We start from the raw sequence: 72089 nt of genomic DNA on the forward strand, positions 1-72089 counted from the left end.
GAGATGGAAATCTTTAATAAAAATGAGAAAAAAAGCACAGTAGAAGTATCTGTGGAGTAGAATGACATATCTTTGGCCCTACTAGAAGATAGGACATAGAGTATGTAATAGATTTAATTTTGTTTTTTGTGGATTCTTCATACTGATATTCAGAGTGCCTGCACAAATTTGCATTCTCACCAACAGTGATGATGATTTTTCTTCTCTCTAACCCCACCAGCATCTGTTGTCAGTTGTTTTCTTGAAATTAACCATTCAGACTTAGACTGAGCTAAGATAAAATCTCAAAATTTATTTGAATTAACATTTCTTTAGTTGCTAAGGATGATGTACACGTTACTCTTGTATTACTCTGAAGAGACACCATGACCAAGACAAACTATTTTAAAAAGCATTTAATTTGAATCTTGCTCACAGTACAGAGGATGAGTGCATGGTAGCAATACCTTTATCTATGAAAAGATTAATATGGTAGACTGATATCCATCTAGACTGGCCAAAATATAAAGAGTGAACATTATAAAAGAATAAGAACGTAGTTAAAGGGGAAACAGATACAGATACTACTCAAAATAATGAAATACTATAACTTAGGTTTAGAAATTAAGATTTACTAAACATATATATTTATAACTAAATGTCAAAATAACAATTTAGTTGTCTTGAAATATCTTTGTATGAAGCAAAATCAATAAAGCAGAACAACTTATCTTTAAAGGGCATATAAATATTATAACAAGAAAAAGAATTTACTCAAGAAGATGTGGTTTTGAAAACAACCATTAACATGAGAGCTACTTGATAATATGAATGCAAGGACAGTTTACCAATTGAATATGTCAATACGAATGAACACATTGACAAAAATAAAAAAATACTCTTAACTAAAGTGTGCAAATAAAAATATGTCATGAATTATGAATAACTAGAAAAATCTCATAAACTGGAATGTTTATGAGATGTTATGTTATCTTAAAAAGGCAATAAACTATCAATGCATAGCAGCCATACTTAATTAGACCCTATAATCCAAATTTTTTTTGTTCTTTAAATTTTTTTTCATGGTTTATTTTTTTATATTTAAAAATTTCCATCTCCTCCCCTCCTCTTCCCCCTTCCCTCCCCTCCCCTCCACCCATACCCCCCCTCCCTCCCTCTCCAAGTCAAGGAGCCATCAGGGTTCCCTACTCTATGTTAAGACCAAGGTCCTTCCAACTCCCCCCAGGTCCAGGAAGGTGATCAACCAAGCTGAGAAGGCTCCCACAGAGCCCGTCCATGCAGAAGAATCAGAGCCCAGCGCCATTGTCCTTTGCTTCTCAGTCAGCCCCCGCTGTTGGCCACATTCAGAGAGACAGGTTTGGTCGCATGTTCCATCAGTCCCATTCCAACTGGAGTTGGTGATCTCCCATTAGTTCTGTCCCACCGTCTCCATGGGTGAACGCACCCCTCACGGTCCTGACTTTCTTTCTCATGTTCTCTCTCCTCTGCTCCTCATCAGGACCTTGGGAGCTCAGTCCAGTGCTCCAATGTGGGACTCAGTCATTTTCTTCATCTATCACCAGGTGGAGGTTCCCTCACGGTGCTGACTTTCTTTCTCATGTTCTCTCTCCTTCTGCTCCTCATCAGGACCTTGGGAGCTCAGTCCAGTGCTCCAATGTGGGGCTCAGTCATTTTCTTCATCTATCGCCAGGTGGAGGTTCTTATTATCTTCTCAAGGATCCCAAATTATAGGCTTGATGTCCTTTAATTATGTCTAGAAACCGATTATGAGTGAGTATATCCCATGTTCATCTTTTTGGGTCTGGGTTACCTCACTCAGAATAGTGTTTTCTATTTCCAACCATTTGCATGCAAAATTCAAGATGTCATAGTTTTTTACCACTGAGTAGTATTTTAGCATGTATATATTCCACAGTTTCTTCATCCATTCTTCCACTGAAGGGCATCTAGGTTGTTTCCAGGATCTGGCTATTACAAATAATGCTGCTATGAACATAGTTGAGCAAATGCTTTTGTAGTATGATTGGACATCTCTTGGGTAGATTCCCAATAGTGGAATTGCTGGGTCCTGGGGTAGGTTGATCATAATCAAACTGAGGGCAGAAATCAACAAAATAGAAACACAGAAAACAATCCAAAGAATCAATGAAACAAAAAGCTGGTTCTTGGAGAAAATCAACAAGATTGACAAACCCTTAGCCAAACTAATCAAACGGCAGAGGGAGAACACGCAAATTAATAAGATCAGAAATGAAAAGGGGGACATAACCACAGACACAGAGGAAATTCAGAGAATCATTAGATCTTACTACAAAAGCCTGTATGCCACAAAATTGGAAAATGTAAAAGAAATGGACAGTTTTTTAGATAAATACCATATGCCAAAGTTAAACCAGGACCAGGTAAATGCTCTAAATAGTCCTGTTAGTCGCAAAGAATTAGAAACTGTTATCAGAAACCTCCCTACCAAAAAGAGCCTATAATCCAATTTTAAAAAATGGAGTACAGACCTAAACAGAAAATTCTCAACAGAGAAATCTAAAATGGCTGAAAGACACTTAAGGAAATGCTCAGTGTCCTTAGCCATCAGAGAAATGCAAATCAAAACAAAAATTGCTGAAAGACACTCAAGGAAATTCTCAAAATCCTTAGCCATCAGAGAAATGCAAATCAAAACAACTCTGAGATTCCATCCTACACCTGTAAGAATGGCCAAGATCAAAAACATTGATGACAACTTATGCTTGAGAGGATGTGGGGTAAAGGGAACACTCCTGCATTGCTGGTGGAAGTGCAAACTGATACAGCCTTTTTGGTTATCAGTATGGAGATTTCTCAGAAAATTAGAAAACAGCCTTCCTCAAGACCCAGCAATGCAACCTTAGATACATTCCTCTTAAAGTTATGAACAAGGCAAAGTATCATATATTACAAATACTATTTTGTATTTTATGGATAGCCTACTTGAAGGTTTTCTTGCTAAATTTATGACAGACTTTATGAATTCAGTACATACATAACATGCACAGACACACAAGCATACACACATACAAGTGTACACATGTGTGCATGCGCACACACACACAATTTATTTTCCAAAATGTTTTAGTGAGAGTATCTTAGAAATTTTGATTCATTTGCTTTGGGTGACCACTTAGGGGACCTACATTTTTAAATGGTTCTTTTTTGCTTAACAAAGTTAGGTATTATTCATGACTTTCCTGTCTCCTACAACCCCAAGCACAAACATGTATGTAGTCTATCATCTAAACATAATTCACTATGATGTTACTCATCATCTCCATTAGTACAAAAGATTTCCGTTCTCCTTACTTCTAGGTTTATCACACCCCAAATGGTTCTTCACAGAGAACCTTTAAACTCCAGCTACTTGTTAAGAATTTAAAATTGATTTATGTACAGTGTATGCATGTGTGTCTAAGTGTGTGCATGTGCACGTGCACATGTGTAACTGTAGAAACACAGTTAGGGGCCTGAGGTTGACAAAGGATGTCTACCTCTATTGCAATCCATCTCATTTTGAGACAGAATCTCTCACTGAATCTGGAGCTCACTGATTCATTTAGGCTGGCTGGCTGACTGACCAGTGAACTCCAGAGTCTGATGGTCTGCATATTCCTTGTCCCAGCCCTGAGAACACATATGTGTAATGTCACCATACCTAGATTTTACATGGATAGGGATCTGAACTCAGATCCTCAAGCTTGTGCCGAGCACATCAATCACCAAATGATCTTTGTACAAAATGTGAGATAAAATTTAACATTGTGCAAAGTGTAATAAAATTTTGTACCATTGTACAAAATGTCATATAACAAAAACTGACAGGAAATCCCTTATTATCAAATTCTCCAATTACTTTTTATCACTTCCAGGCAAATTCCTTGGGGTCATACGCACTTCTGTATTTCCAAGGCTTCACAAATCAACATTTAACATTTTTTAGGATATTTTTATGAATTATAGTTGAACAAATTAATTTGTATTATAAATAAAGTGATTTATCTCATTGACTTCATCACTTGAGATGTATTTTTATTTCATACTATAATAATACATGCATTTTTTAAAAGCCTACATTGAGTGTATTAGTCAGAATGATTTTCTATATATAAATGGAATAAGAGTGTTCTTCTTCCATGTCCTTCATAGAGACTGCCACCAGAAGGTGTGGCCTAGAAATAAGGTGTATATTCCCATCTCAAAAGATCTGGATTTAGGGTAAGTCTTCCCACTTCAAATGATATTAAGAAAAATTTCTCACAGGTGTACACAGCCACTTCATCTGTAGTTAATTCAGGATTTGTTAAGTTGAAAATCAAGAACATCCATCATACTGGTCATTATTATGAAAATAATAGCAAAGATAAATCTTAATAACCATTAAAAAATAAAAGAGTAAGTTTTGTTTCATTAGACCAAGAGGTCAAGTTTTGCAAAATGGTGGGGTAGAGAATGGCGCTTGACTCTCAAGGATGTTAAATCAATTTAGTCCTGGGACCAGAATCCAACCTGCAGATTCTAAGAAGAGGTAAAAGGAGAGAATGCATGCAATACAGTTATCTATTGAATTTCATCCACCAGAAGTGGCAAGCAAGCCTCCACACACATCTGTTAAACATGTAATAATTTATTTATATATATATATATTGCTTTTTATTAAGAATTTTTAATACAATCTTTTCTCATTTTGCATAGCTATCCCTATTTCCACTCCTTCCCTTCCCCTCACCCCACCCTTCTCTCCCCATCCCCCCATCCATTCCTCAGAGAGGGTAAAGTTTCTCATGGGGAGTCAACAAAGTCTGGCACTTCACTTTGAGGCAAGACCAAAGCCCACCCTGCTATATCTAGGCTGAGCAAGGTATCCCTCCAACCAGAATGTGCTCCAAGATACCAGTTCAAGCACTAGGAATAAATCCTGGTCCCACTGCCAGTGGCCCTATAGACTTCCTAAGCCTCATAACTGTCTTCCACATTCAGTGGTCCTAGCTTGATCCTATGCAGGTTCCCCCACTTATCAGTCCAGAGTCTGATCTCTCACTAGGTCAACTCAGTTGTTTCTATGAGTATCACTCTCATGGTCTTGACCCCTTTGCTCATATCATCACTCCTCCCTCTTTTGGATTGGTCTCAGGTAGCTCAGCCCAGTGCTTTACTGTAGATTTCTGTATCTGCTTCCATCGGTTGCTGGATGAACAATTAAGGTGGTCATCAGTCTGATAACAGGCCTGTTTAGGTGTCCTCTCCACTGTTGCTTAGAGTCTTAGCTGGAGTCATCCTTGTAGATTCCTGGGAATTTCCCTAGTGCCGTGTTTCTTGCGAGCCCTTTGATGGTTTCCTCAATCAAGATATCTCTTTCCTTGCTTTCCCTCTCTGTCCTTCCCCTTCTTGAGCATTTTGTTTCCTCATGTTCTCCTCCTCTCTCCCCTTATCCCCCCTTCCTTTACACCGTCCCTTCTCTTCCTCCATACTCCCAATTTTTCAGATCTTATCTATTTTCCTTTCCCAGGGGGATCCATGTATACATCTGTTAGGGTTCTGCTTCTGTTCTTCTCTGGGATCATGGACTATAGGCCGGTTATCCTTTGCTTTATGTCTAATATCCACTTATGAGTCAGAACATATCATATTTGCTATCCGGGTCTGGGTTATCTCACTCAGAATGATTTTCTCTAGTTCTATCAATTTGCATGCAAATTTCAATATGTCATTGTATTTTCCCACTGAATAGTACTCCATTGTGTAAATGTACCACATTTTATTTATCTATTCTTCAGTCGAGGAACATGTAGGTTGTTTCTAGGTTCTGGCTATTACAAATGAGGTGCTGCTATGAACACAGTTGAGCAAATGTCCTAGTGATATGAGTTTGCATCCTTTGGGTATATGCCCAAGAGTAGTATTGCTGAGTCTTGAGGTAGATAGATTCCCAATTTTCTAAGAAACTGCCACACTGATTTCCAACGTGTCTGTACAGGTTTGCATTCCCACCAGCAATGAAGGAGTGTTCCCCTTACTCTGCCTCCTCTGAGCATAAACTCTCTTTGGTGTTTTTGATCTTAGTCATTCTGACTGGTGTAAGATGGTACCTCAGAGTCATTTTGATTTGCATTTCCCTGATGGCTAAGGATGTTGAGCAATTCCTTAAGTGTCTTTTGGCCATTTGTAATTCTTCTGCTGAGAATTCTCTGTTTAGATCTGTACCCCATTTTTATTAGATTATTTGGTGATTTGATGTCTAGAAAAATATTTCTCATTCTTTAATTTTTATTCCTTTTAAATGTGTGTATTTAAATTTCTTACATAGCTTTCATCTGCCAAACTTTTAGTCCTTCACAGTTGCCAAAGAAGTAAATGGACTCAGATATCTATTCTTCATTTTTAGAAGTGCAGACAGGAGCCAAAGCAACAGGCCACGGTCTGGTGAGGTTACTGAACATACGTCAGTACTAGGGCCACATATACTGTCTCAGAGTGGATGCCAACCAGCTGGAGCCACTTTGTGAACCAGTTGCCAGGAATACTTCACCATGGACCCTCACAATATCCTGTAATCTGACTTGACTCCTTCCTGACAGAGGGTACAACCTCCTAGGCTCACTGAGCATGTGCCAGAACTTTGGCCATTCACATTAGCTCATGGTGAATATCAATTTGTGGGCACCACCCCATAAATTGTTAACCCTTATAGCAAATCTGGAATACTCCACCATGTGCTCTCATTCCCCACTGGCCTCTTCTTGGTCTGAGATAGATCGGGAGTAAGGATTGGAAAAGAACTGTTACAGCTTGGGTCACTGAGCAAGACAGCAGGCATTATACAGCATGGGATAATAACCGGTGAGGTGTGTTTTCATGCCCTGCTGGAATTAGAGGTGGCTATTACTCTCATCACTATCCCACCACATAGGCTCACTTTCACTTTGAAAAATTAGCAGTTAAGCTGTGCCCTCATACACTGATGGATGGGTTCAGTGGACTCTATGCCTGCATAGAATATACACTGGGTCTCATGGCAGCCCAGCTAGTTACTAAAGTGGTCCTGCAAGTATGCAGGCTATGACACAAAGAACCACACAGGAGCCTAGTACTAATGGGAAGCCTCCTGCTGGGAGGTTGCAGGAGCTGGCCCACCAGCAAGATTGGCACTGCCCAAGGACAGCCAGCTGCTGCAAACCCTCAGTGCCACTTGAGTGGATGCAGCCTTGTTGTGGAAGTAGTATTTCCCAGTTAAGGGAAGGCCATAGACCATGTTAGAGGAATGAAACATTGGTGTTCATGACATGCTGGTAATGGTGGTTGGAATGAGAATGTTCCCCATATGCTTAGAGATTTGAATATTTGGTCACCAGGAAATACACTATTAAAATTATCACAAGGTGTGGCTTTATTGGAGAAGTGTGTCATTGGGGTATGCTTTGAAGTTTCAAAGAGGCCATTCTCATGGGATCATCAAGGTTACACAGTAGATCAGCTGGCATTTAGAAGACCAATCCATCAGAGACTGACATATCTGATGAAGGTTAAATTCACCTAGGCATGGCCCATGAAAAATACTGTCTCTAACTACAAATGCTCTTGTGTGATCCATAACATGCTCCCATTCTTAGCATAACTTAGCTTGGGGACTCTTAAGCACTGTATTCCTCATATGTCAGGCACAGTCTTCATGTGTTCTATTAGTAGGATAACTTTTCCCCAAAACTGTGTATTCTGGCAAATAAAATAATACAGCCAAACCTTTAGTCCTACACTGCAAAAGAAAGAGACAGACGAGAGAGAGAGAGAGAGAGAGAGAGAGAGAGAGAGAGAGAGAGAGAGAGAGAGAGGAAAAACCCTTAGAATACTGTTCTCTGTAATTAACTCCCTGACAGTATGATTTGATTTGGACAGACAGAAGTGGAGATGTCTGTCCTTGTTATATCTTAGTCCTCCAAAAGATCAACAGCACCTAACTGACTAACCATGTCCAGATATTATTAATCACACTTAAGAAATATAAAATAGAAGTTTCACAGTTTCAAGAGATCCAATTTATTAGTTGTTGCTCTCAGTGTCTGTGCTACTGGGGTTATATTTAGGAAGTGATCTCCTGTACCAATGTGTTCAAGTGTACTTCCCACTTTCTCTTCTATGAGGTTCAGTGTTGTTGGTTTGACGTTGAGGTCTTTGATCCATTTAGACTTGAGTTATGTGTATGGTGGTAGATATGGATCTATTTTCATTCTTCTATATGTTAATATCCAGTTATACCAGCATCTTTTGCTGAAAATGCTTTCTTCTTTTCAATTTTTATATTTTTTGCTTCTTTGTGAAAAATCAGGAATTGGTAGATGTGTGGATTGATATCCATGTTTTTTATTCAATTACATTGGCCTCCTGTCTGTTTTCATGCCAATACCAGGCTGTTTTTAAGTACTGTAACTCTGTAGTAGAGTTTGAAGTCAGGGAATGTGATGTCTCCAGAAGTTCCTTTATTGTACAGAATTGTTTTGCCTGTCCTGAGTTTTTTGCTTTTCTATAGGAAGTTGAGTATTGTTCTTTTGAAGTCTGTGAAGAATTTTGCTGATATTTTCATGGGAATTACATTGGATCTGTAGATTGATTTTGGTAAGATTGCCATTTTTATTATATTTATTCTACCTACCCAAGAACATGGGAGATTAAGAAGCTTCTGTAAAGCAAAATACAAAACAGCAGCCTACAGAATTGAAAAAAATCTTCACCCAACCCATATCAGACAGAGGACTAAACTCCAAAATATATAAAGAACTCAAGAAATTGGTCAACAAAAGAACAAATAATATAATAAAAATGGGGTACAGACCTAAAGACAGAACTCTTAACAGATAAATCTAAAATGGCTAAAAGACACTTAAGGAAATGCTAAACATCCTTAGCCATCAGAGAAATGAAAATCAAACAACTATAAGATTCCATCTTAAACCTGTCAGAATAGCCAAGATCAAAAATACTAATGACAGCTTATGCTGGAGAGGTCATGGGGTAAAGAGAATACTCCTCCACTGCTGATGGGAATTCAAGCTGGTATAGTCACATTGGAAATCTGTATGACAATTTCTCAGAAAATTAGGAAACAACCTACCTCAACACCCAACAATGCTACTTTTGGATTTAAATCGTACCACAAGGACATGTGCTCAACTATGTTAATAGCAGCATTATTTGTCATAGCCAGAACCTGGAAATAACCTAAATGCCCTTCGATTGAAGAATGGATAAAGAAGATGTGGTACATTTACACAATGGAATACTACACAGTGGAAAAAATAATGACATCTTGAAATTTGCAGGCAAATGGATGGATCTAGAAAACACCATATTGAGTGAGGTAACCCAGACCCAGAAAGACAAATATCATATGTATTCACTCCTAAGTGACTTTTAGAGGCAAATAAAAAGCAGCCTACAATTCACAATCCCAGAGAACCTAGACAACAAAGAGGACAGAGAGACATATATGGATCTAAATTACATGGAATGTAGAAAAAGATAAGATCATCTGAGTAAATTGGGAGCATGGGGATGATGGGAGAGGGTAGAAGGGAAGAGCTAATGGAGAGGAACAGAGAAAAATATGTAGCTTAATAAAGAAAAGAAATGTAAAATAATACATGTACTGTAGTGAAGAGATGAAAGGGCAGGCCTGCTTTTCATCCCACCCAGCTCCCAGCCACCGGCTAGCTTATGCCCCAAAATAACAACATACAAACTGTATTCATTTAAACACTGCCTGGCCCATTAGTTTCAGCCTCTTACTCACATCTTGATTAACCCATATCTAATTATCTAATAATCTGTGTAGCACCACAAAGTGGTGCCTTACCGGGAAGATTCTAGCGTACGTCCATCTTGAGCGGGAGCTTCATCGCGTCTGGCTCAGAGAGAGAGAGGCGTGGCATCTGTTTGAGCCATCTACCTCACTTCTTTCTTCCTGTTCTGTCTACTCCACCCACCTAAGGGCTGGCCTATCAAATGGGCCAAGGCAGTTTCTTTATTAACCAATGAAATCAACAGATAGATAGAAGACACACCTACATCAATGTACTCTTTTTCTTTCTTAGATCTCTCAATGGTTTAGTTTTCTTTCTTTTTCACCTGCAGAGGCCCCTTTAAGAGAGGGTGGAGATCTCCACACAGTTGCAGCTGCAGTTAGCTACAAACTAGCTGATAAGTTTTGTCACATATCTTCAAAGAATGCCTGTGTCTCTGAGAATTTTCCTTGTTTTTTATTACTAACAAGTTGCTAACACACACACACACACTTTTGGGAATTTGCAGCAGCAGAAGAAATAAGATTGAAAGAGTAAAGAATGTAGGAAAATGAAGAAGAAAAAGAAGAAAGAATGTAGTGTAATTAAAACAATAATGAATTGGGACAGATATTTGTAATAGAGAATTGAAATTAGAATTGAGAGAGAATTGAAGCTAAGAAATTATAAACAATTAGCACAAAAAAATAGAATTAAAACTGAACAATAAAGAGACATGACTGGAGCTGAAAGCACATGAGTCTTTTCCCTCAGATTAGAACTATCTTAAGATAACTTTCACTATGCTGAGGCAACCTGACAGAACCCTGGGAGGAAGTCAGTTCATTCTGAACCCAGAGTTTCTCTCTTCATGCTGCCTTTGGATCTGGATGTAGAACTCTCAGCTATCATATCGGCCTATGTATCGCATGCTCCTTCTTTGCCATGATGACAATGGATTAAATCTCTGAAGAGTGGAGCCCCAATTAAGCACTTTATAAGAGCTGCTATGGTCATGGTGTCTCTTCACAGCAGTAAAATACTAAAGCACTGGTCTTTGTGCATGATGTCTAGGGACAGGGATGAATTCATGTGTCTTGAGATCCACTTTTCATAGCCTTTGGACTGTACTAATAGTGGAGGCAGTGGGAAATGTGCAAAATTAAAGTCTCAGAATGCTGATGGGAGATCTCCAGGCAGTAGTAATAATGGATATGGGGACCAAAAAGGGGAGCCAAGAATCAACAATTTCTTATCCATGGAGACTTCCTGCAACTTCCCCAGTATCTTCAGCTCCTACTTTGCCTTTGCCTCCATGGGAAATGTGCTCAACAAATCAGAAAGCTTCTGGCTGGGGCGGCGACATTATTAGTGTGATGTCCAGGAGGACACATGTTCATCTGCTGCTCTCACCCCTCTACATGCATCTCACCTGAGCAGAGACTGTTCTCTGTTTTATCATGGAAGGAATTTCACTTAACTCCCCTTAAAATAAAATTAAAAAACAACTTCATGAAGATCAATCAAAAAATGGGGAAACAAGTCAAAGATGGTTACCAGGGAGCATAGATTTTCTAAGATAAACCTGCACGTTTAGAGTGTCACTCCAGAATCTCCTTTTAACATCACCCTACATCTGGAATGCCATGGCTCTTTACTGAGCCATATTTAGAGATACTTTTGGTGGAAAGAGGAGCATACAGAAAATATACACAGGATCCATAAGGTTTCCTCCTTCTCCATTATGCCGGAAAAATTATTTCATGTTTAAGTTTATTCGAAGCACAAAAAATAGCATTAACTGTATTGAAACAAATACTTGATAGGTGACATAGAACTGTTTTTATTTTATGTTTTTACAATATAATTCTTCTATGGATTGCTAGTGTCTGCTAATCATCTATTGCACCAACATGATTAGTTAAAGTTTATCATCAGGATGTAAGTATTGGAGAATAGTGTCTAATAGGGTTCAAACCTGTGGTATCAATTGCTTTCTGGAGTCATAGAATGGATTCATAAGAGATAAGAACACTCTTGAACAATTTGTTATGCGATTATATTTCTCATTATCCACAGAAAGTAAGCTTGACACCCAAGACCTCTAACCAGTATAGTCCAATATTTGTTTGTCCAGTGAGAATATTCCAAATTGGTGGTCACAGGAAGAAAATCATAGACCTCCTTGGCCACAGGAATTATATAAAAAACTTCAGGCAATGCTGGAAAATATCTGTGGAACCTTGGCTATCAGGGTTATATTTGAAATTCTCTTAGCAAAAAATAAGCTTCCTGGGGCAGAATGGGAATGCCTGAGGACCATCACCTCCTGGGAGGATCTATGGGGCTCTTATACCCACAGAGATAACCACAGAGGCCATATTGCATAAAGGTGAAATTTCTGTATCACCCTTTATTAATATCAGAAAGTTTGACGTTCCATTGTTTCTAAGCCCACCTTTATCAGGAACACAAGTTCTTAGGGTTACATCTTAAAAAGGGGGCTACTTCAATAGACCTCTTTGTAGGACAGGATGCAAATGAAGCTCCATAGGCACAAAGGATCTTCCTAGCCTCTCTTCTGGACAGCATCCAGTAGTCCCTCAGCCCTGGAGAGCTACTTCACTCCTCTCCTCCCATGACCTTCATTATTAAATCATACTTTGGTTCCTCCTTATGATAGCTGAACACAGTATCTTTGCCCCTAGAAAGTTCTGTTTATCCCTTCTGAGATCCTGGTCAGACTTGCTCTTTCTATCATCCAAGAGTTTTCTACTCCATGCAACGCTCCTCCTGTTCACCCTCTCTCTTGCTTCTATGTCACCATTGTTCTACTTGGTCTCAGAGCCAACAAGCTCATTCTGCCCCCATGAAGACTTAAACCAGTTTCACCCTAAAGCAAATTTCCTTGCACAAAGCCATGCTTGTATCCAGAAAGGAAAGCTGCTCTCCGCTTTCACAAGAAAGGGCTGGCATTAATCAGAAAGATTTTCTTTGATGGAAAATGCCATCTGAGTTGTATTGGGTTTATTTCTGAATATGGCACTTATAACATCCTTCTAATCTCAGGGGAAATTGCAGAAGGAGGGGCCAGGGCACATAAAAACTAGAAACATATGGTAACATTATGGTAAAATGTTCTGAAAAAAAATATTCTCTATCTTCAATACTTTCTCTGTCTTTAGTTGTGTACCCACTGCTGAGTCGACCAGGCTCTGACAGATGCCTATAAACCCATGGTCACACAGGAAGCCCTGGTTAATATGAGTGAGTCACAGAACAATGGTAATCATGAATGTGTTATAAGATTATCAGGAGGCTTGATGCACCAGGTGTCATAGGGAGGTGGAGGGTGAGAGTAGCCAGTATGAATTGTTTACAGTTGGAAAAACTGTCTAGAAACAAACTTAATAAAAATATTCAAAACCAGAACTAGAATCCAGCATCCTGGCAAAGGCTGTTGCAGAAACCAGAAGGACAAAAGAATGGGAGAGAAATCCAGAGGGAGTTCTGAACAGAACTCATTCCATTGATGACAGTATTAGTTCACTCCTGATATTGAGTCTTCAAAATGTTCACCCCTCCAATTAGACCCTAATTCCCATACTACAGCATTTTGGATCAAAATCCTTACATAAGAATTTAGGCATTATATTCAATGATTAACAGGGGCAATAGTTTTGATATCATGTACACTTGATAATAATAGTTTAAATAATTCTTTAACTTTTAAACACAGCATTAGTATTGGTGATTTGGCTCAGATGTAATTGCAGCTCTTCCAGATAAACTGTGTTAGATCCCCAAGATGCACATGGTAGAAGGAAAGAAAAGATATCACAACTTGTACTCATCATTTCCATATTTATGTCATTGCACATGCACCCTTCGCCAACACACTAGATATATAGATAGATGGAGAGACAGATGATGGATGGATGGATAGATAGACAGACAGACAGACAGACAGATGATAGATAGATGATAGATAGATAGATAGATAGATAGATAGATAGATAGATAGATAGATAGATGATAGATAGAGACATAAACACATACATACATACATACATACATACATGATAAACATAGAGACAGATATAATGATAAACACCAAATCTCGCTGTCCTCATACCCACACTGTGCTCAGTTTACTACCCCCAATTTGGGAGGGACTGGCATGAGTGACTAGGAGAGGCAGGAAGAAGGGGAAACTGTGATCAGGCTGGAAAAAAATTAATTAATAAAAATTAAAAGAAACTGTTCAACTAAAAAAGATTTAAAGATTGGGCATTCAAACTGCAATGCCTTCTAAAAAACACATACAAAATACTAAATTTCTTGTTCAATGTCCATTTGATATACATAGATTTTATTAGTAACTGGGATTTCCTTTGTTTCTAGCTGTTTTCAGGTACTTATGTCCTGAAATTCTTCCTTACATTTTATTATTTCTTCAATTATTACTGTGTATTTCTAATTGACATTTATAATCAACTAACAGCAATGACACTGAATGTATTTATGCTGCTGAAGTCATGAACCCTCAGCTCTAAGATCCATTATTTTAAGACACATTAATAGGAAAGGATCTTCCAAATGGCATCAAATGAAATTTTCTCTGCATATGTGTTACAGTTGTGCAGTTTGATCCTACTTTGAGAGTCCCAACTATGGGAACAGGTACTATCTCCAACCCTATTACAGGTTTTTGGAAACCACTCCTCATTCTGGGTCACCTTGCCCTGTCTTGGTGCATGGCAACTTTGTTTGCTATGTTTTGTTGATTTCCATAGGAGACCTGCCCTTTCCTGAACAGAAATAGAGGAGGAATTGATTAGAGGTGGGAACAGAGGGGGATGGAATAGGACTAGGAGGGGAGGGTGGAGGTTGTGTCTGGGATGCAAAGTAAATAAATAAATGAATTTAAATTTTTTAAAAATAAATCATGTGTAAAAAGTTAGCACAGGAAGTGGTTTTGCACATACACACACACACATACACACACACACACACATATATATATGAATGTTGGCTAAAATAACTACATTTGTAAAATGGAATTACATAGTGCTATGTCTTTGATACAAAAGGTGGAAGATGTGTATACATTGTGATTTACAAATAGAGTAGAACATGTAAAACATTTATGCAATTAGTTGCCAAATTTTAATGCCAGTAGATAATTAACATACCAAGAAAATATCAAGGTGTCCTCTTTTAAACTTAAAAGAAAGCAACAACACCAAGAGAACAATAATCAAAACAACAACAACAAAGTAACAATATCATCTGTGGCATCTTCAGAAGGATATGCAGTAATCTGAACATGATTGCAAGAGCGTCGCTGGTGTCTGTCGCTTTTTCAGCCTCACAGGTTGGTGTTCAGTCATCCTGTTCAAGGCACTAAGGTTGGGAGCAGTCCATTTCTGATGTTCTGATGAATTCCCTGAAGACTGGTGGCTGTTTCCCAGACTCTCCTTGCTATGCTTGCACTATGGGGCCTCAAAGTGGAGGGGAAGAATGTTATATTGATTAGAAGGAGTGTGCCCAAGGCTTCTGTCCACCTCATGTACATGTGTTTTGAGAGAGTGGGAATTTCAGACATCTGCTTGATCAGAAGGTAAAACCAAAGGTCCTTTGAATAAAGATGTTAGTATAGACACTTTATGGAACAGAAAAGGAAGATCTGAAGATCTCTTGGCCAGACATGGAGTTTGAATACTCCATTAAAGGGAAAGAGTATGTGTGACACCCCCTTGGTCAATGGGAGCACTATTGAAGGCCTCATATTCAGACCTTGAATGCCCCCCACATAAGTCAGAGGTGAGAGGTCAGAGGCTTGCCAAGGTGCATGGGGAAGGAAGCTGGAAGCAAGAGCCCTGGAGAAAATACAAGGACCCCAGGGTCAGAGGGGGAATGTTTGAGGGAGTCTTGTGAAGAGTGTGGCTATTGTAGATGTAGACTAACATATTGGATTTAGGTAAAGTTAGAAATCAGCATACCCACTGCTTGACATGAGATCAAGGTCCCAACCCACCTCATACAGAGGAGCCCTTTCCAGGAACTGCCTTATGAGCCTCCAGCTCTTCACAAGATACTCAAACATCTGTCCACTGTAGTGAATGTGTGGTAAGGTGAGGCAGCAGTCTGAGTATTTTCCAAAAAGTCTGCATGAGAGTCCCAAGCTGGTTCTCCTTTTCAAGCATATGTTCAGCTGCTCAGACCTAGGTTTGAATGATGCGGACTACATTATATTGATTTTGGCTTTCAGGCAGTGGGCTTCAGTTATAGACTCTAATTGGTAAACCTGGACTTGTAGATTTTAAACCTGGGAGGTCTGGAGAAGTTATTGTGTGAAGAAAAATATTCTATGGTCTCATGTTTGGGTGGGGGAATGTCTGAGGCCACTGAATCAGAGGAAAAGAGTGTGAGGCTCTCCTTGGACAGAAGGACCTATTTAAAAGCAACTTGCAAAATGAGAAGATTTGAAGCCATCTGGTAAATCAGAGGCAGTAGACTGAAACTTATTTGGTCACATCAGAAAGGTATGTTGACCAATTATATGGACCAAGTAAGTGTACTCCCACCACAAGGGCATATTCAGAAGATCTGAGAACCCTTTGTATATTGGTGGACTGTACCTCTCTAGAGTAGGCAAGTCTGAAACCCTTTGGCCAGAAGACAAAAACTTGAGGGTATACTTGGGAGAGGGGATAGTCTAAAAGCCATTTCAGTAAGAAAAAGAGGATACTCTCAGACTTCTTTGGGTAGGTGGAGCATATCCATGATGTGGGAGTCCTCTCTGTGTGCTGTGATTATCATTAATAAATAAACTGTTTTGGACCTATAGCAAGGCAGAACTTAGGTAGGCAGGTGGGCAGAACAAGAATTCCTGCTACCACTTTGGGAGCAGGTGAAAGATCTAAGACCCTCTAACTTAGGAGGAGGAGTCAGAAGCTCCCTAGGTCTGGGTGGAATAATCTCAGCCTCCCTTGGTCATGTGTCTGTGACCATATTGGCAGAAGCTGAAACTTGAATGATACCCTGAGAATTATAGGAAGTCCCAGACACTCACTTCTTTGGCACCAAACTTGAAATCACAATCTAGAATACACATCTTCTGAATGTCCATGTCAGGCATGTCAGCAGTCTTAGAAGTCTTCTAAGAGGCTGCATGACAGTAGTCTGTGACTCAGTTTCTTCATCTGGTATAGGCCCATCCACAAATTTCTCTTCATGTAGGACAGGAATTCTCTGTCTAAGGGACTAGAGTGAAGACAGTAGTCTGAGTTACCCTCATCTTGCTGTTTTTGTGTTCAGGGACCTCGGTCCAGAGAACTCTGAGATCTCTTTAGTCAGAACAGTACTTTCCGGGCCACCCAAATTAGAAGTTATAGGTATGAAATCAACTGTGAAATTTCCTTGATCACACAAGGCAGGCCTGAGGCCCTCTTTATTGATGTGAATGTCTAAATCTCAGTATGTAAGATGGGGTAGGCCCTTGGTACTTTGGACAGAAATAGAAGGACTATTATGCCCTTCATCAAAAATGCAATGTGGCAGAATTCATGGGAATGATGAGAAATATTAATGCACTCTTGTTATAACTGGAATTTCTGAAACATTTTGTACACAGGTGAAGGTCTATACCTATTTGTCAGAGGTGTAAAGTCTATGGCAATGTTCAATGAAATAGAAAAGGCAATTTCCCATTGAGCATAAAATAAACATCTTGTGGAGCAGAGGAAGGGCTGGTCCTGCCTGATCAGCTTCCAAATCTTTTTCAGTATTGAGAATATTCATACCTTTTGTGGACTTGTGAGAGGCTGGGCACTAATCATTGCATGTTTTCCAAGTGGTTGGATGGTTATTTTCAGTCTGAGAAGCCATTGGTCAGATAAGATAAGTCCAAGACTCCTTTGTTCAGAACGTAATGTCTTAGATTATACGTAGTAGGAAGTTTGAAGCAATCCTAGACAGTTGGGAATATAGCAGACATACAGAGTCAATAGAACAAGATCTATGGGCACCATAGTAGAGCTGGTAGGCCTGTGTCACCCTTGGGAAAAAGAGGGCATATTTCAAGCTATCTTGGGCTTTGGGAGAAAGTTTTATTTCCCCCTAGATAGAGGGAAAAGACAAAGTATTTCCGAATAGTGTCTGATGCTATGATATGCTGAGTTTGACACTCAGAATCTCCTCTATGAAAGAAAGACATTTTCAGGCCAGAGGGTGAAAATTTGAAGGCCCTTGGACAAAAAGAGGATAATGATGACCCTTTCAGATGATGTGTTGGAGGTGAGACATATTTAAGTAGAAGGGGAAGGTCTGAGCCCTCCTTCATCAAAAATTGGATCCTTGCTAAGTGAGGGTAAGTTTTGAAGGGTTTTTTGATTGGAATTTGAAAGTTTTGGGGCCTTGGGCAGGTATATATCTTCCCTGGACCCCTCAGTCATGCAGGATAAATATCAGGCACTCTTGGTTACAGAGTGTGCATTTGATGTCTAATTGACAGAAATAGATGGTGGTTAGGAATGGAAGATTTCAACAGACTTAAAGAGAGAAGCAAAGTCACAAACCACTTAGGCAAAAGGGAGCATCTTAGTCTACCTCATGCAGTGGGGGAAGGACTTCATCACAGTTTAGAAGATTCACATCTTCAGGCACACTGTGGCAGGCCTGGCAGCAATCTGAATATCATTCAGAAGTCATGATTGGCAGGCACCAGGCTCCAGTTCTCATCAGCTACATTGGTGTGTGCATGAAAGATGAGACCTCTTTATTCTGGTGACTTTAATGAAGCAAAGATGACCTAAGTCTCAGGCTCTGTCATCTCAAAGCAGAACAAGATGAAGGCCCTTTGGTCACACATGTATTTTCCTAGTGGCCATAGTTAGAGGGGAAAGATCTAAGGTCCTCCATCATGAGGATCATTCTGAGGCCCACATGCACATAGGGGGTGATCTGAGGATCCTTTGATCCTGGTCACCTAGAAAAAATGGAAATTCTGAGATGACTTTAGTAAAAACCAGTTATTCTTATGAATTTCCTTAAACAGAGAGGGAAGGCCTTGGGTGTTATTTGTAATAGCAGAAAGGCCTGACAGCTACTTTACTCAAAGGGATGTTCTGATAACCAGTCATCAAAAAGGCACAGTGTGAGATGCCTTGAGAATAGGAACAGTTTGAGGAGCCCATGTTCAGAGGGGAAGCTTCTGAGGTCATTCTAAACTGTTTTGCTTAGAGTGAAAATGCCTGACCATGTTTGACCAAATAGTTAGATCCAATCACCCCATTGTACAAAAGGGAAAGGGCTAGTTTAACTTGGGTGGTTTGTTTCCACATCATTTGCTTCCAACTGTCTTCCCAACTTCCATGATCCATATATTACAACAACTGTTGGGAAGAGTACAAGAAGAAATTACAACACTTTTTCAACATGTGTGAACGTTGGTGCTTCCTCAGGGTTGTATTGCTCTGTGCTCATCCATCAATGTAAATAATGTGGGATGTCCTTCTGTATATGTTTTTTTCTTTTTTTGTTTAATGAATAAACCTGCTTTGACCTATGGCAGGGCAGAATATAGCCAGGCTGGAAGAGATATAGAAAGAGATTAGGTGGAGTCCAGGAAAGGCCATGTAGCTGCTGAAGGAAAAGTACACAAGAACCTTTCGAATAGGCCACAGCCTTGTGGTGATACATAGATTAATAGAAATGGGTTAATTTAAGATATGAGTGAGTTAATAAGAAGCCTGAGCTAATAGGCTAAGTAGTGTTGTAATTAATATATTTTCTATGTAATTTTTTAGGTTTGGGCAGTTGGGAAACATAAGCACAGTTTTCATTTACATGAAAGATGGGAACATTTTGCATTTCTGACAGCTACATTCTAGGCAGATGGCATGATTGTGAGATTTAGCTTTTTATATTTTGCCCTCTGATCTAAACCTAGAATCTTGTGAGGTCCCATGGTTGCAAATGTGTTTTCCTAGCCCCTGGGATTGGCACTAAGATAATATGAGTTCAAGGGTCAAGTGAAATGTGTCCACAAAAGGAACAGGATGCTCTAGGGCATCCCAGGGTCAGTGGCTAGACCTGAAGCTCAATTAAATACAGAGTGAATGATTTCTACCCCTTTGGTCATGGAAACCAATTCTGACATCTTATTCATCACTGTGGAATATCCCAGGCACCTTTTGGCAAAAATGAGATCTTTGTAATTTTTGTGGTTGAAGTTTGTAATCATAGCTCCCCCTTTCACTACACTGGACTGAATATGGGCAGATCTGATTCTCACTTGTACAGTGTGAGTTGTGTAAGTAATATTTAATCTGAGGCCTTTTATTCAAAGGTAAAATTTGAGGGTATTTGCCACAAAATGAATACTTGAGACCACCTTAGGCAAATGGGGAAGGTCTGCAGTAGGCTTTGTTGTAGGAGGAAGGTCTGACATTCTCATCAGTGAAGTAAAAGGAGGGAGATAACGAGAAGAATAGAAGCATTGGCCTTTTGTGAAAAAGAAAATTTTGAGACCTGTTTAGGGCAAGGGTATTAGTTGGAAAACTCTTGCACAGAAGGGAGAAATGTCATGCACCATCCTGTTGAGGGTGAATGTCCTTACTACCTTATTCAGTGAAGGAAGGTCCCATTACTGAACTTCAGCTTCCAACTCTTCGTTAGAGCTTGCTCATCTTGTGTTGAGTCTTGGAAAGTTCAGGCAGCAGCAAGAGCCTTCTTCAATGTGCCTGGATGGCTATCAATAGCTAGGTTTCCTCTTTTTTTCAGGTTGTTTTCATAGTCCATGTATGGGCAGCAATGATGAGGTCAGTTGATTTCTAGTTGCTAGATTGAAAAACATAGCTTAGGATTCGGTTTCTAATTCTACAGTTAGGACCTGGGCTCACCACCTAGAGTGGAGCAATGCATTTCCCTAGCCACCAGCACAAAATATAAAAGGTTTAAATCGTTTTTATTTAGAGCAGCATATTTTGGAGGTACTTCAAAGACAGAATGGAATGCTTGAGGATTTTTGATAGAATCCTACAAGGTAGGATGCAGTATTATTCAAAATAACATCTCTAATGTCACCTGTGAATAAAAGGAATGCATGAGTATCCTAGAGTCCTAGTCTCCCTTGTACAAGTGGATAAGGTGTAAGTACACATTTTTAATGGAGGGAAGGACAATGGCCCAGTCTGACCCAGAGTAGTTCTCATGAAAACTTCAATAAACAAAGTATTTATGATGTCTCTTGAAAACAGGGGAGTTCTGAGAACCTCTTCTCAGAAGGGGAAGTTATGATACTACCTTCAGCAAATGGGAAATCCCAAATGTCTTTATTCACAGGAAGGAAGGCTCCAGTCATATTTGGTAGAATAGTAGTATGCAGTTCACCCATGATCAGAAGGGGAAGGTCCCAAGGCATCTTGGGTAATGGGAAAAGGTTCAGGCTCTGCACTAGCATCAAGCTATTTTTCCCAATGCAAACATACATACCCTATGTGAAATCTTTGAGAGTCTAAGGCAAATTTCATAACAATCTTCCAACAGGCTAAGTGGTTATGCAAGCATTGATGTTTCCTCAAGGTTGTACTCAGCTGTACATATCTGTAAATAAAAACAGGAATAGTGAATTTTTTATAACCAAACTTGGAGACAGATGGCTTGAGAGCAAATTTCCTTTCTATCTTCTGTCCTGTGATCTAACAGCAGAAAGTTGTGAGATCCCATTGATTGCATGTGTGTTTGTATGGTTATCTTGGTCAGAGGGGCCAGCTCTAAAGCAATCTTAGTTAATAGGGAAATGTGTGAGGTCACCACTTAAGGAAGGGAAGCTTGATGATTCTTTAGTGATGCGGGAGGGTCTTCTGTTTGAGTTGATTTCATTGGTTAATAAAGAAACTGCCTTGTCCCATTTGATAGGCCAGCCCTTAGGTGGGTGGAGTAGACAGAACAGAATGCTGGAAAGAAGGGAAGTTAGTCAATAGCCATGCCTCTCCTCTCTGAGACATGCAATAAAGCCAGCCGCCAGGTCATACATGTTGAATCTTTTCTGGTAAGCCACCACCTTGTGGTGCTACATACATTACTAAATATGGGTTAAAGCAAGATATGTGAGAATTAGCTAATAAGAGGCTGAAACTAATGGGCCATGCAGTGTTTAAATGAATACAATTTGTGTGTTGTTATTTCGGGTATAAAACTAGCCGAGTGGGAGCAGGGCAGGACGAAAAGCAGGCCTGCTCGTCCCATCACTACACTTTAGTCTTAGGGTAGACTAAAGAGCTGTAGAGGAGAGGGTGGATGTCTGAGACATCCCTTGTATACAGGGGCCAGTTTTGAGAGACCTTTCTGAGGGCAGAGATTGGACACTTAGTGAAAGGAATTCCACACTAGCTCAGAATGAAGAAATATACAGGTATTTACTAATAGATAAAACTTACAAATCAGGGGCTGGAGAGATAGCTCAGTGGTTAACAGCACTGCCTGCTCTTCCAAAGGTCCTGAGTTCAATTCCCAGCAACCACATGGTGGCTCACAACCATCTGTAATGAGGTCTGGTGCCATCATCTGCACCATATATATTGAGAATACTGTATACATAATAAATAAATAAAATCTTAAGAAAAACTTACAAATCAGGATTTTCTGCATGAATGATGGACAAAGATGAGATCCAAACAAACCAAACCAGCAAAACTGGGGTCCAGGGGCAAAGGCAAAGAGGAAGAGGAAGGGTCTGGATGTGCTTCCATATCCAGGTAAATAGTTCATAAGGCCACACCCCAGTAGGCGGGTAGGTATTAGCTGGAACCTTCCCACAGCACCTCCTCCTGTTATTTAAATAAGAGAGTTCTAAACCTACTATAAAATTATATACAATAAGAACAATATCCCATTCTAACTAGCTTAAGTCTTGTATAATAAATAACTTGGCCACATCATGAGAGAAAAGTAACTACATTTATCTAGTCTTCAACCCCATTGAATATCTGAGAAGGGAAATAATGTTACCTGAGTAATTAGGAAGTGCAATCAAACAACTTCCCAAACATGTAGCAAATCACAGAGACAACTGGCTACCTGGGCAATCACCCAAAGTCACCTTTGCAGTGTTGAAGCAACCAACTTTGGCTAAGGCCTAGAAAAACTGAAAGATTATTTTTAAAGGCAAGAAATTTTTCAAAACCATCTTACCATGTCTTGGCAAGATTTGACAGTTCTGCTTACCCATTTCCGGATACTATGTATTTTGTCAGTGGTTGAGGAATGGGCAGTTCTTTGCCCAGAGGCCGGTTTTGCCAAGAAGAAGATATGCTCCAAGTGGAGTGTCTTTGCTGCTCAACATTCTCTCAGTAATAGATCAGTGTTGCCAGGAGCAATTGTGTCTCGCTACCCACAGAACTCTAAATTAGATTAAATGCCATTTTCTACAGCTCTTTGAAGAGGTTGAAGATTATCTATTTATAGAGTATAATCTCTATGTATCTAAAGAACCTGATTAGTCTAAGTATAAATATGAGAAACATAGATGACTATTGATCTATAATTCTTAATACCTATCTAACTTAAAGACTAAGACAATAAACAAGTGTGCAATAAATGAGGACAATAACCTCCAAATGTAAACAATGTATAAGTATCTTGATCACAGGTAAAAATGTACACTGCAATGTGGTAAATATATAAATATATATATATCAATACATAAACAATATATAAGTATCTTAATCAGAGATAGAAATGTACACTGCTATATGGTAAATATATATATCAATACATTAAAATGTTTTAAACAGAGGTAGACACATACAATATTCAATATAATTTAACTTTGTATCCATATACAAAAATTTATACCAATGTAATTGTCTATAAACAATAACTCACAAATACCAATCTATTATCCTATCATCTAATTTTCTCCTTTTTTTACAAAAGGATCCCTTAACTTATAAAATTTCCCCCCAACCCCCAACCATATACCAATTATAATCAACACCTAAAAGACGTCCCTTACCCTGAGGACAAACTTACCTGGGAGAGGGTATGTCGTCTTCTAGAATTATTTCCAGCTGCCATGGGATGACGTTGTTTCTATGGGATTCTGTGAAAGTATAATGGTGGTTAAGTTTGAAGATTAATGTCTGGTAAGACATTGGCCTCTCCTAATTTGTGCCTTTTGTGTCCTAATTTTTTGCAAATCTATTTTATAACCTAGGTAATTAACATAATCTCCTCTTTGAATCTTCTCAGGAGCAATTTGTAATCCCTATTTAGGCAAAACTATCTTTACATTCTCAAACATTGTTTCTATAGTATCTTTGCTTGAATCAGATAGCAAAATGTTATCCATGTAATGGTAAATTATAGACTTAGGGAATTGCCTATATATTATTTCCAATGGCTGACACACACAATATTGACACAAAGTTCTGAACATCCCCTGTGGGAAGACAGTATACTGGTACCTCCTAGTAGGCTGAGAATTATTATAAGTAGGCACTGTGAAGGCAAAATTTTCTCTATCCTTTTCCTGTAAAGGTATAATGAAGAAGCAATCCTTTAAATCAATAACTATAAGAGGCCATCATTTTGGTAGCATAGAAGGCAGAGGAATTCCAAATTGTTGAGGGCCCATGTAACACCAAACAAATGTTTTGGGGTGGACCTTATTGGAAAATGGGGTTTAGGGAAATCTAAGTCTTAGGAAAGTTCTGACATCCTGTTCCATGTACTGAGAAGGAATAATAATAATAATAATAATAATAATAATAATAATAATAATAATAATAGGAAAAGTGAAAATTCTGAGCCCAATGTAAGAGAGGAAACCTATGAGACCCCATTGAAAAATGACAAGGACAGAATCACCTTTGGGCAGAGTGTGAAAGTGTCATAAACATTTCTGTTAAAGGTGAATATCCTTGGCACCTTATAAAGTGGAGAAAGTTCCCAGCATTGATCCTGAGCTTCCAGCTTTTATTCATAGTTTGTGTTCATTCTGGGAGAGACAAGGCAGCAACAACCTAGGTCTTCTTCCAAAGACCTGGATGATTGTTCCTGGCTTAGTTATATCCTCTAGTTTGTGTTCAGAAGTCCTTATCTAGGCAGAGATGTTGAAATCATTCCATTTATATTGACTGATCTGAAGGCAGATATTATGGGGTTCTATGTTCTGATTGCTAAACATGCCTATGAGACCTCAAACCAGAGTGGACTAGTGTCCCTTGTTTATAGAGAGAGTCTTCCATGAGCCTATACCTGAACATCTTGATGTAAGACCTATTAGGCCATTCATGGAAGATTTCAAGCCCCATGTTTGAAAGGGAGAATGTTTTGGGAAGGTAGGAAAGAGCCCAAAGGTCCAGAAACCCTCAGGCAAAAGATCAAGCTCCCAGGTTACCTTGGGAACTAGAAAAAGGATCAGCCAATATCTTATCAGGTCCAAATGTCCTCACTCTATGGAATACCTGCATGTTTTACATCTCTGAAGCTTGATTTTGAGCAATCAGAGTGTTTTTCCATTCTTATTGATTTTTATTGAGGTCTACATTTTTTTCTCTGCTCCCCTCTCTGCATCTCCCCTCCCCTTCAACCCTCTCCCAATGTCCTTATGCTCCCAATTTACTCAGGAGATCCACATGGGAAGCAGAGTGTTTTTCTTACAGGTTGGTTGGCAATCCATAGCTCTGTGTCCTCCACAAGCCTTTCATCATTAACACAGGCATATGAGACAAGATGGGACCACTCCACTTCTGGTGAGAATATTAAAAGTAAAAGGGTTTAATCACAGATCAGATTTTTACTATTTGTCCCATGATATCAGTTCAGAGTGATCTGACTTCCTTTTGGTCATTTGGGCATGCCTGGACACCTATGTCAGAAGGGAAAGATCAACATCTTCTCAGTTAGAGAAATAGAACTGAGGTTTCTGCAGATAAAAGTGGTTTGTCTGAGGAAGCCAAGGTCAGGGAGTACTTATTTGGAGTTTACATGACAAGAAGATGAACATCTGAGTAAATCTTCATGTTACTGGCCTGGTCTGTATCCCCTTAATCAGATGAGTTTCTATCAGTACCCTTAAAGGTTCCCTTTTTCAAGGAAAGTAGAATATAACCACCATCCTTGACAGGGTTTTTATTGTCATAGGTTCTCATTGGATCAATATTGGGCCTATAGTTTACCTTGTACTGAATGCAAATCTGGGACCCATTTATTAAGAATAATATCTGAGGTCTACTCCATAATGTCAGGAATTATATGGGCCCCTTTCCCAAAAGGAACATCTAAGCCTCCTTTGAACAAACTGGAAAGATGTAGGACTCCCTTTGCTCCAAGACGAAGATCAGATGGCTCCTTGATCAAAGGAAGGAGTGAGTACCCTTGGGAAAAAAGGAGTTTCTGAGACCCATGAGTCAGGGGAGATATGATCAGAATGGGAAAATCCCATATAACCATGAGCAAAAATTCACTTGACTTCTATACCTCATAAGCTCCTAGAATTGCCTCACCATCTAACTCTTCTTCATAGTTTAGGATGTCCTTATCTTTAGCTGAATCTGCAAGAGACCAAGCATCAATATCAGGATTCATTAAGATACTCAGTGGGAGGCATGGTGTGGTTGACTCATAAGAATTCTGTGCAGGCAAACAGGACTCAGTGTGACTGAGAAGTCTATACCATGGCGACTTTACTTAAGGAAGTGGCATGGGTTCCTGGATTTGTCTACTCTTCTTAACTTCTGTGAACTAACCACAGGGACCAATGCTCTTTGGTCAATGGTGAAATATCCCATGTGCCCTTCCTCAGAGGGAAATTTCTGAAGGCCATTTGGGCCAAAGGAGTTATTTTAAGGCCTAAGTTATCAGAGCAAAATATAAGGTTTGAAAGGAGACAGATCCCAGACCCTGTTAGTTAAAAGGGAATGCCACTCTGCTTACCTTATGAGTAGGAAGTCCAGGCACTCACTAGGCAGTCTCTAACTCTTCAGTGAACTCTAGAAAATCCTTATCTCTGAGGACTCATTTTGAGGCTTAACAGAAATCAGTGGGTTCTTCTTACAAGTTGAATCATAGTCCCTAGGTTTGTTCCCTACTTAAACTTTTTGTGTAGGAGGTCCATTTGTTTATGTTGCTTTTATTAGTTAATCAATAAAGAAACTGCTTGACCTAATAGGGCAGAACTTAGGTAGATGGAGAAAACAGAACTGAATTTTGGGAGGAAGAAAGCAGATATAGAGAACTGCCATGGAGCTGCCAGAATCAGACATACTAAATCTTTCCCAGTAAACCACAACCTCATGGTGATATGCAGATTAATAAAAATGGGTTAAACTAATATGTAAGAGTTAGCCAATAAGAAGTTAGAGCTAATGGCCAAGCAATGTTTTAATTAGTACAGTTTCTGGGTGGTTATTTTGGGTGTAAGCTAGCCAGGTGACTGGGACAAGCAAGGGACCCTCTCCTCCTTGCCTTGCAACAAACTTTGGATAAGCTGCACAGGTGTAGACATGGAGGACAGGCATATATCTGGTGTGCATCTTGAAAACAGATGATCTTAGATCCAGGGTACTTTTATTCTTCTGCCATGCAACTTCAATCTAGAGTTCCATGAGGTTCCTTTGGTGGTCAGAAGTGTATTTCCTAGCCATTCAGTTCTAAAGGAGAAGCTCTAGTCTCTATTAGTTATTTGGTAGACCTGAGTCAGCCATGAACACAAGGAGAAGCTATGTTCTCCTGGTAATAGGGAATCAGTCTCAAGTACCTGTCAGGCAGGTCTGAATATTTGAGACATTTTTCAGTCACAGGGTCAGTACTGTAGCTTACTTCCTCAAACAGGTTTGTCTCAGACTCCTCCAGTAGAGACAAAGGGAGCTATGTTTTCTTGTTCAAAGACAGCATGTTACAGAAATCCCCCTTTGGCAAAGTATGAAGGTCAGGGGCTACTGTGGTTGCAGTAAATAACTTTAAAACCCTCTTCAGAAGATAGTCCACCAAGGTATAAGTTTCCTCATTTAGTGAATTAATTTAATTTTGATGGGGATATTTAAGACATGATGGAGTTGGTAGCTGGAGGTCTGAAGTGTCCTGGTTCTGGAGTAAATGTGAACCCCCAGTGTAACTTAGCAGAAATTCTATGGCTTGTTGATTCTAAAGGGTTTCTATTTGTGGTCTTCTTGGAGCACTGGAGAAGTCTGAGGCCTCTTTGCTTCTCAAGTTATGTCTCAGGATCTCTTCAGCACTGAGGATGTTCAGAACACCCTTTTTCTGAAGTTGTAAGTATGAGATCCATTTGGGCAATTAGTGAATGTCTGAGGTCTCCTGATTCTCAAAGGAAAGGAATTTCAATCTCCCCTTGAACACCAGGTAATGACTGAAGCTTTTGTTGTTGACGGGTTATTAGTTTACTGGTAAAAGTTGTGAATTACTTTGGTTCTAGACAGAAATGATTGAGGCCACCTGGGCCATTGGGGAAAATCTGAGACCCTCCAGTACTGAAGAAGAGGTCAAAAGCTCCCTTCATCCATACATCCATTTGGAAGAGCTCTGGTTCTGTAGTGGTGGTGCTGTAGCCTGCTTGAGAATTAGTGGAGTGCATTCTGCATCCTGGTTCAGAAGAGATGTGCCTGAGCACCCAGTGAGTCCTTGAAAACAATTTGAGCACCACTTCAGTCACTGGGGAAAATGATGAGTCCTCCTGAGGCCTGGAGGAATAAGTCTGAGGCCCCTTTGTAAGAAAAAAAAATGGAGAACCCCTGTACAGAATGAGAATGAGGCATCCACAGACAAACAGGGAATTTTGAGTACAAAATTTCTTGTCTTCAGAGACAGAAAGTCCTATGCTATTTTGAGGAATGCAGAAAGGTCAAAGACTATTGTGGGAAGCATGGGATATCAAGACTCAATTTGGCAATTAGAGAAGCCTGAACATTTCCTGATCAAATCTTCATGGGAATATATCTATGTCATGCAGGGCAGGCAGCAGTGTGATCAATCAACACACTATGAGGCAATTCTCAGATAGGTCTCTGGACAAACTCAGCTAACTACTTCTGATTCTGTTATTTCTTTATTTTCTTTATTTATGCTGATCAAGTTAAGGCACATATACTGGGTTTAGGGCACTGCTGGATGTTCTAAGGTTCTAGAACTTCAGGCACAAGGGTAGTTTTAATTTGGACAGAGGCTTTGAAGTCAGATGATTAAAATAAGAAATATTCATAACCTCTTAGACAGAGGGAGTTGATCTGTCACCCACTAAGCCATATATGAAGTAAGTATAGGGCCACATTAGTCAGAAGAAGTACATGTTATTCTCAGTGGGTAATAGATTGCATATCATGATTTATGTCAAAACTGTGACCTATTCATAATCAGATAGAAAATGTCTGCCTTTTGATATTCAGATGGACCAATCTGATGCCTCAATGTGCATCTGAGATAGACAGGAATGGAAATCAAAAATTTAACAGGTGTTTGATGAGAAGGAAAAGTTATAAACTCCTGTTGTCCATGTGGGGCACAGAATAGGAAAATATGAGGCTGGCTTGTAAATAAGAAGATCTAAAGATGCCAAAATAAGAGAGAGTAGGATCCAGGATCCCCTCTTGAGATGAGCATCTTTAGAACTTCAATTTGACAGGCTTGTAAGGTTTGAAGCCTCCATGGGCAGAAGGATTATGTTGGGGGCTTCCCGGGGCAGAAGTTGAAGTTCTAACCCACTCTACATTAGAGGGCACATTTTTTAATTCCCTTTGGTCACAAGGAGCAAATCTGAGGCTCAGTGTTTTAGGTGGGGTATTCTTGGGGTTCCCTCTTTCAGATTGAAACATTCTAAAGCTGCCTTAGACAGGGTAGCCATAGGACCCTCCTTGAGGGAAGAGGTTAGAACTCGAGCTCTTTTTTGCAATGGGATCCTTCGGAGACTGCATGGGACTGAACGTGAATATCTGTGGCCTCCTAGGACAGAAGGGTCACATATGGGGGTCCCATATTCATATTGGAAGGCTGTGTCTCTGCCTTGGTAAGAGAGGGAAGATCTCAGGTCTGCTAGTTGAGGTCGGGTATGTCTGAAATTTCCTTGGACAACAGGGAATGATGTAGCACTCTGTTTTTGAGTTGGTGAATATATGAGTCCCCATTGTACAGGAATCCAAACCCTGCTCCCCTCTCTGGCACCAGTGGAAGGTTTTTGTCCCTCTTGGACATAAAGAGTGTGTTTAAAGTCCTCCTTTGTAGAAACAGGATGTTTGACATCATTGTTTTGGGGTGCTGAGAAAGACTTGACACTTCCACTAGGACTGCCTCCATCTGGAGATGACCTGAAGCTTTCTTGGGATTCAGTAGAAGTTTTGATGACTTCTTGAGTATAAGGGGAATGTCTGAGTCTTGTCCTGGTAGAAGAAGTAGAAGTAAGGCTGGAAGTCCCATGAGGAGAGGCAGAATGCCTGAGGCTCTCTTCATGAGAGGGGGTAGTTCCTATGTCTCCTTCTGTAGAAGTGGAAGCTTCTATGCTCTCTTGGGGAGTAATGTTTGGTTTCTTGTCCCTTTTGGCAGATGAAGCTTGTCTAGATCCTCTTTGTGACAAAGAGAGGTGCTTACAGCCCTCATGTTCTGTATGGGAAGCATGAACATCTGCTTTGTTAGAGGAGGCCTCTTCCAATTTGGTTTTGGTAGATCTGGATCGTCTAGGGATGCCTTGGGAAGATGAAGAATATCTGAGGCACTCCTCATGAGATCGTGAGGATCTACAACCTCCCTTGGCAGAAGTAGTAGTGAGGCTCTCTTCAGGCTCAGTTTTAAGTCTTGCACCAACTTTGTTAGAAACAGAAGCTCTGCCTCCCTTTTTGGAAGAATGGTGAAATTTCAAGCCTTTGTCTTCTGATGGGACAGATTTGAGGTGTGATTCTTTAGAAGCATGTCTTGATTTTGTTTTCTTTGATTTTGAATGTCTGGAGTCACCTCGTGGAGAGGAAGAACATCTGAGATCTTCTTTGTTAGGGAACCTAGATCTGAAGTTCAATTCTGATGATGCTGGGGGTGGGACCCTCTGAAGAGGAGGAGAGGTAGAACTTGAGTCCTTTCTGACATATATAGAAGATGTGAACCTACTTTTGGCAGAAGTCAATGATCTTAAGGCATCAAGATCTGAAAGTGAGTATCTGATGTTTCCTTCAGGAAATGGAGCATGTCTCGCTATATTTTTGGTAGGATTGGAAAGTCTATGACTTTTATTGGGATAAGAGGAATATCTCAGGCAGTCATCATGAGAAGGAATAGGAATAAAGTCATCATGTTCACAAATGGACAGTCCCAAAAACTCCATTGAAAAGAAAGGTCTTACACCTTCTTGGGTAGATGGTATAGGTTCTAGAACCCCTTGGGATGGTTTGGAGCTTTCAAGAGTATCACAGAGAGGTGTTGATGGCTCCAGAGTCCCTTGGTCACATACTGAAGGACCCAGAGTACATTGGCCAGAATTCAAATGTCTTAGAGCCTCTAACAAAGATGGAAAAGATTCTTGAGTACCTGACACAGATTCTGAAGTCTTACAAACCTCTTTGGCTGTTGGCAAAAGTTCTGAGGTCTCTGGTGTAAGAGATGGTTGCAGAGTCTGCACTGAAGGAGGCAGATGTACTAAAGAATCTTGGGAGGTTGTTGAAGTTTCTGTAAGCCCATTGTTAGAAGATGATATTTCTAAAATACTTAGGGTAAATGGTGGAATTTCTAGTGTCCCCTGATCAGAATCAGAAAGACCAAGATTTCCTGGATAAGATGATGAATGTCCTAAAGGCCCATGGTTCAAAGAAGGGCCTAGACTCTCTTGGGATGAAAAAGAAGTATCTAAAGATCCTTGAGCAGATGGTGAATGTCCAAATGATTCCTGTGCTGATGTGGACAGTCCCAGAGTCTCTTGTGAATGCAATGAATTTCCTACATAGCCTTGCTGAGATGATGAATCTCCTTGTACACCTGAAGATATTTCCTGACAACATTGTTCTGAGGGGGAGAGTGACACAGTCCCAGATGTAGATGGAGTAGGTCTCAGAAACCCTTGGTCAGGAGGAGAAGGTCCCAGAAATTCCTCCAGAGATACTACTGATGGTCCTAAAATTTCTTTTTCAGATACAGATGGTCCCATAGTACTTTGGGCAGAGAGTGAAATTTCCAGAGATCCTGGGGTAGATGGAAAAGTTTCTGAAGTTCCTGGGAAAGAGTCTGATATATTACAACCCTCTTCAGTAGATGACAAAGGTTCTAATGTTTCTGGCATAAGGGGAGCCTGTTGGAGAATCTGCACTGAATGAGGCAGATGTCCTAGAGAATCTTGGGCAGGTGGTGAAGTTTCTATAATCCCATGGGTAGAAGATGGTATTTCTAGAGTGCTATGGGTAGATGGTGATGTTTCTAGTGGCCCCTGTGAATATTCAGATAATCCAAGATCTCCTAGATCAGATAATGATAATGATAATGACGGTCCTAAAGGCCCTTGGTCCACACGAGTGCCTGAAGCCTCTTCAGATGACAAGGAAGTATCAGGAGACCCATGAACAGATGGTGAATGTCCAAGATATTCTTGTGCTGATATGGACAGTCCTAGAGCCCCTTGTGTAGACAATGCATTTCCTGAACAGGTTTGCTGTAGTGGTGAATCTTGTAAAGTCACTTTTTCACCCGAAGACATTTCCTGTAAACCTTTGTCTGTCAGTGAAGTTCTATCAAGCCCTATTTGCAATGAGGCAGATTTCACAGACTGTTGGTCAGATGGAGAAAATTCCAGAGCTTTGTGGGAAACTGTTGGTGTTCTCAGTATCACTTGGTCAGTTATAGAAGGGCCTGCTGCACCTTTGGCAGATGTTAAAAATCTCAGTATCTCTAAAAGAGATGCCAAAGTTTTTATAGAACTTCTGATAGATTTCAAAGTACTATAAATCTCTTCAGAAGATGGTTCTGATGTCTCTGAAGCAAACTGGGAAGTACCTAGAGGCCTCTGAATTCCTACAACATTTTGAGCTGATGGTACAGTTACTATAGATTTTTGGACTGATGATGGTGTTTTCCTAGCACCTTGTGTAGATATTGAAGTTCCTAGAGTATCTTTTGAAGATTTAAAAAGTCCACAGTCTTGTAGAATAGATGGTGAATGTACTAAAGCCTCTTGGGCTAAAGAAGGGCCTAGATCCTCTTGGGAAGATGTGAAAATTTCTGGAGACTCTTGAACAGATTTTGAATATCCTACAAACTCTTGTGCTGATATGGAAGTTCCATGAGTCCTTTGCACAGATAATGAATCTCCTGAACACCCTTTTTGAGGTGGTGAAGATCCTAGAAACTCTTGGTCAGATAAAGACAATTTTGGGCACAATGGGGCTGATAATAAAGATTGGGGTGCCTCTAGTACAGATGGAGTATGTCTCAGTGAACCTTTAGAAGATGGAGAAAATTGAACAGGTTTTTGGACAGATGATGATGATTCCAGAATCTGTTGGTCAGAATCAGAAGGGAACAGAGTACTTTGGGCAGATGTCGAATGTCCCAGAGTTCCTGGTAAGGGCAGCAAAGTTTCTAGAGTCATAGATGAAGATTCTGAAAATTTAAGAACCATTTGGGGAGATGACAAAGTTTCTGATAACTTTGGAGTACATTGGGAATGTCCCAGATACCCTGGGGAATGAGGTTGAAGTTGTTGAGCACCATGCACATCTAATGAACCTTCTATATCTTTCTGGAGAGAAGATGATGTTTCTAGAGTAACTTGGGAAGATGACAAATTTTGCAGTATTCTCTGGGCAGAGAGAGAATGTGTACCTCCTGGGACAGATGGGAACTTTGCTACAGATCCTTGATTATACGAAGGGTCTTGCACTTTGTTGGAAGATGTGAATGATTCTGGAGACCCTTGGTCAAATGAGCAATGTCCTAGAGACTCTTGCCCTGATATAGGCAATCTCACAGTTCCTTGAGCAGATAATGAATTTCCTTCATACACCTTCTGATATGGTGTCTGTCCTGGAGTCACTTTTGCAGGTGCAGATACTTTCTGCCACCCTTGGTATCGTAGGGAATGTTCCAGAGTACCTGGTTCAGATGGGGTAGGTATCAGAGACTTTTGGGAAGATGGAGAATGTTTCAGAGACATTTGGGGAGTTGGTGAAGATTCTAGATGCTTCTGTGAAGATCTGGACAGTTTTAAGTTATTTTGGGAGGATAAAGGAAAGCTCCCAGCATCTTGGAGTACAGAACTGAAAAGCTGTGGTGTCCTTGAAGCATATGGCAATTTTTCTACAGGCCCTGGGGTAGACAGAGCAGGTTTAAAACACCCTTGTGCAGATGACAATACTTTTAATTCCCCCTTTGAAAATTGGGAATTTCCTTCAGTTCCCAGGGAAAGAGACCCGAGTCCCATATCATCTTGGGCATATGGCATAGGTTCTGTTTTCCCCTGACTAGCTGATGAAACCTCTTGGGCAGATGTAGATGTTCCTAGAACACCTTGGGAAGACACAGGAGGTCTCAGAGTCCATGAAACAGATGGAGACATTCCTAAATCTACTTTGGCAGGTGGAGAAGATCCTAGAGTCACTGGAGTAGATGATGAAGATCCCAAATCCCCTCTTGAGGAATTGGATAACACTAGATTTCCATGTGCACAGGTAGAAACTTCCTGAGTCTTTCTTCCCTGTGAAGAAAGGCAAGTTCCCCCAGCTACTTGTAAAGATAATAAAGGTCTGGAACTCACTTGAACAGATAAGGAAATTTCCAATGGCTCTAGGGACACTGATGTAGGCCCTAGAGTCCCTTGCCCAGATAAAGAAATGACCATTTGCCCTTTTGAAGACATAGATCCTAAAGAGTCTGAAGCAGATGTATCTGTTTGCTGAACCCTTTGGGAAGACTGCCAAGATCCAAGAGGTCCCTGGGATGAAACAGTGGGCTCTAGATTGGCTTGCATAGGTGTAGAGAGACCAAAATTCCCTTCTACAGACAGAGAAGGTTCCAAAAGGCATTGGGAAGAATGGAAAGGACTCAAGTTTGCCTGGGCAGATATGGAAAGTTCCAGAGGCCCATAATCAGATACCACATGTCCTCTGGTACCTGTAGAAGTTTTGCATGTACTTGGTATAGATAATGAATATCCTGGGGACTTCTGGGGAGATAGCAAGGGTTCTACAGACCCCTGTGCTGTGACAGAAATTCTTGGAGACCCTGGGGCAGAATTCAAAGTTTCTACTATCTTTTTGGCATGCTGGCTATATCCTTGAGACACTGGGGTAGATGATGAATATGCTACTGTGGTCTGTGTAGAAGTGGACTGTGAGCATGTACATTGTGTATGTGAGGAAAAGCCCGAGAGCCCTTGGGCAGGTAGATGATGTCCTAGACTCCTTTGTGCAGATGTGGACAGTCCCATAGACTCTTGTGTAGATGGGTGGGAACCCACAGTTTCTTGAGCACATTGAGAAGTTGCTTGACTACCCTGGCCTAAGGAGTAAAGTCCCAGAGTCTCCTGAGGATGAGGTTGGTATACTGAAATTCCTCTATGAGTTGGAGAAGTTTCCAATGTTTCTCTTATATGTGACAATTGCCCATGATAATTATGTGTATTTTGGACTTTTCCTTGGATGTCTGCAGAAGACAACAAGGACCCTAGAGTTCCTTTTGAAGATGCTGATGGACTCAGTGAACACTGAGCAGATACTTTAAGTTCTAAAGGCAGATGAGCAGAGATTAGAGATGCTGGATCACCTGGGACATGTGATGAAAGTCTTCTAGGCACTTCGTTGATTGGTGAAGGCTCTCTAGGACCTGAGAAAGTTGGCAAGTTTCCCACAGGCTCTCTGACAGATGATAAATGGCTAAAATTCACTTGGTCAGATTGAGATGTTGCTAGATTACCAGAGACACAATGTAAAGTATTGAGTTCTCCTTGAGGAGATGAAAAAGGACACAGAGTTCCCTGTGCACACACAGAAAGTTTCAGAGGCAATCCAAAATATAGCAAAGGTTCAGAATATCCTGAATGCACAGAAAGTTGGAATATTTCCTGAGAACCAGGGACAGATATTCCAGCACCTGGAGGAGAGGACAAAGATCCTAGTTTGCTCTTTTCAGATTGGGACGGATTCAGAAATCCTGGGACAGATGGTGGATGCTGTAGAGAATTTTTCACAGACTGAGAAGTTTTCTGAGAGGTTTGGGATGAAGCAGGGTGCTTCGTAGTTCCTTGATTACACAGCAATGTCACTGGGGTCCCTTGTGCAGACACAGATAAGTCCAGAGACTCTTGGGAAAATAAAGAAGGATCCACAGGCCCTTCTGCAGCCTGAGATACTTGCAGAGAACTCTGACCAGACTGCAAAGATCCTAATAGTGCCTGGGTATTTTGGATAGACCGCAGAGGTCCTGTCATTGATGTAAAAGGTCCTACAGTCTGTTTTACAGATGTCAAATTTCCCATTGTGCCTTTGGCAGATAAGAGAAACTCCCCAGTGACGTGGGAATCAGAAGAAGACTCTAGAGTTCCTTGTGCAGATTTGGACATTTTCAGAGTTCCTTGTGATGATGGGCAAGTTCCCACAGTCTTTTCATCAGAACAAGAAGATAGTGGAGTTGCTTGTGCTGATGACAGGAGACCCGGATGCCCTGATACAGATGAGAATGCTCCCCTAGTCACTTGGGTAGATAGGGAATTTGTATATGGCTGTGGAACTGCTTGAAAAGGTGCAGAAATTTGTAAAGTCCCTTCAGCAAATTGTGCTGAATGCAGCATTTCCTGGGATGCCATAACATGTTTCAGAGGCCCTTGGGCAGGTTTCAAAGGTTCTAGATTCCCTTGGCCAGAAGGGAAAGATTCTGCAGATTCTTGGATAGAAGTTAAATGTCCTCTAGCCATTAGAGGTGGTGGCAAAACTTCTATAGTCCTTGTAGCAGACTGAGAAGTTTCCACACCCTCTCTCACACATGACAAATGCTGCAAGGTATTCTGGGAATGTTGGTGTTGTCTCAAAACCCCTGAATGTTTTGAAGGCCTTTGGATAGATGACAAAGAACTTAGGACAGGCAACATTTCCTCTGTAGCTGTGGAGAGTTCCTTAGGCACTTTAGAAGAAAGCAAAGGATCTAGAGTCCTTGGATTAGATAAAGGATTTTCCTGAGCACCTGGAGCAGGTGGTGAATGTTCTATGTGTGCTAGTGAAGATGAAAAGGATCCTCGAGGTTTCTGGCTAGATTGGAAAGATCCTGTAGTCCTAGGGGAAGACGCTGAACTTTGGACAGTATCTTGGGCAGATGAATAAAATTTTGGAGACTCCTGGGAAGAAATTGGATGTTTCAAAGCCCTTTTAGAAGGATCCAGAGTTCCTACAGTTCCTTGTGCTAATGTAGATAGTTTTAGAGACCCTTGGACAGATAGGGAAGTCCCCAGAGGCCCTTGGTCAGATGAACAAGATTGTAGAGTTCCTTGTGTAGATAAAGAAATTACCAGCTGCCTTTGAGCAGGTGAAGAAACACCTAGTTCCTTCTGGGTACTTTGATTAGTCCCTGACTTAGAAGTTGGATGTCCTTCAGTACTCTGTGCCCCTGTGGGCTTTACCAAAGTGGGTTTTCTATAAAGGGAAGCTTTCTCAGGAACTTGAGTAGTTGGTGAAGGTTTCAGAGTGTCCTGCCCTGATGTGTTCACTTCTAGAGTTACTTGTGAAGATAGGCAACATTCATCATCTTTTTGTAAAGATAGGGATGGAACTGGACTTGTTTGTGTTAGTGAGGAAAATCCTGGAGTCATTGTGGTTTGTGGCAATGTGTCTGTAATCATTGGGACAAATGGAGACATTCCCAAATTATCTGGTACAGAAGACATATGGCTATGTGTGCACTCATCAAACTTGGATGGTCCCAACATCTCTTGGGAAGATTCTGACTGTTGTAGTGATTTGGGGCTATATGGTGAAGAAGCTAGAGTTCCCTGAGTAGATATGTAAAGTTGGTCAGATAGAAAATGTGCTAGATCTTTGCATGCTGATAAAGAAGATGCATGAGATCTTGTGCCATGTTGTAAATGTTCTGTAGTCCCAGAAGGAAATGACAAAGGCTCTGTAGGCCCTTGGAAAGATGGTGATGTATCTGTGCAAAACAAGTGTTCTGGTTTACTTTGGAAAGATGCTGGTGAACCCAGAATCAATGGGGAAGATGCTGAACATTTTACAGACCCTGATCTGGATGAGAAAGAACCCAGTGTACCCTGGAGAGACATAGAATTTTCCCAATGTCCTTGATTACATAGGCGAGTTGGTCGATTCCTTAGAGTAGTTTGGAGAGATTTATTACCATCTGGTGCAGATGATGAAGGTTTCATTGCACCTGGGGAAGACAATAAAGACTTTTTAATTCCTTGGTTAGAAGATGGTCTCAGAGTCTCTGAAGCAGATGGTGAATCTTGCAGAGGATCTTGGACAAACAGAGAGTGTCTAGAAGCTTCCTGAAAAGAATTGGAATGTTTTGTAAGTTCATGATCAGATTGCAAATTCTCAAGAGTCCTATTTGCAGATATGGGCAGTACCAAAGAGCATTTAGGAGACAGGTAGTCCTTTTGGGTAGATGTCAATATTTCTGGTACTTTATGGGCATATAGATTAGATCGTAGAACTCCTGTTGTACGTGGCAATGATTTTAAAATGCCCTGTACTGGAAAAGACTGCTCCACAGTATCTTTTTCTAACTGAGAATTTCTTCCATCCCCTTGGGAAGATGCCAAAGTTTCTAGGGTCCCTTCTGCCAATGACAACACTTCTAGAGCTCCTTGTGAAGGTGGTCTAGGTCCCACTACCCTTTGGTCAGTTAGAGAAATTGCTGAAGTCACATGTTGTAATGAAGAAAGTTCCAGAGCTTGTAGAGCAGATGGTGAGGTTACTATAGTCCCTGAAACTGATGTAAAAGTTTCCACAGACTCTACTTCAGGTAAAAAATATTCATGAATCCGAGAGGATTCATGAGTTCCCACAACATCTTGGGAAGATTCAGAAGGTCCTTGAGACTCTTGGGCAGATGCTGGAGGATGCAACAACCCTTGAGTCAATTTAAAGGGTTTCTGGGGCCCTTGTGGAGAAAGGAAAGTTGCTAGATTCACTGGGCCAGATTGGAAAAGTTCCTGAACACTTGGGGCAGATGATAAATGCCCTCCACACTCTTGGGGTGAGGACAATTTTCTTGTAGTTTGTGAGGCTGTTGAAGAATGTTCTATAGTCTTTCCTACAGTTGAAAAATATTCTGGTTCCCCTTGTGCAGATTGTGATGGTTCCAGACACTCAGGAGATGATGTGGAAAGCTCTACAGTCTCAGACTCTAGGGAAGATGGAAAAGGACACAGAGAGTCACAGACAGATATGGAAAGTTTCAGAGGCTCTTGAGGCCCTAGGGTAGATAGAGAAGGTTCCTGAATCTGAGCACTAGCTGAAGATGGTGGGTGTTGTGTATCTTCTGAGGGGGATAACAATGATTCTTCAGTTTCCTGATCAGACAGAGCAGGTATCAAAGCCTCTTTGACATGTGGCAAATGTAATAGATGACCTTGGTCAGACAGAGAAGATGTATTAGCCTTCTGGGAACGAGTTGAAAGTTTTGTAGTTCTTTGAGCAACTGATAAATTTTCTAGAGCCCCTTCTGCAAACTTGGTCATTTCCAGAGTCCTTTGATCAGACTGAGAAGCTTCAAGATCTCCATGGCGAGATGGCACCTCCATCTGGTCATAATATTTAGATGCTGAAGGCCCAAGGGAAGATGTCAAATGTGCTTTGGTCACTGGTGCAGATGCAGATAGCTGAATAGTATCTGCTTCAGATACGGAAGGTCCCTCAGCTCCTAGTGTAGATGCCAATGGTTCCAAAGAACCATGAGCAGATGGAGACCGTCCTAAAGACCCTTGTTCAGATATCAAAGATCCAACCACCTCCTGAAGACAAGGGGAAGTGGCTTGAGTTGCATTTTGTAAGGAGGAATGTTCTAAAGGCTCTGGAGCAAGTAAGAGGATGTCTTTAGTTCCTGGAGCAGAGCGAGAAAATTCCTCAGACTCTCCTATACTGGACAGATGGTCAGGAACATTTGGGAGAATTTGGGATCCTCTTGGAAACCCTCTAGAAAAAATGGAGTGTTCTATATCATCTACTGTAGATGGCAAAGGGCACAGAGTCTGTTCATCAGGTGTGTTAATTTGCAGAGGCCCTTGGGTAGTTACAGAATGTTCTAGGGCCTGTGAAGTAGATGAAGAAGGTTTCTGTGCATGTGGTGCAGAGGGAGTACCTTTTGCATCTTCTCTGGAAGATAAAAAAGACCCCAGAGATCCCAGACCACATGAGGAAGATTCCAAAACCTCTGTGACAAAAGGTAAATATGGAGCCAAAGGGGAAGTTGATTTAGCTGGTTTCTCAAATGGAGAAATTTCTCCATCTTTCCCCACATATGACACAGGCTCAAGTTTCTTATGTTCTGATTCTGATAGTTCCATAAGCCCTGGAGAATATACCAAAAGTCCCAGAGTCCCTTGGGTAGATGGTAAAGGATCAAACATTCCATGTGCTGATATGGACAGATCATCAGGTCCTTCAGTAGATTGCAAATGATCTAGAGTTTCTGGGATCAATGGGCAAGATTTCCAAGTACCTAGTTCCCTTGATAAATTTCCTCCAGCCTCTGGAGTTGATAAAGGTCCTTGAATTCCAGAGTTAGTTTGGGAAGGTCCTAGAGGCCCTTGGTGAGGGCCATGGATCAATGGAGAAGATCTTGAAGCCTCCTGTAAAGAAATAGGAGGTTTCACTGACCTTTCAGGAGATGATACATTTTCAACTCTCCCTTTTGTAGGTGAGAATATTTCCAAAGCACCTTGGGAAGATGATAATGTTTCCCTAATCCCTTTTCCAGGTAAAGAATTTTCCAAAGACTGTTGGACAAATAATGTAGCTCTTAGAGCTCCTGTGGCAGAAGAAGATTCCACAACACTTTCAGCAGATTGGGAGTTCTCTAGTGACTCATTTACTAATGAGGAAAGTCCCATATGCTCTAGAGCAGATGATAAAGCTCCTAGATCCTCTGAAATACTTGGAACACTTTCCAGAACAATTTGTGAAGGTATCAAAGTTTTGAGTTCCTCCTTGGTGTATTGGCAAGGTTTCAAATTTCCCATTGAAGGTGCAAAATGTTCTTGAGCCTCTTGAGTAGATAGTGAATTACCCAGAGACCCCTGTGTAGATATAGAAAGTTGTTCAGGCTGTTTGTCAGCTAGCATATGTTCAAGAACCCTTGGACCAGGTGGAGAGGATTCCAGACCACCTGTGACAGAAAGAGAATTTTTGACATGTTCAGAGTTAGATGACAAAATTTCAAGAGCCTCTTGGGAAGATTTCAAACTTCCTTGAGTCCCCTGATGGGTTGAAGAATATTCAAGAGCTCCTTTGCTAGGTGGCAAATGTTCTAAAGCATATTGGGCACACTGAAAATGTGCAGTAGCTCCTTTGGGAGATGATGGGTTTACCAGAGCCACTTTTGCTGCTCCACATGTGGACAGTTCTGGAGCTTGTTGGGCAAACAGGGGAAGTCCCACATCCCCTTGAGCAAATGGCAAATGTCTGAGAGTTCCTTGTGCCGGTGAGAAAATTACAACAGAATCTTGATCAGTTATCATATATTCTGGGATATTTTTCAATTGTCCTGGAGATCCTGTGTTGTGTGAATATGTCCCCACATCCACTTCCACAGAGGACAATTGTCCTAGGGTCCCCTGGAAAGACATGAAAGGTGACATGTCATCTAGAGCAAACAGAGAATGCCCTGGAGTTGCTTTTGTGGACTTGGAAATTTCTATAGGTTCTTGCACAGATAGGGAATGTCCCACAGACCCCTGGACTGAGAGCACAGGTGCTATACTACCTTCTGAGGATGAGAGACTTCCCTGAAGCCCTTGTATATATGGCTTTGATGGTAGGGCCACTGAGCCATTTTGAGGTAATTCTAAAATTCCATGAACAGGCAATGATGGGGAAGGATTTTCCTGAGACAGAGTTGAAAGTCCCCGAGCCTTTGGAGCCACTGGTAAGTGCTCAAGAGGCACAAAGGCTGAAGAGGAATTTTCCAGATATTCATGTGTAGATAGTAGAAATCTTTGCAACCCTTGTGCAGATTGGGAAGTTCCTACTTTGCCTGATAAAGATAAAAGAGATCCCAGAGCCTTTTGGGTAGATGGCAAAGTACCAGCACTCTCCTGAGTAGGTATGAAAAGTTCCAAAGGCCTTTGTAGGGACAACAAGGGCCTTTGTAAAGACACCCCAGGTGAGCATAAAGTTTCCAGAGAGCCCTGAGCAGGAAAGACATTTTCTAAAATCTCTTGTTCTAGTGAAGAATCTTCCTGATCTCCTGGGAGGTTGGGCAAATGTTCTGAATAACTTAATGAAGGTAGAAAACTTTCCTGAGGCTCTTGGGCAGATGACAAAAGTTCTTTTGCTCCATGGGCAGCCTGGAAACAACACAGGGCCCCTGGGGCAGATGATGAATGTCCAAGAAACCTTTGGCAAGATGGTGAAGTTCCTAGATACCACTGCTTAGATGTTGATGGCACTGGAGACCCAGAGGGAGATGGAAAATGTTCTGCAGCAAGAAGGCAGGAGGAAGAATGAGGATCTTTAGATGGTTTGGAGGATGTAGGAAGTATCAGGTCCTCTTGTGCTAATGGCAAAGGTTCAAGATGTTTTTGTTTACATTTGGCCTTTCCCTTAGACCCTTTGGCAGATAAGGAAGATTTCAAGTCTCCCAACTCAGATTTAGAAATTGACAGATCCCCTTGGGTATAGGTAGAATTTTCTGGAGCCTTTGACAGAGATGGAGAATGTCCCTGAAGGCCTGGGACAGATGGTAAATAACATAGACCCTTTGGGACAGACAGAGAAGGGCCTTGAGCCTCTTGGGAAGATATGGAATGTCCATGAGGCCCTTGGTTAGAATGGCAAGGCTCCACAGTTTTTTGTTCAGATGAGGAACATTGCAGGGCCTTTTGGACAGATATAGAAGGCATGGGGCTTACCTGAGGAGTACTTGTAGTGATCAATGTTTCTTTCAGAGCAGTTAAAGATACATATATCCTTTTTGAGGAAGGGAAAAATATGAAACTGCCTTCTTCAGATGAGGAAGTTCCGAAATCCCCTTCATCAGAAGGATCATCTCTCAACCTCTTTTTGGTAGAAATGGAATGTCCAGGGTATACTTGGGTAGAGGAAGGATGTTTAATAATTCCCTCCTGAGAAGGGATATGCATGAAACTCTCTTGTGTAGATGGAGAAGATGGTAAAGTACCTTCTTCAGATATGGTAGATCCTAGGGCCTCTTGCTCAGAAGGGGAAAGTGCTACTGTGTCAGGTGTACATGTGTGTTGTTTTACTACAGCTTCAGAATGAGGGGAAGTTTCTAGAACCTGTGTAGGTGTGGTATCTCCTAAAGTTTCCTGTGCATATGTAGTAGGTCTAAAATCCTCATGGGCAGTTAAGGAAGTAACTGGAGCTCCTTGTGTAAATGTGCAAGTTTCAGGAATACTTTCTTCAGGTAAAGAAGATGACAAAGACTTTTGTATAGAGACATTAGGTTCTAGAGACAATTGGATGGACAAAACAGATTCCAAGGGCCCTTGGGAAGATAAGGTAGAATTCAGAACCTTTGGGGTATTTGTTGGATGTTCTTGAGTCACTTGTGGGCATGTAGAAAGACTAACATCCCTTTGTGCAGATGGGGAATAGCCTATAGCCTTTTGTGTAGTTGTGACAGATTGCTGATACCCTTGAGGAGATGGAGAAATTTCCACAGCTTCCTGTAAAGAGTGGAGAGGTCCTACGGGTGTTTGTGGGCAGGTAGAATCTAAGGAATCCCCTTCTCTCAATGTGAAATTTGCTACAAATTCTTGTGTACATGTGTGACATCCAAGAGCCATTTCTAAGGATTGGGATGAGTCTGGAACCTCTTCTGCAGATGTATCCTGCCCCACAGTCCCTTTATCACATATGGTAGGACCCAAAAAGTGTTGGGCAGGTTGCAAATGACCTGTTAATCCTGGTGTATATGTAGAAATTTCAAGAGCCTCTCCTACACATGTGGAAAGTCCTAGAGACCCCTGGGGAAGAAGAGAAGGCTGTATTGTCTTAGTACCCTGGGTAGTTGTGGAGCGTGCATGGCTCACTTGAGCTCTCTTGGCATATCTTTGGCTATTTTGTTTCTGATGATGAATCAGAAGGGCCTTTTTGGTTGGCCGGGTATATTTAAAGCCCTCTTGGTATGATAGGGACACTGGGAATCCACCTTGCTCAGAAGGAGGATCTGTCCTTCTCTTTTTGCTACAGTGGCAATATCCACTGTCCATTTTCATATTTGGATTAGGTTTGAATTTCTCTTTGTGAGAGAGAATAGGTCTTTGACCCTCTTCTCTAGATGTAGACAATTCTGGAGTCCTCTTGACAGATACAGGAGGACTCAGAACCCCTAGGGAAGTTGATGCAGGTGCTAGAGACCTTTGTGTATGTTGAGAGGGTAGAAAGGTCCCTTGGGTAGACTTGGGAGTTCCTAGCATCTCTTGTAAACATGTGGAACTCTCTAGGGCCCCTTCTGAAGATGGCAAAGGTTCTTGAATCCCTGATGTAGATGTAGATAGTTTTGTTTCTGCTTGGGTAGGCATGAGTGGTGTGAGGCTCAATTGGGGAGTAGTCATAGGGCTTGGTTCCCCCTGTGCTGTAAGGGAAGACCTGAGCCCATTTTCTGGTGGAGGACATTTAAAACCCTCTTGCTTTAATGGGGAAGTTATAAAATTCCCTTGGTCAGAGGAGGCAGGACTCAAGCTCACTTCAGCAGCTATGGATTGTTTAGGGTCATTCTGGGGAGATGGAAAATATCCTTGGCTCTCTTCATGAGAGGGTATATCTCTCCAACCATCTTTGGCAGCTGTCAAAGGTGTTAAACTCCCCTGGGGAGAGAGGGTAGGACACATTCCATTTTGGGAAAATGAGAAATCACTGAGCACCCATTTTGTAGAAACACATTTGGATCTCTCTTTGCCTAATGGGGCCTTATGTAGGCCCCCTTGATCAGAAGGGGCTTGTCTAAAACTCTTTGGTGGAGAACTGGAATGATTGATGACCCCTTGGCTAGAGGATGGACTTCTGAAACCCCTTCTGGAAAGGGAGACATGTTTGATTTTCCTTTCATCACAAGGGGGAGGTTTCTGGGATGCCTGGGAAGATATGTAATGTCCCATAGACCCTTGATCACAATGGGTTTCTCCCAGAACCTCTTGGGTAGATCGACATAGTCCCTGAGCATCTTGGGAAGAAGTGGAAGATCCCAGACCTCCTTGAATAGGGGAGGAAGATTGCAGGGACACTTGAAAATGTGGGGAAATTACCAGTCCACGTTGGTCAATGAAAGAGTTAGCAGAAGACGGCCCAGGCACTGTGTCATCCTCGTTGACCTTTTCACTGGCATCTCCAGCACAGGTTCTTGGAGATGTTGCAGATACTCTGGTGCTCCAGTGATCGAAGTCCATAGGTTCTTTAAACACAGTAGACATATCCAGGCTTCTTTGCACCTTCCAAGGTCTGTGCACAGAAGTTGAGGCCACTCTTTTTCTAGTGGCAGGAGGCAAGGCAGATGGTCTGGGTTCCCTGCTCAGTGGGTTACTCCTGCAGTCAGGAACCTCTGGAGGAAGTGGAACTTGTCCTTCCTTGATCTCTTTCAGCTCTTTTAAGGGGTCTAGGGTCTTCTTACTGGATGTAGTCTTTATAATAGCTCTAAGACTCTGCAGTCTATCTGCAGTACCAGTGTTGGGGATTTTGAATGTTTTGTCCTCATAAGGCTTTTGGCACCTAAATTTGTGAACCCCGGAGGTGCAAAGTCCCTCAAGAATTTGGTGCTGGTCAAGTATGTCTCCCATTGGCATGTGCTGTCATCAATCCCTTGAGGGACACTGAAGGGGGTCCCAGGCGGATTAGGCAAGCACTTCCCCCATTGGGATAGGATGTCATCTTCCCATTGGGGGACCCAGAAGGGGGACCCAGGCCGGGGAGTCTGGGAAAACTGTGGTCTCTGGTCAGAGTGTGATGGACCAGCTGAGGCTCACTGGCCTCTCTCCACCGGTTTGGACATTTAGCCAATAAAGTAGTCGAAAAATAAAAAGAGAAATTACCCCTCTCAAGGGGCAGCGAATGTACTTGCCAGTGGTGACTTGCGGCAAGCAGCAGCAAAGCAATAGCCTCAGAGAGAGGCGCTCCTTCCCGAGAAATGTGGACACGTCCAGTAGGCGAAGCGCTCAGAACTCGAGTGATAGTTGGCCTCAGAAATCGAACAAAGCTCGAGAGCTGCTCTTGGAATGCACGTCCTCGGGCCTGCACGGGCCAGTCCTGAACTGTCGCAGCTGGCGGTTCTGCATGCACTAGCAAGGCGAACATCCAAGCTTTCTGAATGAGGAGGGCACCTTGGACCCTCTCCTCTTCATTAGAGTCGAGAATGCTAGGTGATCTGGTGCCCACTGTCAGTGACCAGGACATGGACTATTGAAGAGGCAACGTGATTGAGAAGGCAAAGGGTGTTTGGGAGACTTTGCTTTCGGGTTCCTCTTACACCGGTCTGGACCCGCTGTCAGAAGCTCGTCAGTGTTGCAGTTAGGTCTGTTTGAGCCTCATAACTGAATGAGAAAGGGTGCTTCTCAGAGACTGTGGGGGCCAGGCAATCATTGGTTGGGCTAGGGAAAGAATAAGTAATAGTGCTTGAATAGAGCAGAGGATGTCTGGAACTGACATTACAAATGGTGTTCTGTATTTTAAGGATGAACTATCCTGGGATTTTCTAGTAAATTGGTGACAACTTCTGTGAACGTCATTCTGTATGCTGAAATGCATCTCTAGACTGCTTAATAGTACTTACTGCAATGCTATTATTATTATGAAAATGTTAGTATTTAGGTATATATATATAATATCTTATATCAGAGAATAAGGATAAGAAAAATAATCTTCTTACAATTGTTTTTCAAATACTTTTATCTGCTTTTGGTTAAGTTCACCAGTTCAGAACACAGACACAGTTGGACTCCCAAATGTAGCCCTTATGGCCTTAAACAATTGTTTTGTCTTCATTTACCTGTGGGGTGTTATAACATTTACATATTTGGATTGTTTTAGAAGGTCATATAATTCCCCTGAAGGCACAATATGGCTAATGGCTCATATTAGTGGCTCTGCATGAGCCATTTACTTCCATTCTAATGATGAAGCTGAAGTATAGTTACACAGAATTATTTTGGAAACCCTTAGAGAAGTTGATTCTTTGAAAGGTCATGTTTATTGTGCAGTTGATATCTGAGAAAGTGTAAATTTGAGGATATGGATTAAGATCTTATCTCACTGATAGAGAAACTTGCTTTGCTTGTTACACTTTTTTCCAATTTTACTTTGAGCACTTTTTGTTCTTGCTAGATGAAAAGCTTTTGTTTATTTCTTTCAGTGCTATATCGGATTTTTGTGAAGGATTTCTGTTTCCCTTTGGCTACACAGACAATATGGCATCAGAAGCATTGGGGCACATTTCTATCATCCAATTATCTTCCTGTGCCATTGTCTTCATGATTTGGCACATGTTTTCTCCTTGGAATTTTTGAAAACTTCATCACTCCCTCGCTTTAGCCCTAATTTATCTCACTAATTTCATGTTAAAGGGTATTTATCTCCAGGAATTTTATAGTTCACCATGTTTATCTGCATACTAGCACCTATCATAACTCTCGTATACCTTTCAACCATTTATCTGAATTTTCTGTTGGTCCCTTGAGGTCCTTGGAGACACTGAATTTGCACACCAGCATAACGCATTTAGGCATGAAAAACTTGGTGTAGGCTACAATGGATAGAGAATTATGACTATCAATTTAGATAATATATACCTCATGAGAATTTGCTTGGCAATTCTAATATCAGGACAAAACAGCTTTCTCAATTTAAGTAATAGTGTCTATGTTTAGTTCAGATAATCTATCAAAGGTAGTTTATACATACATGAATGACTGCTCAAAGAATGGTAATATTTAAGAGATTTCAATGTTTCACTTTGATAAGGTTGTTCAACTATAAGAACTTTAATGTATAGTAGATTTAATAATGAAAATAACTGAATAGTGTACTTTTGTAGTGTTTAACTCAGTAATTAACATTCTTTTCTAAAGTGTTTACATTTTATTCATTTTGTCGGCATACAAGGAAATGAGTTTCACTACAGCACTTTCATCATATGCTTTTATTGATTTTTTTAATGTGTGTATAATGGGAATAGCCATTGTTGCCTAAATGACTGCACAGTTTATTTCCTGGCATGAACAATCAAGTGGATGAGAAGGAAAGACAGTAGAATACAAAATTATTAGCTTTATCCATTCCGTCTAAGAGAAGCTTGGAGTGGGAATTCAGTCAAGCAGATGTTAACAAGCATGTTTTCTAGGCCTCTGGGTCCTTTCCTTTCCAGTGTTGGTCCTGTCTAACTATCCACCTGTTAGTATTCAGGCATGTGTACAGGCCTGAGCTTGGGGTAAGTGTCCTCAACTGTAGTCACTCAGAGCTCCTTCTGTGCACATTCACTACATTCCCTTTTAAAAAGACCATGCCAACCTTCTAACTCCCTCTTTCTCTTTCTCTCTTTGTCTCCATCTGCCCATCTGTCCCCCTCTCTCTCTCCCTCCCTCTTTCTTCTCTCTTCTCCTCTCTTCTCTGCTACTCCTGTCCCCAGAAGCCAGGCTCCCCCTCTTTTCCCATTCACTTTCTTCCAATTAAAAAACTCTCTACCTGAGCTTGTAGCATGGCATCTTTCTCTCACATGCCACTTTTTTTCTAAATTACAACACTCCTGTGTGCCTTCATGCTATTTCTCCTGGCAGGATCTTTTGGGAACAAGAAGACACCATCTGAGAGAGCCTGCCTTCATTTACCCTGCCTACTTATGTTCCTCTAACCCCATCTTATGTGTGTATGTGTCTATGTGTGTGTGTGTGTGTGTGTCTGTGTATGCGTGTGTGTGTGTACTTGTGCATGAGCATACCTGCATGTGTGTGTTATTGGCATAAATGTGTAGTGTGTTTTTATATATGTAGGTGCACATGTGAATGGGTATATGTTCCTATGTATGTATGTGCACGTAGAGACCCCATGTTGATGTTGGTTGTCTTTGAAGACTCTACTCATTTTTTTATTGAAACATGATTTGGCTTGTCTAGCTAGCATGTCCCTTGTGATCTCTGGTCTCTAACTCTCTAAAGTACAGGTGAGCAGCCACACTTACCATTTATTTGGGTACTGCAGGTTTGAACTCTTGTTCATATGTGTTGCAAGTGCCTTATCCACTGAACTATCTTCTAGCACCTATTATTTTTAATGCTATTAAAAATTGATTTTATTTCCTTTATTTATTTCTCAGCTTGTTCTTTGTTGACATATAGAAAAGCTTCTGATGTTTAAATGTTGATTTTGTACCCTGATACTTTGTTGAAAATTTCTATATGTGAGTTTTCTACTAAAGACTTTAAAGGACAGATTATATTATATATAAATAGGGAAAGTTTGACTTCTTCCTTTCCTGTTTGTATACCCGGTGGAATGTAAACTGGTGCCAACTGTATAAATCAACTCATAGGTTTTCAAAAATAAATAGAATTATTATAAGACCTAACTATAATACTTCTAGACAAATACTCAAAAGACTCTAAGTTTTACTTCTGACATATTTGCAATTCATGTTTATTGCCACAATATTCACAATAGTTAAATGGAACAATTCCTTTCCATTATGAGATGAATATATAAAATGTAATATATATATATGTGTGTGTGTGTGTGTATATATGTATATATATATATATATACATATCTCCAACGGAAATTTATTTCACTGAAAAGATTGTTGAAATCATGGCATTTGAAGGGAAATGGATAGAACCAAAGGTTCATAAGTTAGGTGAAGAGGTACAGATTTGGAAAGAGGGAATTACCAGAGGTTTTTTTCTCATATGTGGAATTAAGACTTAATTTTTATATATTAATATACATATGTGTGGTTATATGGTGTAGGTCATAAAACTAGAAAATGAAGCATGAGAGGAGAAAAGAGATCTACAGGGGTAAAATTAAGAAGTGTAATAGAATACATATGATATAAGGACATAAAAGGGTGCTTACTAGTTACTGTTTTATTACTGAGATAAAACACATTAACCAAGGCACTTGTGGAACGGAGAAGTTATTTATCTTAAGGTTCCAGAGGGAAATGAGTCCATTAAGGTGGGAAAGTATGGCAGCAAGCAGCAAGCATGGTACCTGGAATAGGAGCTGAGAGCTCACATCTCAAACCACAAATAAGAGACTGAGAGAATGAACTTGAAATGGTGTGAGTCTTTCAGCTTCCAAAACAACATACCCCTAGTGACATCATTTCTTTAGGAAGGCCATGCCTCCTAAAACACCCCCAAACATCCACTAACTAGGAACCAAGTATTCAAATGCCTGAGACTATAGGAGACATGTCACTCACTCATACCACCACAGGATGGCTATTGAGGGAAGCAATGAACCACCAGGAAGGAGTCGTGGGATCTGGGATGTCACTACATGAGGAAGAACAACATGGAAAAGGGAAGACTGGTGAGATGGCTTAGCAGTTAAGGGAACTGGCTCTTCTTCCAGAGGACCTGCGTTTGATTTACAGTTCTACATGTTGGCTCACAATTATCTGAAACTCCAGTCCTAGTGGATATGATACCCTCTTCTGACTTCTGCAGGCACCAGGCATGCATGTGGTGCACAAACATATGTGCAGTCAAAATACCCATACACATAAAATAAATAAGGAAGAAAATGGAGTGAATGAAAATGCCATAATGAATCTCACTTTGTATGCTAACTTTTAAGCTTCGTAAAGTATGTGTATGTTCAGCATCTGCATATTTGTATAGTTTCTGTGATTTTTTTGTTGTTGACTTCTATTTTTATTTCTTCTATGTTTTATAAAATAAACTGTATTTATTGTTTAACATTTGTTAAGATTTAATTTGCACAGTAAACCAACACATGTGGTATATTTTAGAAGAGATTCTATAGGGTGACAAGAAGAACATGTATGCCATTCCAATTTACTGAATTATTCTGTAGGTATCATCTAGTATTATAGTAGGTATCATATATTATTATATATAGGTATAGTCTAATGTTAAATATTCCATGTATCATCTAGTCCAGATATGACATTTCTTTATTAATTTTAGTTTATATGATGTGATGTTTTATGTAGATTGCCAAAAGGACCTATAATAAAGAAAATGAGCCTATGGGCATGCCTTTGAGGGATTTTTTTTAGATGTGTATGTCTGTCTGGATATATTGATTTACTCACCTGAGTTGGGAAGACTCACCCTAAATGTGGTGGGTATCATATCATGGCCAGAGGTCCTGGCCTGAATTTAAAATGAAGACACCTGAATAACAGCATTCATCTCCCTCTGCTTCCTGATTGTGCAAGCACAATTACTAGCTGCCTGAAGCCCCTGTGGCCACAACTTCCCTGCTATGTTAGACTGTTCCCTGGGAATGGTGAGCCAATATAAACTCTTTATTTCATATGTTGCTTCTTTCTGAGTATTTTATTATAGAAATCAAACAAGTAACCAATACAGATCTAATTACTGATAAGGATGTGGTATTGAAATCACTGATTATTTTTATAAGAGGACCTATATGACATTTTCTATTAGTGTTTATTATATGAAATTGAGAGCACCAAGACTTGGTATCTGTGTATTAATAATACTCATATATCCTTGACAGATTAGTAAAAATTCACTTTTACTAAAATTTACTATACATTTACTAAAATTTAGCTGTCTCTCTATATACCTATTTTAACTAATTTTGACTTGACATCTACTTATTCGTATACCAAAATAGCTTTATTGGCTTGTTTTCATATCTACTCACTTGTTAGCTAATCATCTATCGTTTTGCTCTTTCTCTACAAGTGATTGTACCAGTGAACTGTGCTTCTTTGAGACAACAGGACAGTTGATTCTAGTTTCAATCCTGTCACCTAGTCTTCATCTCTTTGTGGGTGAGTTGAAGTTATTTATACTTAAAGTTGTTATTAAAAGATGTTTAATAGTTCTTATGGTTTTGTTGTTTCTCTTTTTGGATTTATTTATATTACTATTTTCTTTTTCTCTTATTTTGAGGGTTTACTGCTTTACTGAGTTATACTTGATGGGTTACTTCATAGCTCTTCTTTGTTCACGTACTCCTCCAATAAAATACTTTCTTTCTGTGCTTTCATGATTAAAACTGTCACCATGTTCTATGTGTTTGTCTTGAATATCCTTATTACTTTGTAAGTAATAGATATATCTCTTTGGGTTGTTTGTCACACATTTTTAGAACTTCAAAGATGACAGTCTGTGCTTTTCTGGATGTAAGGAGTTCCAGTGAGAAATCTGATGTCACTGTGATGTTTCTGCCTTTCTATTTAAATGTTTTGTTATTTGCTCTACACTATTAATATTCTGTCCTTTATTGTATTTTTGAAATCTTGAGTGTGATATGCTATGGAGAGGTTCTTCTCTGCTCATACCTATTAGAATTCAAATGCATCTTGTGTTTGAATACTCATTTCTTTCTATAAACCTCAAGAAATGTCTGTTTTAATTTCAATGAATACATTCCTAGTGCCTTTAGTTTTTAATCTCAGCTTCTGCATTTAACACTTGGATATTTAAGGTCTTGTTTAGCTTATTTTTTAAAGTAAATTTATTTGCTTATTTTACATCTTAGCCACAGTTTTTCCTCCCTCCTCTTCTTTCAGTTCCTTCCCCACCCCCTTATGATCCCCTTGCTTAACCCACTTCTCTGTTTCTGTTCAGTAAAGGGCAGATCTCCCATGACTATCAACAAAACACGTCATGTCAAGTTGTAGTTAAGACTAAGCAGCACACCATCATGTATTTAGGTTGGGCAAAAAAACCCAGTATGAAGAGTAGGTTCCCAAAAGTTAGCAAAAGTGTTAGAGAGAGCCCCTTTTCCCACTGTTGAGAGTCCCACAAGAGGACCAAGCTACACAACTGTAATGTATGCAAAATGCCTAGGTCAGTCCCATGCCAGCTCCCTGGTTGTTGATTCAGTCTCTATGAGCCACTGTGAGTCCACATTAGTTTATTCTGTGTTTTCTTGTGGTGTTCTTGATCCCTTGGGCTCCTACAGTCCTTTCTCATCTGATTCCCTGAGTTCAAACATTAATATGGTTTTGGGTCTGAATCTGTTTACATCAGTTCCTGGATGAAGACTTTTTGATGACAATTGGTCTAGGTACAAATATGGTTACAGGAGATGGCCAGTTCAAGCTATATATCCACTGTTGCTAGGACTCTTGTGTGGGGTCAGCCTTGTAGAGTCTTGGGAGATTCCCTTGTGCCAGGTTTTTACCTGACCCTGAAATGCTTCCCATTTCCTGTAGTCTCTTTCAGCATTCTCCCCCTTCCCCCAACCTGATTGCTCATGTGTACATCTCCACCTGCCAAAGTTTCTTCTACTGCCCCTTCCCAGTGAGATCCAGGGGCCTTCCCTGCCATGAACCCTCCTTGTTACTTAGTCTCTCTGGATCTGTGGGTTATAGCATTGCTATCTGTTATCTTTTACTGGGTACAGATATGTTGCATTTGTTTATGCTGTGGAATGTTACTTTAACTGTGTAAATATGTGTGTTATGTTTCTGCTGTCTTTGTAAAGGTGTTACATTTTTTTCATCCTGCATTGGTTTAATTATAAAAAGATGTTGCTGGTTTCACCTTGCCTGCCTTGATCTAATAAAAAGCTAAATGCCATTAGCTATGCAGGAGAGGGATAGGTGGGACTGGTAGGCAGAAAGGATAAATAAGAGAAATCTAGGCTCAAAAAGAAGGAGAAGAAGAGAAGAGAAAAGAAAACAAGAAAGAGAGATGTTTCTAGAGGAGAAACCAGGCAGCCACCAGCCAGACAGACAGGGAGACAGCAGGAAAGTAAGATATACAGAAAGTAAGGTAAAAAGTCCCCAGGAAAAAGGTAGATAAAGACAAACAGATTAAAATAATAGCTAACACAAGGCTGGCATTCACTAAAAATAAGAAGTTTCTGTGTAATTATTTGGGAGCTCCTCAATGACCCAAAAGAAAAAGACTGACACAGTTATCCTTTACTTCACATAAAATATACTCTTATGGGTGAGTATATACCATGATTCTTTTTCTAGGTCTGGATTACCTCACTCAAGGTGATTCTTTTTCTAGTTTCATCCATTTGCCTGGAAGTCAAGTGGCAATTTCTTAGAAAACTAGGAATCAATTTACTACAAGACCCAGCATATTCCCAAAAGAAGCTCAATCATACTATAAGGACATTTGTTCAACTATGTTCATAGCAGTGTTATTTGTAATAGCCAGAACATGGAAGCAACCTAGATACCCTTCAACCAAGGAATGTATAAAGAACATGTGTTACATTCATAGAATAGAGTATCAAATAACTTATTTTACCTTTTATTGGATTTTATTTTGAGTTACTGGACATTATTTGCAAGAAGAGGTGTGCTTGTTTGTCTCAGCCACCCAGCTAGCTTAGCCCCGAAATAACCACACAGAAACTTTATTCATTAAATCACTGCTTGGTCCATTAGTTCTAGTTTCTTATTGGCTAATTCTTGCATCTTAATTTAACCCATTTCTATTAATCTGTGTATCGCCACATGGCAGTGGCTTACTGGGTAAAATTCCCAGTGTCTGTCTCTGGCAGATCCATGGCATCTCTACAACTCTGCTTGCGTTCTCCCAGAATTCAGTTCCATCTTCCCCACCTACCTAAGTACTGCCCTATCAATGATAGGCCATGGCAGTTTCTTTATTCATTAAGCAAGAAAAGCAACACACAGTCAGAAGGACCTCCCACACCATTTTCCCTTTTCTGTTTAAACAGGAAGTAAGGCCTTAACATAGTAAAATTACATATAACAAAACAGGTATCAAACAAGAAGTACAGTTACAATATTTATATCTACTTTATCTTTTATCATAACTAAGGAAAACTATAAGTTCTTAAACTCCATCAAAGACTCCAGAAGGATATGATATTACCTAAGTAAACAGGAAGTACATTGTAAGCAACTTCTAAAACTCTAGGAATGACAGAGACATCTCGCTGCCTGGACAGTCACCCAAAATTCTTCTGTACCATTGGAGCATCCATCTTCAACCTACAGGCCCATAGTATCTGGCAGACTTTTCCATGAAGCAGAAAATTTTAAAGACAGTTCAGGCATTTTCTTCTGTATCCTGCGGAATGACTTGCAGACTCTTTCATGAAGCAGGAACCTGAAATATCAACTCACCTTTAAACAAGTTCAGCAGTCATTTCTCTGTGGGTACTGCATGTCCAGATAAGCAGGCCAGGCAACAGCAGTTTTTTGCTTAAATGGCTAACCAACTCCATAAGGAGCCTCTTTGATGCCCATTTTCCTCTTGAAGTAGCTTGGTGCTTCCAGGAGCAGATGTGTCTCACTGTTATGAAAAGTCTTAAGTTCTTAAGCATTTTAAATGCCATATTCTGAAGGTCTCTGAAAGGTTTGATTAACTGAAATATACCTCTATACATCTAGAAAATTTAACATACTACAAGCTTGACTACTTTAGATTATTATCTATTAACCAATATTTCTTAATTATACATTACATTTTTAAATGAACTACACAATCACAATACCTTAATCAAGAACAGAAATATGCATATAAAAAATTGACCTTAAAGTTGTATTAATAAACCAATATCCATACCAATGCAAATTATTTATATCTATATCATATCCCCTTCTAAATGTAAAAGAACATTTATAAACAATATTTGGGAATATGGGTGTAATTTTGTTCATACTGCCTCCTGCTGTTTGGGGGTACTGTTAATCAAGTCTTTTATGGTATATCCTATGTGCTAGGTTCATCTCAGTAAGAAGTTGGGCAAAGTAATTTTTCATGGTGACCTTTCAGAAGGGTATGGTTTATCAAACCATATTTTGTTTGGAAGTATTCCACAGGCTCTCATCTTCTGTGGGACCAAAAGAAAAATCTCTTTTCCAAAATAACATATCCTTAGACTCAGATTTTGAAATCAAGATTCTTTTATAATATACATGTCGGTTTGGCTTAGCAGCCCATACAATGAAATGTCTCTCTGTACTTAGATCCTTCATAGTCAAAAAATTCAAAGAAAACACAATAATATACATAATCCAGATTCTCTGTGAATTTTCCATTTTTACATGGCTTATTTTTTTACTCCTGTTAATCTATAACTATCTGTACTCTGTCTCTTTAAAAACCTTACCTTTTTTTTTAAAAAAAAAAGAGCATTAACTTTATTTTATGACTCTTTATACACTTTTTCTTCTCTCTTCCAAACTTATATACATTTATCCAACAGTATGACTCATCTGGATGTGTCTTTATTGCATATCTGTAATCCTTACTGTCCAGGAGCACTTTTTAAAATGCTAAATGCTTCTTAAAAATAAGGCTGTGCCATTATTAGATCAAATACAGTAAATCAGTGCTTTCTCTGCTCAACCCAAAATGGCAGAGCTGCTTGTGCCTCTGAGCCACACACACTGCCCCACTGTCAGGCACACAGCGAGTCCACATTGCCATCAAGCAAGCTCTTGCACTTTACTCACAAACCCCATCTAAATACTCTGCCACCCGCAAGAGCTAGAGGTCACACTAGCAGCATAGCCCAGAAAGCCAGCATTTTAAAACTGCAGGGCTTTTTTTCTTTTGGTATGGCTGAGTCAGGAAAACCTCTCTTAAAGGAACTGTGGCATGCCACCAGCAAACAGTAAAAAGCTGTGTTAAACTCTGTATTTTTGTGTTTAAAGTTGAGCTCTCTCAGGTTTTTAAGTGGATTTAGTTCATCATGTTGGGTGCCAATTGTTGCAAGGAGAGGGCTGCTTATTCATCCCAGCCACCCAACTAGTTTAGCTTCAAAATAACCACACAGAAACTATATTAATTAAATCACTGCTTGGCCCATTAGTTCTATTTTCTTATTGGCTAATTCTTACATCTTAATTTAATCATTTCTATTAATCTGTGTATCGCCATATCGCATTTTCATGCTTGTTTTTTGTTTGTTTGTTTGTGGTTTTTCATTTGTTCTTTTATGATGTTTTATAGAGGTATTTTTGTCTGGATTTTTATTTTTTTTAATTGTTTTTATTAAGCTATATATTTTTCTCATCTCCCTTCCCTTTCTCCCCCCTTCCCTTCTACCCTCTCCCATTATCCCCACAATCCCAATTTACTCAGAGGGTATTTTCTTTTCCTACTTTCCATGTAGATTAAATACATGTATGTCTCTCTTAGGGTCCTGTTTGTTGTCTAGATTCTCTAGGATTGTAAATTGTAGGCTGATTTTTCTTTGCTTTATGTCTAAAAGCCAATTATGAGTGAGTACATTATGTTATTTATCTTTCTGTATTGGGATACTTCACTCACAATGATGTTTTCTAGATCCATCCATTTGCCTGCAAATTTCAAGATATTGTTTTTTTTTCCTGCTGTTTAGTACTCCATTGTGTAAATGTACCACATCTTCTTTATCCATTTTTTGGTCGAGGGGCATTTAGGTTATTTCTGGGTTTTTGCTATGAAAAATCATGCTGCTATGAACATTGTTGAGCACATGTTCTTGTGGTATGATTGATTATCCTTTGGGTATATACCCAAAAGTGGCATTGCTGTGTCTTGATGTAATTTGTTTCCTTATTTTCTGAGAAATCACCATACTAATTTTCAAAGCAGCTGTACCAGTTTGCACTCCCACCAGCAATGGAGGAGTGTTTCATTTACCCCAAATCTTCTCCAGCATAAGTTGCCATCAGTGTTTTTTATCTTGGCCATTCTTACAGGTGTAAGATGGAATCTCAGAGTTGTTTTGATTTGTATTTCTCTGATGGCTAAGGATGTTGAGCATTTCCTAAAGTGTCTTTCAGCCATTTTAGATTCCTCTGTTGAGAGTTTTCTGTTTAGGTCTATACTCCATTTTTTATTGGATTATTTGTTCTTTTGATGACCAATTTATTGAGTTCTTTGTGTATTTTGGAGATCAGACATCTGTCTGATGTGGGGTTAGTAAAGATCTTTTTCCATTCTATATGCTGTCATTTTGTCTTATTGACCATGTCCTTTGCTTTACAGAAGCTTTTCAGTTTCATAAGATCCCATTTATTAATTGTTTCTCTCAGTGTCTGTGCTTCTGGGGTTGTATTTAGGAAGTGGTCTCCTGTGCCAATGCATTTAAGTGTTCTTCCCACTTTCTCTTCTATGAGGTTCAGTGTGATTGATTTTATGTTGAGTTCTTTGATCCCTTTTGACTTGAGTTTATGCATGGCTGTAAATATGGATCTATTTTTATGCTTCTATGTGGTGATATCCAGTTATGACTGCACCATTTGATTAATAATCTTTTTTCCATTTTATATTTTTTGCTTCTTTGTCAAAGATCAAGTATTTGTAGGTGTATGGATTGATATCCCAATCTTCTATTCTATCACATTAGTCCTCTTGTTGTTTTTATGCCAGTACCAGGCTGTTTTCAGTACTGTAACTCTGTAGTAAAGTGTGAAGTCAGGGATTGTAATGCTTGAGAAGTTCCTTTATTGCACATTATTGTTTTGGCTATCCCGGGATTTTTGTTTTTCCATATGAAGTTGAGTATTGTTCTTTTCAGTTATGTGAATAATTTTTCTGGGATTTAATAGGCATTGCACTGAATCTGTTGATTGCTTTTGGGAAGATTGCCATTTTACTATGTTAATTCTACCTACACAAAAGTATGAGAGATCATTCCATTTTCTGATGTCTTCTTCAATTTCTTTCTTCAAAGAATTAAAGTTCTTGTCATAGAGGTTTTCCACTTGTTCAGGTAGAGTTACTTCAAGATATTTGATGTTATTCTGGCTATTGTGGATGTTGATATTTCTCTGAATTTTTTCTCAGCCCATTTATCAATCTGTGTGAAGGAGGACTACTGATTTTTTTTCAACTTCATCTTCTATCTTGCTATATTATAGAAGGTGTTTATGACTTGTAGAAGTTTCTTGGTAGAATTTTTGGGGTCACTTATGTAAACAATCATATCATCAGCAAATAGTTAGATTTTGACTTATTTTCTAATTTGTGTCCCCTTATCTCCTTTTGTTGTCTCATTGTTCTTGCTAGAACATCAAGTACCATATTGAATGTCCACAAAGAAAGTGAACAATCTTTTCTTGTTCTTGATTTCAGTGGGATAACTTTGAGTTTCTCTCCATTTAGTTTGATGTTGGCTTTGGCTTGCTATATATTGCCTTTATTATGTTTAGGTATGTTCCTTGTATCCCTTCTCTTTCCAAGCTCTTTATCATGAAGGGATGTTGTATTTTGTCAAAGGCTTTTTCAGCATGTAATAAGATGATTGGTGTTTTTTCAGTTTGTTTATATGGTGGATTATATTGACAGATTGTCATATGTTGAACCATCATGCAACTTTTGAGATGAAGCCACCTTCTTACTTATAGTGAATAATTTTTCTGATGTGGTTTTGGATTCAGTTTGCCAGTATTTTGCTGAGTATTTTTGCATCAATGTTCATGAGTGAGATTGATCTTTAATTCTCTTTATTAGTGATATGTTTGTGTGGTTTGAGTATTAGGATAATTGTAACCTCATAAAAAGAGTTTGGCAATGTTCCTTCTGCTTTTATTCTCTGGAACAATTTGAGGAGTATTGATATGAGTTCTTTGAAACTCTTGTATTATTCTGGACTTTCTAGTCCTGGATTTTCTTTGGTTGGGAAAATTTGATGACTGATTCTATTTCATTAGCAGTTATAGGTCTATGTAATTTGATTATCTGGTCTTGATTTAATTTTAGTAAATAATATTTATCCAGAAAATTGTTCATTTCCTTTAAGATTTCCAATTTTGTGGTATATAGGTTTTTGAAGCATGATGTGATGATTGTCTGGATTTCCTCCATATCTGTTGTTATATCCCCCTTTTCATTTATGATTTTGTTAATTTGGATATTCTTTCTGTGTCTCTTAGTTAGTTTGTATAAATGTTTGTTGATTTTGTTGATTTTCTTGAAGAACCAACTCTTTGTCCTGTTGATTCTTTGTATTGTTTTATTTGTTTTTGTTTTGTTGATTGTAGCCCTCAATTTATTTCCTGCCTTCTAGTCCTCCTGAGTGAGGTTATTTCTTTTTTGTAGTGTTTTCAGGTGTTCTGTTAACTCACTAATGTTGTAGGAAGTCCTTCTGTATGTGTGTTGCTTTTATTGGTTAATGAATAAAGAAGCTGTTTCAGACAGTGGCTTAGCAGAATAAAACTAGGCAAGGAAAGATTAACTGAATGCTGGAAGAAAGAAGGCAAATTCAGGGAGAAACCATGCATCCCTGCCAGAGCCAGAATGGAAACAGCCACATGGTGATACACAGATAATAGAAATGGGTTAAATTAAGATGTAAGAGTTAGCCAATAAGAAGCTAGAGCTAATGGGCCAAGCAGTGATTTAATGAATACAGTTTCTGTGTGATTATTTCAGGGCTGAGCATCTGGAAACAGACAAGTGGCATCCTACTACAAATTGGTACACCATTTTGATCGACTGTATCCATGTAAAACCTAAGAAAACTTGGAATGGAATTCTAGACACAATAGAACAGAGTTAAGCACAGCTTAACACCATGGCTCCTTTAAGAGAGATCTTCCTGATTCAGCAGTAGCAGAAAAAGAAAAAACGCTTGGTTTCAAAATGGCTGCTTCTTGGTTTGCCAGCACGAATGGCTCTGACTCTTTTGGGGAGGTTCGGCTCTGGAGCACTTGAAAGGGTTTGTGGTCCTGAGTACTTGTATGCCCACTTGGGGTTAGAAGGAAAGTCACTGAGACCATGCCCAAAGCTCAAAGCTCCTGCCTGGGCAGGCAATGGGTCCAGGTCTACCAGGAATACACAGGCAGGAGAGTATGGCAAATTCCCCACCACCATATACAGAGATATTTCTAGGCCACATAGTACTCTGCATGACATATTTAGCTATTACTCAGATTAAAAGGGTTTACGTGCTGCATGCTCCTTCTCAGAGTTAAAGTGGTGAACATAGCTCCTACCCAGTCCCAGAGGTGGCAATGGTACCTCCACCATTTAAAAAGTGTAGAGAGGAGGAGCCAGTCCCCAGGGCTGCTGTGACTAAGCTGTTAACCACTTTAAAAGCTCTCTAGGACAGAAAAGGATTACAGCTATACAACAGGACAAATGCAAACATATTAGAATGCCAAATGAGACACGGTGTTGGAAAAATGTACATAGGCTTGGGAGAGAGGAGATAAAAATAAAGATACAGTAAATGTAATATAAAAGAGTACAGACAGTCATAGATTAAAGGAATAAAGATAATAAAATAAATACTAAACTTGTAGAAAAAGTAATAAAGAAAAATAAGCCACATAAAGATGGAATATACACAGAGAGTCTGGATTATGTATATGATTGTGTTTTCTTTGAATTTTTTGACTGTGAAGGAGCTAAGTACAGGGAGACATTTCATTGTATGGACTGCTAAATTAAACCAACACAAAAGTATCTTGACTTCAGGATTTGAATCTAGGAATATGTTGCTTTGGAAAAGAGGTTCTTTTTTGTTTCCACAGAAGATGAGAACATATGAATTTCTTCCAGACTAATGTGGTTTGATGGACCAAGATGCCCTGAATGGTCACCATGAGCACCCCCAAAAATTACTTCACCCAATAAAAAGCAAGAAGCAGTTTGGAGAGAACTAGACCCAATTTCCCAAATATTGTTTATAAATGTTTGTCTACATTTAAAGGGGGATATGCTATAAAGATTGTTGGTATGGATCTTGGTTTATTGATATAAATTTAAGGTCAATTTTGATAAGGTATTGCTCTTGATTAAGGTATTGTATTTGTGCAGCTCATCTAAAAATATAATGTATAATAAAAATTATGGGTCAATAGATAGTTATCTATAATAATCAACCTTGTAGTCATGTTAGATTGTCTAGATGTACAGAGATGTATTTCAGATGGATAGGCATTCTTCAAACCTTTCAAAGACTATAGAATATGGCATTTAAAATGTTTAAGAACTTAGGACTTTTCATGACAGTGTGACACATCTGTTCCTGGCAGCACCAAGCTACTTCAAGAGGATCATGGGCACCAAGGAGGTTTCTTATGTTGTTGGTTAGCCATTTGGGTAAGAAACTGTTCTTGCCTGGATTGCTTGATGTTCTGCTATGTGAACTGGACATGCATGTCCCAAAGAAAAATAACTGCTGAACTTGCCTAAAGGTGAGATGAGCCTTTGGGGTTCCTGCTACATGAAAGAGTCTGCCAGATATTCTGCCAGACACAGAAAAAAGTGACTAATAAACTGCCAATATAGGTGGAACTGTCTTTGAAATTTCCTGCATCTTGGTAAAGTCTGCCAGATGCTATGAGCCTATAGGCAGAAGAAGGATGCCCCAATATTACAGAAGAGCTTTGGATGACTGTCCAGGCTCAGGATGTCTCTGTCAATTCTAGAGTTTTGGAAGTTTCTTACAATACACTTCTTGTTTACTTAGGTAATATTATATCCTTCTGGAGTCTTTGATGGAGTTGAATAATAGATAGTTATAGTTATTGCTTTCCTTAGTTATGATAAAATAGAAAATAGATATAAATATTATAATTGTAATTCTTGCTTAATACCTGTTTTGTTATATGTAATTTTACTATGTTAACATGAAAACCTTCCTTTTTATTTAAACAGAAAAGGGGAAAGGAGGTACAAATTCCTTCTGTATATTTGTTGCTTTTATTGGTGTAGGAATAAAGAAAATGTTTTGGTCAGTAGCTTAGCAGAATAGAACTAGACATGGAAAACTAAACTGAATTCTGGGAAAAAAGAAGGCAGAGTCAGGGAGAAGCCATGTAACCCCACCAGATACAGATGCAGGAAGGAAACTTTCTGGTAAGTCACAGCCATCTGGTAATATACAGATTAATGGAAATGGATTAAATTAAGATGTAAGAGTTAGCCAATAAGAAGCTAGAGTTAATGGGCCAAGCAGTGATTTAATGAATACAATTTCTGTGTGATTATTTCAGGGGTGAGGAGCCAGGAACAAACAAGTGGCTTCCTACAACACACTAGTGTGGGATTTTTCCAGTTTGTTTATGTAGGCATTTCATGCTATGAACTTTCCTCTTAACACAAGCTTAATTTTGTCCCATAAATTTGGTTATGTTGTGTATCATTATCATTGAATTTTAAGAAGTCTAATTTCTTTCATTATTTCTTCCTTGACCTATTGGCGATTCAGTTGAGCATTGCTCATTTTCCATATGTTTGTGGGGTTTCTGAAATTTGCATTACTGCTAAATTCTAATTTTAAGCCATGGTGTTCCAATAAGATATATGAGGCTGTTCCATTCTTTTGTATCTGTTGATGTTTGTGTTACCTAGTATGTGGTCAATTTTTGAAAATGTTCCATGAGGTGCTCAGAAGAAGGTATATTGTTTTAAGTTTGGGTAGAATGTTCTATAGATGTCTGTTAAGTTCATTTGAATCATAACATCTCTTAGTTCCCTTATTTCTCTGTTAATTTTCTGTTTGGCAGGCCCTCCAGCGTTGAGAGTGGGGTGTTGAAGTCTCCCACTATTATTTTTTAATATTTATTTATTTATTATGTATATAATATTCTGTCTGTGTGTGTGCCTGCAGGCCAGAAGAGGGCACCAGACCCATCACAGATGGTTGTGAGCCACCATGTGGTTGCTGTGAATTGAACTCAGGACCTTTGGAAGAGCAGGCAATGTTCTCAACCTCTGAGCTATCTCTCCAGCCCATCTCCCACTATTATTATGTGGGGTTTAATGTGTTATTTGAGTTTCAGTAGTGTTTCTTTCACATATTAGGATGCCCCTGTATTTGGAGCATAGATGTTCAGTATTGAGATTTCTTCTTGAAGGATGTTTCCTGTGACTAAAATAAAATGCCTTATTTGTTTCTTTTGATTGATTTTAGTTTAAAGTCTATTTTGTTAGATATTAGGATACCTATACCAGCTTGTTTCTTAGGTCCATTTGATTGGAATTTTTTTCCCAACCCTTACTCTGAGGTGATGTCTGTCATTGAGGTTGAAGTGTATTTCTTGTATGCAGCAGAATGATGAATTCTGTTTTCATATCCAATCTGTTACACTTTTTATATGTTAGTATCTTTTTATAGGTGAGTTGAGTCCATTACATTAAAGAATATTAGTAACCAGTGATTTCTAGTTCTTGTTACTTTAGTTTTCATTGTTGATGGTGTTATTGTGTTTTCCCTTCTTTGGAATTTGCTGCTGTGGAATCATCTACTATATGTATTTCTGTGGATGTAGCTATCATCCTTGGGTTGGAGGTTTTGCCCTAATACTTTGTGTAGGGCTGGATTTGTGGCTAGGTATTGGTTAAATCTGGTTTGTCATGGGATATCTTGTTTTGTCTGTCTATGGCAACTGAAAGTTTTTCTGGGTATAATAGTCTTGGATGGCATCCATGGTCTCTTAATATCTGCATAACACTTGACCAGGACCTTCTGGCTTTTATTGTTTCAACTGAGAAGTCATGTATAACAATGGTAAGTTGGCCTTTGTATGGTGCTTGACCTTTTTCCTTTACAGCTCTTAATAGTCTTTCTTTATTATGTATGTTTAGTGTTTTGATTATTATGTGGTGAAGGGACATTTTGTTTATCCAGTCTATTTGGTGTTCTGTAAGTTTTGTTGAATATATTTTCTATGCTTTTGAGTTGTACTTTTTCTCCTTTTTCTATCCCTCTTATTCTTAGGTTTGTACTTTACATGGTATCCCAGATTTCCTGGATATTTTGTGTTAAGCTTTTGCTGGATTTAATGTTTTCTTTGACCAATGAGTCTATTTCCTCTATTGTGTTTTCAGTCCTTGAGATTCTCTCTTCCATCCCTGTATTCTGCTGTTCATGCTTGTATTTGTGATTCCTGATTGTTTCCTCATGATTTTTGCTTCTACAATTCCCTCAGCTTGTGTTTTCTTTATTTTCCCTATTTTTGTTTTCAAGTTTTGATTAATTTCTTTCATCTGTTTGATTGATTTTTCTTGGTTTTATTTAAGGGATTTGTTGATTTCTTTCAATTTTTTATTTGTCTTTTCCTCCATTTCTTTTAGGGAATTATTTCATTTCCTCTTTAGGGGCCTCAAACATTCTCCTAAAGTTATTGTTAGGTCATTTTTTTTCTGTTTTATCTATATTAGGGTTGTTGACCAAGTTTTCTGTCCCACCAGGTCCCACAGCCATTTAGTCCCAAATAAACACACAGAGGTCTACATTAATCATAAACTGAATGATCTATTAGCTCACACTTCTTATTAACTCTTATGACTTATATTAGCCCATAATTCTTGTCTGTGTTAGCCATGTGGCTTGGTACCTTTTTTGGCAAGGCAGTCACATCTTGCTTCCTTCTGGGTGACTACTGCAGACTGACTCTTTCCTCCTTCCAGAATTCTCTTGTTTTCATTGCCCTACTTCTACTTCCTGCATGGTCGCCTTGTCTATACTTCTTGCCTGGCACCTGGCCAATCAGCATTTTATTAAACATATACAAGAAACAAATCTTTACAGGGTAAAACCAATGTCCCACAACACTCCCCCCTTTTTAACAAGAAATCTGAGTCTGATATCATTTGTTTAGCTTTCTTCCTGACTATTATCCATTGTAATAAACACTCTAAACAAATAAAAACACCCATAATCCATTTTTTAGGAATGTGGGCATAGTTTTCTAGGATACTTCCTGCTGATTGGAAGAACTGATATGGGGACTTAAAGAAAATTTAGAATTATGATCAAGTCTTGAATGGAGTATCCAATGAGGCTTGATCATCTCAGGCAGCAGTCTTTGAACTGTTCTGGATGTAGAACTAAGACATCTGGGCCATCTGCTCCTATTGTAGATTTCTTGGGGGTGGGTGTTAGGTCTTCGTTGATCAAACCTGATTTTTCTTAACCCAGAATGAATCCACAGTTTCTTATTTCCTGTGGAAATCAAAGCAAAACTTCTTCTCCAAAGTAACATACCTTTTGATTTAAATTTTCAAGTCAAGGCATTTTTAAAATATATATGTTGTGCCGGGCGGTGGTGGCGCACGCCGTTAATCCCAACACTCGGGAGGCAGAGGCAGACAGATCTCTGTGAGTTCGAGACCAGCCTGGTCTACAAGAGCTAGTTCCAGGACAGGCTCCAAAGCCACAGAGAAACCCTGTCTTGAAAAACAAATATATATATATATATATATATATATATATATATATATATATATATATGTTGTATTAATCCAGCGGCATTTATAATAAAATATCTTTTAGTAGCTTTTATTCTTTCCTCAGCAGTCATACAACTCAAAGACAATTTAATAATATACAATATCCAGACTCTCTGTGTATTTTTTATCTTTACATGGCTTTCTTTTAAACTCTATTTCTTTTATTTTTAATTTTTGGCTTTTTGAGACACTGTCTTTCTGTGTATCTTTCTATCCTGGAATTCACTCTGTAGACCAGGCTGTCCTTGAACTCACAGAGTAAGTAGATTTAGATGTCCATGTTGGTGCCATTTGTTGACCAAGTTTTCTGTCCCACCAGCTCCCACAGCCATTTAGTCCCAAATAAACACACAGAAGCAAAAAAGGTACCAAGCCATGTGGCTAACACAGACAAGAATTATGGGCTAATATAAGTTATAAGAGTTAATAAGAAACCTGAGCTAATAGGCCAATCAGTTTATAATTAATGTAAACCTCTGTGTGTTTGTTTGAGATTGAATGATTGCGGGACCAGGCAGGACAGAAACCTTGGTCAATATTGAGGTGTTCAAGTCTTGTTCTTGTAAAGCCACTAGTTTTGTTGGTGTTATGTTGCTCTTTGTGGTTCTTGCCTAATCTGTTTTTTCCTCTGATTGGTGTAATTTGGGCTGTATTGCTAGTAATCTGTTTTCCAGGTGGCAGTGGATCCAAGGCTCAGATGATTGCTCCTCAGGGTACAGTCGGGGTCACAGTTCCAGACACTTCAAACATCATTCAGCATCCCAGGAAGTCACACAGTGCTCCTGTGTGGGGGGGGGGGGGGGGGGAGGGTGCTCTGTAATCCTAAATGTATTTTAGGCTTGTTTCACGGAGATCACTTGCTTCGGCCTGCGCCCATTGAGGTCACTGGCTCAGGCCTGCTTCCACAGAGGTGGCTGACTCTGGCCTGCTTAGCTGGAGGTTGCTTGCTCAGGCCTGCTCTGGTGGAGGTCACTGGCTAGGGCCTGCTCTGGCGGAGGTTGCTGGCTGGGGCCTGCTGCCATGGAGGTTACTGGCTTGGGCTTGTCCCTGTGGTTGTCCTTGGCTTGATCCTGCTCCCACAGAGGTCCTGGCTTAGGCTGGGTTCTGCAGAGGTTCCTGTCTCGTACCTGCTACCTTGGTACTCCTTGGTACCTGCTTCTGTAGAGGTCGCTGCCTAGGGCCTACTCTGCCAGATGTCCCTGGCTGGGTGCTACGCCCACTGAGGTCCTTGGCTTAGGCATGATCCTACCATATAGGTCTCTGGCTCAGGCCGGCTCCCTTGTCATTAGTTCCATAGTACCTGCTCCTAAGGAGGTGGACTGTTCCTGCAGATGTCCTTGTCTCAGGCCTACTCCAGCAAATATACCTGGCTTGGGCTGCTTCCTTAGAGGTATATGACTTGGGCCTGCTCCCTTGGCAGTCGCAAGAACACTTACTTGGGCCTTCTCTGGTTGAGGTTGCTGACTCAGGCCTGCTTCCACAGGGATTGCTGGCTCGGCAAATGTAGTATTTCTTTAAACTTGAATTCATGCAGAGATTCCTTCTTCTGCTTGGTTGAGTGACTTTGTGATATTCAACGATTTTATTTTCCTGTTGTTGTTAAAAGTCTCAGTTTATTTGCTGCTTTCTCTTTCGTGTTTCTAAATTTTTCACCGATATTATTGATCTTCTAAACTATTCTCTTCAATTTTTCCCCACTGTGGCTGGCTTTCTTTAATGGTCCATAATTCTTCTTTTAGAGAATTTTTTATTTTTATCAGAAAATTTTTGAAAAATTCATTGGAATTTCATCTATTTCAGTATGTTTGGGTTCAGTAGTTGAAGATTTAATATTGCTTGAGAGAGTCATGTTAACTTGTATTTTCATGTGTTTTTGTGTTTCCATGCTGTGATTTATTGATCCATTGGCTTGTATGTCTCTTATTATTATTTTGTGTTCATTTAGAGGGGGAATATTTTTCTAACACAGCCAATTCTTGAAGGTTTGATAAGCAGTATGATCCAAGGAGAAGAAACCAAACTTCTCTAACAAGAATATTAAGCCAGTATTCAGGTGTCCTGCTCCTGTACTAAGGCCATACACCCAAAGGGGTCAGACTCTGGCCTCCAGGCAGGTCTGAGGATTCCTGCAAGGGAGTGCGGGCTTCTTCAGATTGTGCCTCAAGGAATAGCTCCTGCTCTGGCACAGAGGAGATCCAACCAAATTCAGTCACAGCAAAGATTGGTCTAACACACCAAGCACCTCCCGGCTCCATTTGAAGGAAGAGATGGGCAGGCGCCAATGCAAGAACTCCTCCAACAACATGAAAGGCAACATGACATCACCAGAATCCAGACATCCCGAAACAACAAGAATTGAACACCCTACTCCAGAAGATATAGAAGAAACCGACCTTAAACAGTACTTTATGAAAATAATAGAGGACCTTAAACAGGAGGTAAAAAAAACTGCCATAAAGAAATGGAGATGACAAACAAAAAGGTAAACAAAATAAATAAATCTCTCAAAGATACCCATGAAAAACAAGAAAAGCAATCAAACAGGTAAGGGAAACAGTACAAGACCTGATAAATGAAATGGAGGTAATGAAGAAAACACAATCTGAGGGAAGACTGGAAATGGAAATTCTGAGTAAACGAACAGAAACTTCAGAGACAAGAACCTGGAAACAACCTAGATGCCCTTCAGTGGAAGAATGGATGAAGAAACTGTGGAATATATACATGTTAGAATACTACTCAGCGGTTAAAAAAAAATGACATCTTGAATTTTGCATGCAAATGGATGGAAATAGAAAACACTATTCTGAGTGAGGTAACCCAGACCCAAAAAAAATGAACATGGGATGTACTCACTCATAATCGGTTTCTAGCCATAATTAAAGGACATCGAGCCTATAATTCGGGATCCTTGAGAAGAAGGTGAACCCAAAGAAAAACATATAGCAATCCTCCTGGGTATTGGAAGTAGACACGATCGCCAGGCAAAAATTGGGAACTTGAGGGTGGGGTGAGACGGGGCCAAGGGAAGATGGGGAGAGAAAAGCGTGAAGGGGAGAATGGGGGAGCTCGGAGGAATGGGATGTGTGGGATACAGTAAGGGTGGAAATGGGAGCAGGGAAGCATATATCTTAATTAAGGGAGCCTACTGAGGGTTGTCAAGAGACTTGACACTAGAGGGGTTCCCGGGCTTCCAGGGAGACGCCCCCAGCTAGTTCCTTGGGCAGCTGAGGAGAGGGAGCCTGAAAAGGCCAGTTCCTATAGCCATACTGATGAATTTCTTGCATATCACCATAGAACCTCCACCTGGCAATAGATGAAGAAAATGAGCCCCACATTGGAGCACCAGACTGAGCTCCCAAGGTCCGATGAGGAGCAGAAGGAGGGAGAACATGAGAAAGAAAGTCAGGACCGTGAGGGGTGCGTTCACCCATGGAGATGGGACAGAACTAATGGGAGATCACCAACTCCAGTTGGAATGGGTCTGATGGAACATGAGACCAAACCGGACTCTCTGAATGTGGCCGACAGTGGAGGCTGACTGAGAAGCCAAGGACAATGGCGCTGGGCTTTGATTCTTCTGCATGGAAGGGCTCTGTGGGAGCCTTCTCAGCTTGGTTGATCACCTTCCTGGACCTGGGGGGAGTTGGGAGGACCTTGGTCTTAACATAGAGTAGGGAACCCCGATGGCTCCTTGGCCTGGAGAGGGAGGGGGGAGTATGGGTGGATGGGAGGGGAGGGAAGGAGGAGGGGAGGAGATGGAGATTTTTAATATAAAATAATAAACCATAAAAAAAGAATATTAAGCCATATACAATAAGGAAATACATTTAAAATTGATTGAAACTGTGTTTCACTGGACAGGATCTAAAAATCATCTGGGAGACAGGCCTCTTGGGTATTCCTATAACAGGTTATTTTGATTTTATTAACTGATATATGGAAAACCATTTTTGAAGCTCAAGGAAAATTTTTATAGTAGCTTAAAAAACTTTTGGCTGACAAGATGTGAATACCAAACATCTGCCTAAAGCAAGATAATGAAGGCGGGGAGGAAAACAGTCATGTTCTTTGATTTATTGCCAAATGTCCATCATGTGGCGGCAGGCAGCCATATGGTAGAGAATTGACAGAGGAGCTTCAGAGAAAGATTGTTGTTCCAAATAATAGAAAAGCACAATTTGATTTTTGACCAGCATCTGAAAGAAAATAGAATAAAGGGAAAAGAACAGTTGCAAAGTTGGGACTCAGAAAGTTGGGTAGACCCAGGGAAAGCTCTTGGCTTCTAGGCTTATAGGAGTTGTGAAAATTCTGTTTAGGAAATAACTTAGTCTTTCCTGATTTTTTCACATCCTGAAAAAAAAGGCATCCAGCTATCTTAATCTTTATACATAGATCTTTTATGTTCAAAATATTTTTATTCTTATATTCCCTTAACATTTATTTTTCTGACTTCCTGGTTACCTTTAATGTATTTTTCTATTTCATACCATGAGATAGAGTAAGAAAAATCTACCAATCTCTTGTAAGCATTTTCTTTCTGAGGGCACTAAGCAATAAGAAGACTCATCTTAATGAGGGGGTTGCCAGTTCCTGAGGAGAGGAAAGCATCACAGAATATGTAAGGTGGAGAATGTGAACTGAGTGCTATCTTGTATTTGTCTCATTTTGTTCCTGATTGTGAATACAATGTGATCAGATGCTTCAAACTTTAGGTGCCATTCCTTCTCATCTATAATGGACTGAATTCATGAAATATTAGCCAGAATAAACTACTATTCCTCCCTTAATTGCTTTTATTCGTGTTTCTTATCACAACAGCAAAAGAAGCCAAGACAGAAATTAAGATATCATCATTATCTACAAGACAGAAATTATTAAAAATTAGTGGTAAATGTTATTCAGTTAAATATTATTTAAGGTAGCCGGGCGGTGGTGGAGCACGCCTTTAATACCAGCACTCGGGAGGCAGAGGCAGGCGGATCTCTGTGAGTTCGAGGCCAGCTTGGTCTACAAGAGCTAGTTCCAGGACAGGCTCTAAAAAAGCTTCAGAGAAACCCTGTCTCGAAAAACCAAATATATATATATATATATATATATATATATATATATATATATATATATATTATTTAAGGTAAGTTTGGAGTATTTAATGAATGGCATGAATGAAGGTGAAGGAGTCAGTGAAAGAGAAGAAATAGACACCTCCATATCCAACAACTCATAAAGCACCTCATAACAGGAACTGAGAATTTAGCTTGAGAAACAAAGACTGCTAGATATGGCATTATCCTGGCCATGCAGCAGGATACCTCCCTTCTCACTATTTTAACACACACACACACACACACACACACACAGTATTTTAATTTTTAAGATTTTATTCCTTAATTGTATATATATTTGTATCTCATCTCCTCTGTACCCCAATACCTAGCCTTACTTGAGCCTTTCTATACCCTTTGTTTGATATCTCTGCTTTCACATCACATATAGTGTAATAGCCTCCAAAATTAAGACATTACCCCCAATGGTCTTTTTCTAGTCTAGTATCCTCTACAGCTGCTCTACATTAAATTCATAAAACTAAGGATTGAAACTAGGCTCAGTATATGAGAGAATGTATGAACCATTCGTCTCTGGGCCTAGGTTACTTCAGCCAGCATAATTTTTACAGTTCTACCCATTTTATTTGCACATTTTATAATTTCAGTTTTACTGAATTTCATCGGGTATAATCACAGTATTCTCATTAACTATTTATCTGCTGGCATATTTCTAGGCTT

General features: G+C 39.8%; 1 protein-coding gene across 1 annotated transcript; it reads right to left on the bottom strand.

Annotated features, from left to right (window-relative positions):
- Nucleotides 1–15786: 15786 nt before the first annotated feature.
- On the bottom strand, nt 15787–46363 carry LOC119801710 (mucin-17-like). Its single transcript, XM_038312329.2, has 8 exons — nt 46032–46363; nt 30405–45682; nt 29962–30220; nt 28263–28447; nt 26289–26362; nt 25207–25273; nt 23838–23907; nt 15787–16024 (listed from the first exon to the last, which is right to left on the bottom strand). The coding sequence occupies exons 1-8, from the start codon at nt 46361–46363 to the stop codon at nt 15787–15789; spliced, it is 16503 nt and encodes a 5500-aa protein (XP_038168257.2).
- Nucleotides 46364–72089: the final 25726 nt, after the last annotated feature.

This window comes from Arvicola amphibius, chromosome 15 (assembly GCF_903992535.2).
Source record: "Arvicola amphibius chromosome 15, mArvAmp1.2, whole genome shotgun sequence".
In the NCBI taxonomy this organism is placed as follows: domain Eukaryota; kingdom Metazoa; phylum Chordata; class Mammalia; order Rodentia; family Cricetidae; genus Arvicola; species Arvicola amphibius.

Bases quoted from the DNA above. Each gene is read 5' to 3' on its own strand.
- LOC119801710 (XM_038312329.2), bottom strand. From the start codon at position 46,363: ATGTCCTGGTCACTGACAGTGGGCACCAGATCACCTAGCATTCTCGAC. The intron at 26,363-28,262 runs GTGGCCTCAATC...GGTCTCTTGCAG, and splicing joins GATTTTCCCCAATGGCCCAG to ATTCAGCTAAAGATAAGGAC. The intron at 16,025-23,837 runs GTAAGTTTGTCC...ATTCAAACCTAG, and splicing joins GACGACATACCCTCTCCCAG to GTCTGAGCAGCTGAACATAT.